At 42.0% G+C, this 72,089-nt stretch overlaps 2 protein-coding genes across 2 annotated transcripts in view; both read right to left on the bottom strand.

The window, feature by feature from the left end:
* Window positions 1-1,969, bottom strand: part of FCRL4 (Fc receptor like 4) — a 24,060-nt gene extending 22,091 nt beyond the window's left edge. The window contains exons 1-2 of the mRNA XM_041749195.1: window positions 1,899-1,969; window positions 68-88 (exon numbers count right to left, since the gene is read on the bottom strand). Coding sequence (XP_041605129.1) covers window positions 68-88; window positions 1,899-1,929 — 52 coding nt within the window. The 5' untranslated portion in view covers window positions 1,930-1,969. The remainder of the gene's footprint in view (window positions 1-67; window positions 89-1,898) is intronic.
* Window positions 1,970-30,428: 28,459 nt separating this feature from the next.
* Window positions 30,429-47,824, bottom strand: FCRL3 (Fc receptor like 3). The gene is given in 15 exon segments (XM_041749465.1): window positions 30,429-30,530; window positions 30,615-30,646; window positions 31,994-32,062; window positions 32,273-32,391; window positions 33,505-33,532; window positions 41,346-41,465; window positions 41,834-42,112; window positions 42,838-43,116; window positions 43,427-43,714; window positions 44,532-44,816; window positions 45,060-45,317; window positions 45,785-45,940; window positions 45,943-46,014; window positions 47,054-47,074; window positions 47,794-47,824. Coding segments are annotated over 15 exon segments (2,139 nt in total).
* Window positions 47,825-72,089: the final 24,265 nt, after the last annotated feature.

Genomic DNA, 72,089 nt, shown 5'->3' on the forward strand with positions numbered 1-72,089 from the left:
CACACAGAAGATGGTCACTAGAATATCTAGAAACATTAAAGAGAAAAGAAAGAGGGGACCTACTTACCAAGTTGTCCACTGACTGGAGCTGTAAGAGAGGTGAGGGCCAAGGTCAGCATGAGGCATGGGGCCGAGCCCTCCCACCCAGAGAGCCCACCGCCCTCCTCACTGCATCTGAGGGCAGGAGAGGAGAGCCCAGCTCCACCACCCAGAGAAACCAGGAGCCACAGAGGTCTGAAGCTGAGCAGGGCAACACTGTCTACCTGTGGAAAGCTCTCAAGCTCCCCTTTTCTCATCTGTCACACGGGGACCTTAAAGGTGAGCTCATAGTTCTATTTCAATGAGTTAAATTAGTAAGTCTTCCATCAATGGTCACTGTCACTATTTGTTAGACATGTCCATGCTGTGGCTGCTGCTCAGACTTGGCTTTACTGTCTCTTTGGCTAGAACATTAGTCTCCTTCAGTACCAAGAACAGTTAAATCACACCCAAGCCCTGACACCCAGATGAAAGCTACCTTCTCCATGAAGCCCTCATGGATGCCTCTGGGCTGCAGTGCCCTGACTCTACTCTAGGCTCAGAACATAGCAATCACAGCTCACTGGGACTGGAAATCAGACATGCAGTATGGGGCAGTGGCTAATAGCACAGTTCCAAAGTCAGGGGATAGCCTTGTACACTGACTCTGCCATTGCACAGAGCTAAAGGCAAGAGACTGTCTCTTGTGCCTTGGCTCCCTTGCCTGGAAAGTGAGACTTATAGCAGTTCCAGCTCACTGATTGTTAGAAGATTGGATAGATGAATACATGGAGTATTCTTAGAAGTGTCTGGCATAGTCAGGGCTCAGCAATTAATTATAATTCCTATTAACAAGAATTAATAGTAATCACACATTATCTTATGACTCACTGTATAATATTTTTGTGTGTTTTCAAGTCAAATGGTCTTGCATTTGTATCTTGATTTCCTCATCAGATGGTCAGCTCTTGGGGGCAGAGACTGTGTCCTCCATGACCCTGTGCTCTCCTGCTGCCCAACACTGTGCTGTGCCCAGTGTCCCCTTTCATTCACTATTACCAAGTTCTCACGATATGCCAGCCACACTAATAACTCTTCTTTTAGTTAGGGTCTGGACATGTAGCTGGGAATAACACAAACATGCTTAATAAAAATTTAATGTGCAAACGACTGACTACAAGTGACTGGTCTTTATTTCCCTAGCTTGTGCTACTAGGAAATCAGTGCCTCACTTGAACAAATATTGAAAACTAGGACAGAAGCAGGGGGAAATAATCCAAGGGAAATCATCTTATTTCTTCCCTCATGCTTTTTGCAATTATCAGAACAAGCATGATCGTAGGGTACAGAAAAGGAAATAAACATTCTCAGCAGAAGCTTATTTCTACATCAGTTCACAATTAGGACATGTTCCCTTCCCACAGACTCAGTTCATCTTTCACCCTGGGTCTTGATGATCTGTGATTAGGGAGGTAACTGAATCGAATTATAGATTTTTTTTTAAGATTTTATTTTTAAGTAATCTCTACAGCCAACGTGCAGCTCAAACTCACAGCCCTGAGGCGAAGAGTCAAGTGCTCTACCGACTGAGCCAGCCCAGCGGCCCCTAACTGTAGATTTTTTTTTTAACATGGAAAATTAAGCCCATTTCTAGAAGAGGAGGAATCTTTTGTAGGCAATTAAAAGCAAGTGATGAATGCACTTTTGGAAATCAACCCCCTCCCCATACCATTCATTCAATCAATATCTTCCCCTTTGTTCATTCTCTGTGGCTCTGAAATAAGAACATAATCCATTTGTTCCACAGCCCAGAGGGGAAGCTTTGCTCATGGGGAGACTCTGGCTCCTTCTTGAGCAGAGACTTCCCGTCCACCACTTACCAAGGACCAGCAAGGATGCCCACAGGAGCATGGGAGCGTGCTCCAGGATCCTGACGAGCAGCAGCTCCCACACGGCCAGTCCCAGCGTGAGTGCAGCAAGGTGCTTCTGAGAACAGCTGGCTGCAGTAATGAAGTGAAAGGGGGAAGTAGAGGAATCTTTCTTAAAATACCAGCATGTTACCCAGTATGAGAGACTCCTAATGACAAAGTCACTCTTTAACAGAATGCCTTAGGTACTGCTCTAACTTCTTGATATGAAAGGCTCCCCAAAGCTTTAGTTGTCATATTTTCAGAAACTTCCAGCCACTGTCTTCCAAGGAAAATACAACACATTCTCTCTGCTACCAGACACCAGGCAAGTGGTATAGTCTGTAGTCTACACCTGTAGATTCATGTAATCCGAGGATGTACCTGAATCACTCCAGAGCTGGACAAGTTCTCCTTGAATGCAGAGATGCCCTCCTCTGATATCTGAGGCTTCTGCTGGGCCACTTCCAGCTGACCATCCACATATGATGGAGTATCTGAATCATAAGACAACTCATAGACTATGTAGCACATATGAAAGTATCTTGACTCATTTGTCTTAGAGGAACCTATACACTTTGACTTGATTAGGAGGTAGACTGAAAAATAAAGTATAGCTCCATCTCACTCTTCCTGGAGAATGGACTATAAAATTTTTAACTTAGAGTTCTAGAATTTAAAATTTGTTACAGGAATGTCTTGACAAACACATATGGATTCTATAATCGTATGTTATGCAGGGGATGAGGTGCTAGGAGAACAGTGGTAAGCAAGACTCAGTAAGCTTTCATTCTAGTGGGGCAGGCAGAAGGACCAACGGGGAGTTGAGGAAAGTGCTTTGATAGTCCAACAGGAGGGAAATCTAACCCAGTTCTGGAGAAGTAGGAGAGGTTTTTCAGTGGAAGTGACACCCAAGTTGAGAAGGCATCATTCTGGGCCTGAGTGATGAGCATGGACAAGGGTGGAAGGCGATCACGATCACCATCATTCTCACCCTCAAGATATCCATGAGTGAAAGACCCTTGATTCTTCCATGAATGGAAGACATCAGACAGAGGATGAATTATTAGTGGTCTGTATTGCTCTACTATAATGATATGTTTCTATGCACCTAAATAAAACTGCTTCTTTCTCTAATGAGGGCTTGTTTTTTTTTTTTTTTTATTTATTTATTTATTTATTTATTTATTTATTTATTTATTGGTGAATATATATATTTTTTTAATTAATTTTTATTGGTGTTCAATTTACCAACATACAGAAAAACACCCAGTGCTCATCCCGTCAAGTGTCCACCTCAGTGCCCGTCACCCATTCCCTTCCAACACCCGCCCTCCTCCCCTTCCACCACCCCTAGTTCGTTTCCCCGAGTTAGGAGTCTATGTTCTGTTTCTAATGAGGGCTTGTATTTGAACATTAATTATATTCCAAACAACGTCCAGGACCTTAGAAGCATAAGAAGATGAAAAAATATACATATATATTTCTTTCAAAGACTTATAAAATGTGGTTAGAGCCACATAGACACACAGCACTGTGGGGATGTAAAGGATGTCAAAGTGGTGTTCAGTCCTTCGTCACCTAGACCTCTGACCTCTGTGCCCTGTCTCAGCTGCCTTCATTTGTCTCAGGAGGGCTGAGACAAGATGAACCTGGATTCAAATCCTGGCTCTCCCTCTTACCAGTCATGTGACCTTGGTCAAGTACTTAGCCTCCTCGAGCTTCAGTGTCAGTACTGATACAAAGGAAGTCAAAAATAATATCCACTTATAGGGGGGGTATTGATAGCAACATGTGTATGAATGCAATGATGTGGAAGCTCGTGGCCCAGTCCCCAGAACAATGTAAATATTCAATATCACTACTGCTATTCTAGGTCCATGAACTGGAAAACACTTTATGATTGATAGTTTTCACCGACGAGAGTAGTTTACATAAGTGGAGAAGTCGAATATTACTGAGTGACTAGGGCTTGAGGGGAATTTGAAGTCCTATTTTCTGTTCTCCTGCTTCTGCCATCAATTTTGTTGAATGAGTGAACTTCTATAAATAGCAAATAAAATTTTACATTTTTTAAAATAAATTAATTTTGTATTGGTGTTCAATTTACCAACATACAGAATAACACCCAGTGCTCATCCCGTCAAGTGTCCCCCTCAGTGCCTGTCACCCATTCACCCCCACCCCCTGCCCTCCTCCCCCTCCACCACCCCTAGTTCATTTCCCAGAGTTAGGAGTCTTTATGTTCCGTCTCCCTTTCTGATTAAAATTTTACATTTATGACATAAGATGTCCAAACACACAAGCTATGTTTGCAACCACTGTCTAAAAGCTTAAATATTTTAAACAAATCAGGTGCTATTTTTAATTGCTGTGTTTGAGTCACTGAGATGAATGCCTCAGTTATGAGTACCAAAACTGAGGTTTCATTTCGAAACATCAGCCATGGATTGCATATACCACAATTTACTAGGCAATGACTTGATTCATCGGGGACGACATTTAGATTTTATATTAATGGAGGATAGTAAAAGTTGTATTCAGTGACTGTGAGGAACTGTGAAAATCCTGATCTTTTTCATATGGTAGAAAAAGCATCTAAAGCTCTACATTTTAAGAATAAACTTTAAATTTTGGAATAAGTTTAGACTCACAGAAGAGTTGCAAAAACAGTAGAGAAAGTGCCCACATATCCCTCAGTCTGTTTGAGTTTCCCTGAACATTGTCATCTCAGACTATCGTGGTGCATTTGTCAATACTAAGAAACCAGGATTGGTACATTAGTATTAGCTCTACTCTTTATTCAGATTTCACCAATTTCTCCAGTAATATCCCTTTCCTCTTTCAATATCCAATCCAAAATATCACATTACCTTTGTTTACATCTCCTTAAGCTCCTCTGGTCTGTGACAGTTTCTCAGTCTTTCTGAGTTTTTTGTGACCGTGATGATATTGAGGAATATTGGTCAAATATCTGGTAATGTCTTCTATCTGGATTTGTCTGGTGTTTTTCTCATGAAAACATGAGGCTAGGATTATGGGCTTTCAGAAAGAATGCCATAGAAGGTGAGTGTACTCCTTGTCACATCCCATCAGGGAATACATGATGGCAACATGAGTATTACAGATGGTGTTCATCTTGGTCACTTGGTTTTGATGGTGTTCACAAGGTTTTCAACATGAAGATACTGTCCATCTGCACTGTTGGTTGTTTGGAGATAAGCCAGTAGGTCCAGTCCCTCTGGCAGGTGGGACGAGGAAGCCATTAAGTTCCAGCTCTGTAAAGAAGACTTGTCTCTTCTCCTTCATTTATTTATTTGCTTGTGTGTGTGTTCATTCATTCATTCATTCATTCATTCATTCAATAAATCAATCATTTCTTTATACCACCACAGATTCATGTATATTTATTTTGTACTTTGGGTGATAATCCAATGCTACCTTATTTACTTCATTGCTCAAAATGTTCCAGTTTTGGCATTGGAGGATCTTTCAGATTAGCTCCTGTGTCCCTTTGAATTGCCCTCATCCTTTTGCTTTTTCTGAGCACTTCTGGACTTTCTGGCACTACAAGATACTCTAGGTTGTCTTGTCATCTCCTGCCCCAGCTCTAGAATCAGCCACTCCTCCAAGGATCCCTGGTCTTTTTCTGAGGAAAATGGCATTTAGAAACTGAGATCTGGGTGCTGGGTATGTTCCTCATTACTGGGGGAAAATTAGGCATTTTTAAGTACAGAATAGGGAATCTGTCATCTTGAGTGTCCTTTATGAGTAGAAAATTACTGAAAAGATAAATTTGTTATAACTCTTGTTATTGATAGCCTCTCCTCCCAAACCAGCAGGTATGGTTTCTGTAACCATTGTCCCGAGGCTGACTTGCTAGTGATGGAGGAGTAAATCCTTAGAATCATCAACTTTGACCCTCAGAGGAAAGGTAGCAAGTCCACTCAGTTACACTTTTGTGGAGGCTAGTGTTATCTGGAAGACTTCTTTCACTTTCCCTACACACAGATAGGGATAGTTCTAATCTCCAATGGCAAAAGATGATCCTCTGGTATTAGAAAATTTTCCAAGATGGTTGCTGGTTCTAAGTGTAGACTCCTCCATATTCATGAACATACAGATCTTTTTGTTCAAAAACTGAGCCAAATGAGGGACATCTGGGTGGCTCAGTCAGTTAAGTGTCCAACTCTTGGTTTTGGTTCAGGTCGTGATCTCAGGGTTGTGAGATCAAGCCCCATATCAGGATCCATGCTCACCTTAGAGTCTGCTTAAGACTCTCCTTCTCCCTCTGCCCCTCCCCCCCCACATGCACATGCATGCACATGCTCTTTCTCTCTCTCAAATAAATAAATAAATCTTAAAAATAATAAACAAACCAAAAACTAGGCCAAGTGAGAACTGAATCATAGCTCTTTAGTGCCCTGCATTCCAGACTCACGACAACCCACATATATGTGTTGGAAAATGTGGAACAAACACTGGATTTGCAGCCTAAGGCCTGGCTGTGGGTTTGCTCTGCCACTTGCAAGTCATACAGGTTAAAGTAAATCCCCTTTGCTACTTTGATATTTATTTATTTTTTAATTAACAAAACAATAATTTTTTTCCTACATTAAACATTTTTTTAACTTTTAGAAAAATTGCAAGAATAATACAACAAATACCAGTGTGTTCTTTACCTAGATTCATCAATTGTCAATATTTTGATTTGCTTATTTTTTTTCTGAGGGATGGCCAAGACAACACTGTTTTCAGGATATGTAAGAAGCTTGTGTCTGCAGGTGGGCTTGTCCACATGTACTATGTTGTGGGATGGAGCCGGCCGTGAGGAGAGGAGGACCCTGCAGGCTTGGGGCCAGTGACCAGAAGCTTACCTTCCTTACACTGCTATGTTCTGTAGGGAATCCTAAGGATCCAAGAATTTTCCATTTGAACCTAGACTACCAGGTCAAAATAAAGCTTTATTTGTCAAGGCAGGAGGATAAAGTTTATTTTATTAGTTTACTAGATTGAGCTGTAACTTTTAAACCTCCCGAAGTATTCTGTGAAGGGCTCCATTTGTACCATAGTCCTGGGCCAGATGTGGGCAGGGGGTGGTGAGGCGACACTTAACACTTATTAGAAGGGGAAGAGGCATAATGCTTTCCACTGATTTCACTTATATGTAGTGTGAGGATTAGAATGAGTCATCCCAAGATGTGCCAATTTGATGTGCAGATTATTTCGAACTGAAAACAGTTAAGGCCCAACAGACTCAGAAATTTTGACCTCCCACCTTTTACTGCCTAAAAGAATTTGGACAGAGGATCTGCTCCAGGAAGGGAGCTCTCACCATAGATAACTACAGTATAATATGAACTAGGGGTGGCCAACAGAAAGAACTTATCAATGTCTGTTGTGAGAATTCCTCACTGTGTTCCATTGTTGCTGTATGGCCCAGCAGACATTTGTTTACTGAACATTTACTTTTTTCCATCTTCCTATGCATTGCTTTCCTTCCCTCTGGTCCCAGACTCTTAGTTCTTAGTTCAGAGTGACATAAATACCTCATTTCCCCCAACATCTTTGGAGTCTCATGTTTATGTGGATTCCCGAATACAGATGTAATTAAATTTTAAATTTTATTTTCTCCTGTTAATCTGTATCATGTCATTTAATTCTTAGACCAGTCAGAAGAGTTTTGAACGGTAGGTAAGAATTTTCCTCTCCAACAGTAGAAAAAAAGTCTTTTTTCTTTTTAAATTACTACTTCACCTCCATTGGCTAAAACATTTTGAAAAAATATCAGCAAAATAAAAATTGTTTTAAACTAATTTTTAGTTCAGTTTTTTTTCAAACCTGGCAATTCATTGGAAGTCTGTATATTAAAAAAATTTAAATGTAGATACCTATGTTGTACACCTAAAACTAGTATAACATTATGTATCAACTATACTCAAATTAAATGAATGAATAAATAAACAAATAAAATAAAAAATAAAATATCAGATACTTGTAGGGGCTGAAGACAGGCTACCCCAAAGTGAGCAACTCTAGTATGAAAGCAATTGAGGCCCTGTGGGCTCAAGATAAACTTTTGCCCCTCCCTTAACCACACAGAAGAATCTAATTTGGGGATCTTTCCCAGAATAAAGGTTATTAGCGGAGATGAATTTTATCTGAGTGGCCCATCTGTATGGCAGGGCAAACATCTAATTACCAAACACCTGCTCTTCTCTGCCCTGTGAACTACATTCCTTCCCTCTGAAGTCCCAGGCCCCTGCCCCCTTCTCCTTAGTTTTTGATGACATATAGACCTCATTTTGCCCAACAGCCTTGGAATTTCCAGGTCTCTGTGGGTTCCCGTACATACAAACTTAAATTTGATCTCCTCCTGTTAATCTGTCTCATGTCAACTGGACTTTTGGTCCAGCAAGAAGGACCGTGAAGGGGAGAGGAATTATTGCTCTCTCACAGTACCAAAATAAGATCACCCATCCACTGGTAAACAACATTAAACTATGCCTTTGGCTTCCAAATTTCATCTGTGACTGCCCATTTTTAGCTGGAACTGCACATCATAGAAATCTCAACAGAGAGAAAGCTTTAGAGAAGTGTAAATTTAAACTCTGGCTTAATTGCTTTTCATCAATTGGCACCCCAGGCATCTGTTTTAATCTGACTCAGCTTATTTTAAGGGATGTGAATTCAAAGCCTTGGGATGCTGCCAGGCAGTGTGGAGTAAAGAAAGTGAGCTGTGAGAAAAATCAACTGCCAGAATGCAACAAAAGTTTAATTATTTTTACTGAACTATTGGATATGTGTGCCACATAATATAAATGTGGGAAGTTGGAGATTATATTTTAAATTCAAATTTGCAAAAAACAAGTTGGAATGTAGATGTAATTAAACTATTAATTTTTCTTTCATTGTTCATTATGTTTAAATTGGAAACTGGAAACCTGACGTCTTCTCTTCTGCATCAAGAAATCTGTACCAGAATTGACATTTCATAGTGTATATGCAATGTGGAATTCAATTTTATCACAATCTTTAGTGTTATTATTTTATTGCTTTATGAGTTTACAAGCACTCCTGATCAGAGGTAGAAAGTTTGCACAGGGGTTCTTTAATTTAGGAGAGCTGCTGCTGGGGTACATACAGTTCTGGCATTCCCCCCCCTGCCATATTTGTTGTTTGGTGTGATATCGACAATGATTATAGACACTGAGAAAGGCCAACTTAACCATGCTGGTTTATTTTCAGATATTCATTTTCCACGTTCACTTTTCGGTTCCATGACTCGGGATTATGCAGTGCAATCCACACTTTTATTTCTTGAAACTGATTTCAACGACTAGAATCCCTAATTTGGGCCAATTCCTAATGAGCACTTCTCAGAGAAATGGTTAGTGCTTCAATGGATTGTATCATCCAGTGAAAGGGCCATGTATTCAATCTAATCTCTGGTTGGGAGCCGAGGCCAGACTGCTCCTCAGATGACTGGAGCAAGTTATTTTCTTTCTATTCCCTTTGATGCCATGTGACAAGCAAGACTCTTAAGCTTCATGACTCTTATCACTTCATGGTGCTCAGGGCATGAGCACCATGCTCTGCCTCTTACTCTCCGGTAATGAGCTGATCTCTTTGATCAGTACATGTGTAGTTCATGGTTTTAATTACTGAGTTTAAGATGTGTTCTATAACTTTTTAGTGCAGACTGATTTCTAGTAAATGATGTAATGAGGGATTTAAGTTCCCTATTATTGCAAAACATTGCCAACTTGAGCTTAAATTTCTCTTCTTCTTTCTTCTTTCTTTCTTTCTTTCTTTCTTTCTTTCTTTCTTTCTTCTTTCTTCTTTCCTTCTTTTTGAGGGAGAGACAGACAGAGAGAGTAAGCATGAGGGGTAGGGGGCAGAGGGAGATGAGAATCCTAAGCAGGGTCCACATCCAGTGGGAACATGAAATGAGGCTCAATCTCATGATCCTGAGATCATGATCTGAGCTGAAATCAAGACTGAGCCACCCAGGTTCTCCTGAGCTTAAATTTCTAGTGAGTCAGTGTTAGTGGTGAACACTACAGGGACATATCTACATTCTGTTTACTAAATTTGTCTAGACTATATTCAACTTTTCATGACTTAGAGAAGACCACAAATTCTTCCCTTCTCTGCATGAATGACTTTATAATGTGACTTTGTAGCTCTTCTCATAAAGAGGAAATCTCTTTCTGTATGTCATGAATATGGTCTGGCCTTGTGACTTGTTTTGGCCAATAGAAGGGGCAGGAGCACTGCTGTGCAAGTTCTGGGTGTTTTTCTCAAGAGGCTTTGCATGCATCTGCCTTCAATGTTTGGCAGACAATAACTGCCATGTGACCAAGCCTGGACTAGCTTGCAGAGGATAAAAGACCATGGGAGAGGACTCCATTATCCCAGCCATGCAAGTGAGGCCATCACAAAGCAGGCAGCCCAAAGCCATTCTTCTGCTAACAACAGAAACACATAAAAGAGTCCTGACAAATCAGGCCAGCACTGCCTAGGTGGTAAGAACCGTGTAGCTGAATCCAACTCATGCTGCCAAACTGCAGAACAGTGAGATAAATGACTGGCTGTACACTTAAGCCATTAAGTTTTAGGGTGGTTTGTTACATAGAATTAGTACCTGATATGATTTATCTCAGTACACTGTTGACACCATGACCAAAGTCTCATCTTAATTCTTAATGATACTGAAATGAATATAGTTACTCCAAGTGGTATTGTTTATACTTATAATCTTATAAGTTGCCATAGAAAAATGTCATGGATTAATTAAAATTTTCATAGACTTAGCCTTTCAGTTCTAAGCAATATTTTCTACTTCCTGAAGATCAGCCAATGCTTGATTCTCTTCAGGAGACAATATATTTTTTGCCCTTAATAAGACATTCTTTTATAGATTTGCCTTCTATGAAAGTGTTTGTGCTTGGAAAACCTTCTATTAAACACATAGCTGAATTTTCTAGTGGTAACATTTAATTTAGGAACATGAAAAAGAAACTCCATTTAAAGTTCAGTTCTGGGGATCCCTGAGTGGCTCAGGAGTTTAACGCCCACCTTCGGTGCAGGGTGTGATCCTGGAGTCCCAGGATTGAGTCCTGCATTGGGCTCCCTGCAGGGAGCCTCCTTCTCCTTCTGCCTGTGTCTCTGCCTCTCTCTCTCTCTCTCTCTGTGTGTCTCTGTCTCTCATGAATAAATAAATAAAATCTTTTAAAAAGTTCTGTTCTGTTTTTTAGTTCATTAAGTTCTTTAGCATGCATCTTTCTTGAGCCTGGTATAATTCTTACTATAATTAATTTCATAATAGTATCTTTATTTGTATTTAATTGACAAAGGCACACCTTATTTGCATACTTATTTAGAACTATTTTTTACTTTTCACAAAGAAAGTATCTCTTTTTTCTTGAAACTACAAGTTTTCATTCTATCTTGTTTTCCCACTTTTGGTAGAGATGTGGGTAAAAGTCACTCTTTTCGTAAATCTACTATAAATAAAATAATTGGGTATTTGAGAGAACACATGGCAGCTTGTCATCTGGCTTCAGATTCAAGGAGATGACAGGGGGGCAGCCCCAGTGGCGCAGCGGTTTAGCGCTGCCTGCAGCCCGGGCCGTGATCCTGGGGACCCGAGATCAAGTCCCATGTTGGGTTCTCTGTGTGCAGCCTGCTTTTCCCTCTGCCTGTGTCTCTGCTTCTCTCTGTATACGTCTCTCATGCATAAATAAATAAAATCTTAAAAAAAAAAGGAGACGACAGGGGCTGGTGGAGACTATAGTTAGTTGGAGAATATACACATTGCATTTGAAAGCAGCCAGATATTCAACCACAGTATCATTACCAAGTCTGAAGATCTGACATAATCTGATTTTCTAAATTTTTAAGAGAAGCTCCAAATACAGATTTCTATGTGAAATATCCTGATTTCCTAACTTCAACTAATTTAAGCTATCCTTTAAACACCATGTGAGTCAACAATGTGTACCAAATGAACATTTGTGCAGCAGGCTTTTTATACTTCCCCTAGGGTCAACACATAGTACTGAGCAAAGTGCTCTAAACTCAGACGAGATAACTGAATGCATGAGTAGATGACGGAAGAGTATTCTTCAAAGGGGCACAAAATAGAGAAGGACAATGCTTTCACTACCCTGCCCTTGCTTCTGCTTCAGGATGTGGTGGAGCAAGTTGGGGAAGAAAAGGGGAGACAGGAGTGGCAGGAGGCCAATGATGGAGGCTTTCTGAAGGAGACTTGGTCTCAAGAAGAAAGAAAAGAAGCTCCTTGTCCTGTAGCTCCTTGTGCTAAATATGGTAAGCCACTCTTCTCTTTCACAGAGAAGCTCTTTCTTATGGAGCTTGATAGTTATGAACTCCTTCCGTAGTAAGCCCTCTTGCGTCCTCTTTTGGTTATGGAACAGCTTATGGTTGGGAAAAAAAGTCAGTTACACCAAAGAGATGAAGAATAATAAACTATTTTTCAAAGCAGATCTCTGCTTAGTGGTCCAAGGGCTCTTCTCCCTTTCCATCCATCCAGTGACTTCTGAATACAAGGCTCTTGTGAGCCCATGAAGATACTTCTTAGGTTCAGGGAGTTGGGGGATTTCTTAAACTGTTCTCCTCATCTAATTCTTGGCAATCAGATGGAGTTCCCACCTTGAAGAACTCCAGAATTTAAAAAGAAGGGGGGGAATATCACCATATGTGTTGAGCAAGAGCTATAATGGGGTCATTGTTGGCTTGTAGAAGTTAATGATTTCTTAAGAAGAAATAAGAGGAAATTGATTCTCCTGTATTGGGGTGAGTCATACCACCAAGTATATTGATTTTATAAAGATCACAAAACATATCTAGTCAAAAAATCTCCCATTTCAGAGTAGAAAGTAGAGTCAAGAAAATATTTGAACTGGTTAATGAGATAAATCTGTAATTGGAACATACAGAATCTAGAACTTCTCAGACTCAAGTTCTTTAATTTCCAAGTTTTCCTGGAAGGAAAAGGACTGAGTGTGTGGAGGCTGTGTGCTTGTCGAGGCTTAGGGGTAGCGTGCTAGGGCAGGCAGGCTGTGACAGATCATCACAGTCACCTGTAGGGCTGGGACTAACTCGACCTTGGTGCTTTCATGCAGATGTCCAGGGATAGAGATGGGAATACACATGGTACCATTGACTTGGAAAATCTTGATGCTCTGAAACTGGTGTCAGAGTTGTGGTAATGGAGAGTCCCATGAGGTCAGGATGAAGAAATTTTAAAAGTGGAAGTTCAAAGAATCTTATCCCCAAGAGCATTCTCTGAAATTTAAGAAGGGAAGTAAGGTTGTATGAGTCAGTCAGATCCTCAGATGATCAAGCTACTGTCTTCAGCAGATTCTTGTTATTTATTTATCTGATGTCTTGAGTACCACACACACTTTCCATTAGTTCTTTGATTTCCCTTTAGATGAACTCACCTGAAGCACGAGCTCAGTGGGGAGAGGGTAGCCTCTCATTTTAAAAGCCCAGGGAAGAAGACTCTTCACCCCCCATTGTCTGAGCTACCTTCGGGTGGGCTTGCAACCTGGGTTCAGCCAGTCAGACATCTTCCTTGAAACTTTGCTGGTGGCATGGGGCTGTGGAGCCAAGACCATGGATGGGGCAGTGTGTGGGTCATGTTTCTATAGCAGGACACTTGCTGTGGCTCCTAACACTTGGGCTTCCAGCTCCCATTTGTTCCCACTCATTTCTAAGTCTTGTTTTCCCATTTTCTGAGTCCTTGGTATACTTTCAGTAAAGCATCCCCCTTTTGAAAAGAGAGCCAGAGTTGTTCTGTTGCTAAACCAAGAGTCCTGACTGAAATACTGTCTGAAAAAAAAATGAAATACTGTCTGAAGACTGGATGAGCATAGATGAATGCACCCAGGATCCTATGTATGTGCCTGGATTTGGACACCCAGGTTGGAGAATATAGTGGTAGCAACACAAATAAGATTCACTGGAGACCTCCTGTGAGTTGGTTATAAAATGTCTAAAAGAGACATTACTTCCCATCATAAAAATGGTAGCAATGATCCAACATTAAATCTGCCATTGATGGTATGCCTTCTTTGCAACAGGCATTTCTTAGAAGATCTTGTTCAGGCTTCCAATAACCCTACTAGACAGGGTGTTTGCTCCCACTTGCAGGTAAGATGCCGAAGCCTAGGAGAGGATGACAAGTTCCCAAGGTCAGACAACATGCATGATGATCAACACTCCTGCCCAGCCCAAATCTTGGTTTTTTGTTCTGTTGTGTCACCTGTCTTCCAAAAAACAGAATGGGGTAAAGACTATTCCTAAATATGCCCTGAGAACCAATGTTGTTATTCTGGAGTCTGCACTGATCTTTCCTATCCATGTATCAAGCAGATATTCTCACACCTTCATCTCATTTTTAGATCTTACAGGTTTGTAACTTACTCGTGGGTGCCAAACAGGATCACCAGCTCCGAAGCACAGAGGACATGCTGCTCTTGTTCCAAACATATTCTCTTTTTTTTTTTGTTTTACTAGATAGTTCTTTGTGCTTTGGATCAGTCAGGGTTCTCCAGAGTAAAGAGGTTTATTATGAGGGATATTTTCATTCAAATATGGGAGCATAACCCATACTGCATACTTCTTTGTATGGAGAAGTGCCACAGTCTACCATCTGCAAGCTGGGGACCCAGGGAAGCCCCTGGTGGAGTACTAGTCCAAATTCACAGGTCTGAGAACCACAGGAGCCAATGGTGTGAGTCCAGGTCCAAGTCCGAGGCCCAGGAACCCAGAGTGAGGGTGTGCCTCCTCAAGCCCTTTCCTCACGCTCTTGTTTTGTTCTGTCCTCAGCAAAGTGGACGGTGCCTGCCCACATTGGCGAGGGCTACCTTCTCTACCCAGCCTACAGGTTCCAATGCTGATGTCTTCAGAGATACCATCTAAACACGCTTGGAGTTAATGTTGTCCCAGCTATCTGAGCACCCCTGAGCCCAGTCATGTTGACATGTAAAATTCACCATCACATGTCTCGATTTCACCCCAGGTACTTTCATCAGATTTTCCTTCCTTCAATTTTTTTTTTCCATCTTGCCTGCCAATGATATGGGTCACATTGTTCCTCTTTTTTAGGATTTATTTTCCCCTGCTTTTAATTCAGAATTGCATGTCTTGTCTCTTTGCCTAAACATGTTTCTGAAAACATGTCAAGGATTTTAATTTTTCCTGCAATCCAGGAAGCTAATGATGGTATATGGTGGGAAGTGGGCTGAAGGGGAGGGAAGGAGAGAGTCTGTGCTGTTTGGGGAAAAAAGGACTCTGAGAAATCTGGCATAAAAGAAAAAAAGAGGCAAGTCTGCTTTAGGAATAGTTGCGGTGAACTATCCTGTAAAGACAGGTTCATATTTGACTCAATTATTGGTATTTCTTGATATGAAAGCCTTATTTCATACCTATTTGAAATTTCTAGGACTGAGGATTGAATTGATATGATTTTAAGGCTGATTGAGTATAAAAAAATTCACTTTTGGGGGGAGAATATTCACATTCGAATTGCCTAGGAAAGTCAAGTTGTTGGGTTTTTTTTTTTCCTTTTAAATTGATGTGAAGTTAATTTAAAAACTGTATTGGGATGCCTGAGTGGCTCAGTGGATGAGCATCTGCCTTTGGCCCAGGTTGTGATCCTGGGGTCCCAGGATCAAGTCTCACATTGGGCTCCCTGCATGGAGCCTGCTTTTCCCTCTGCCTGTGTCTCTGCCTCTCTCTCTCTCTCTCTCTCTCTCTCTCTCTCTGTCTCTCATGAATAAATAAGTAAAATCTTTAAGAAAAAACTGTATTAAGAATTATTATTTTTTTTAGGAGTGGGAAGTAAAGGGTGCAGAGTGAGGAAGGGAATCCATTAGCCAAGAACTCACTGGCTTGAGGGTGGTTTTCCACATAATTAAATTAATGTGGTATGATGTAGTCTGCATGCCCCACTGTCACGATAGGAACAGAAGTCTGCCATGGGTGCAGGGGGTGGTTGTAGGAGCTTACTCTCACAGCTGGTTTTCTTACTGCAATCAGAAGTATCTACACTGCATGATTATGTTTAATTTATTCTTTTACACAGGCCTCCTGAGGTGGGTGATAGAAATATGCATGACAGTCAAGATTCAAATATCAAGATTTAAATCATACTGGAAGGTCCTGCCCACCGTGTGTTCAAGTGGCTGAAAGCTCAGTTTTTGGTCTTCCTGTGACCAAAGCAAAGAGCTGTTGCTGAGTCTTGTTTTGGCATGGTGACTCATAATTACTGACAGGGACATTGGGTTTGCCCTTAGTGGCAGCATCCACGGCTCCTCCCACGTTGAGGTCCTCTGTTACCACCAAACCCAAGGACCGTGGCAACATGTCCCCCAGGGGCTCTGCTCCGCTAATTGTGTCCTGGCCTGGGCTCCTGCTCACTGTGTGCAGCAGCTGACTTGGCACTACTGGCCCTTGGGGACTCGTGGGCAGCTCCTACTCACCAAGGTTCCCATAGCCTGTGTCCCCTCAGTGGCCTGGCTGTCCTAGCTGATGACCCCTGGGGCTGTGCTGGTTTCACCTCAGGCTGCAAGAAGCATAGTCGTGGGTGAGGGGACGGAGAGAACTGGAAGGGTAGCTCAGCCAGGCCAGCCCTGCTCCCTGACGGTCTGGATCTGGGTCATGAGCAGATCATGGACGGGATAGCCTCAGAACCTAGCTAGCATCCTCATGGGGCACTTTTGAGTCACTGGTCACCTCGCTGACTCCCTGGTAAATATTTCTCCTTTTTCTTGCAGCAGTGGCTGAGGACTCCAGGGAGGAGATACACAGGTGTCCTGATTGGCACCTGGAGACCCAGACAACTGAGTCAAGATCAAGACACAAGTGCAGGACATTGCCCATTTACTGTAGCTCCCTCTGGGGTTCTCTCCATGCTTGGGCTGCTCAGCTGAGGCTACTCTTTCTTCACTGTGAAGCAGACAATGGAGGGATCCTGAGGAGGAAAATGTTCTCAAAGGCGAAGGAAGATAAGGTATGTTAAGGGCCCACCATGCTTAAGGCACTGAACTACATTACTCTTTGGAGAGGAAGTCCCTAGAAGAGAAGATCCGGGAACTTGGACCCTCCTTGCCTTCCTAGGTCTTCCTAGAGGCTCTGCCGGAGGAAATGAGAGAATCAGGAGTAATAGGAAACAATGAGGCTCCTACAGCCCAGTTCTGAAACTTCAATTCCCAGGGCTTCAGCCTCTCGGCCCAGACAGAGAAGAGGCACAGTAGCAGCAGGCTCTGAAAGAAACCAGCACCCTTCCCGCATGCCGAGGCGTGGTTGCTGTCTGTGCCACTGCTGGGCAGGGCTCTGCTAGGCCCTGAACCCCCACCTCGCTCAGCTCCAGCAAAGACAGATGCACTACCCCCAAAGTCACCTGCTACTTCCTGTCCCTGATAGCCACTACAGACCTGAGCATAAGCCACATCCAGAAACACTGGATCCTCTGGAAGAAGGACAAGGTTAGACAGAAGGCTGCAACCAACAGCACTTTCCCCAGCCACTTGCTGCGTGCCTCCCTTGATGGCCCAAGAGAGTCTCAGCAGGACCTGGGCTGTAAAGGACATCCCTACAAGCCTCACCTCACAGGTGAGCCCCTCCCTTGAAGCCTCTACCTGACAGCAGTACTTACCCTAGCTCTCTATGGGCTCCTGGTGCATAGGAAGAGTGAGTTAGATACCTGGGCTGCAGAGGTTCCTGAAAGTACAGAGACATGGGTCAGTCCCTGAGATAGTGAACTGGGGAGAAATGCTGGCCAGGTGGCTAAAAGGTAGACAGTGTCAGGGGATCCAGCACTGGGAGAGGCACAGGGCCTGGCAAGGTTGGTTCGCTTGGTGCTTGATACACCTGGAAATGGGCAGTGCAGGTGAGGTCAGCCAGGAGCAATACTTGTGGTCTGGCATGACCAAGATGGATCTAAGCTGGGAAACTTTCTCTCTCTCAAGTTCAAAGAAAACTAATCACATGATTGGAAATTTTCACCAACAGCATTGCTCATTATCATTTCCTTCAAAGATCTAGACCATGCACGTATCTTTCTATCATATTGGGCTCATGTCCCAGAAAAGATACTTCACTCCCAGTAACTCACGATGCAACCCAGATAAGAAATGAAACTTTGACTTCAAACAAAGCTTTGTGTTCTCTGATATGCCTTGAAACTATATCATTACATCTAAGGGCAGCAATGCATCCTGCTGGCCAAAGTGGTTTAGACGAAGATTCACAGTCTGAACAAGAAGGAGTCTTGGACACAAGAGTCAAATGCAACATCAAGGAAGAAAACGGGATAAAATTATGTGAATATATATCAATTGTCATCAAGGCAGGGCTTTAGTGTACATTTAATGCAGTGTTTCTTTTTTGTGTTCTGAAATGTGTCATAAAACATTGTCTTAAATCTATGGCATGTGTATCGATTCTGGAGCCAGACTTCTGGGCTCAAAATTAGACTTCATCACTCGCTAGCTGTGTGACCTTGACTAGTTTGCTTATCCTCTCTGTGTCTAATTCCCTCGTATGCAAACAATACTGCATACAGTCAATCAACATACATCCAGCTCTTAGAACAGTACAGGGCACAAGGTAAGAGCTATGTTAAGGATTAGCTATTATTATCATTAGGAATGACAATTTTTCATCATTGTTTCCAAAGGTAGTGTTGGGGGAACAATGAGACTTCCCTGAGACAGTAGCACTCAACTGGAATATGAAGTAGGTGTTAGCCAGGGACGGGGACGGAGGGGCAGGGTGGTCGGTGGCAGAAGCTATTATCTCAGGAAGTACAGCGTGGGCTCAGGGCCAGAGAAGGCAAGAAATGTAGAACGCAGCACATTCAAATTCCTATTTTGAGATATTTCTTGAGTTCTGTGTTTTGAATGTTAAGCCAGGAGAATTCCAGTATCTTTAGCATATGGTACATGCACAATAATCTTTGACTAAATGAACCAGCCCGTAAGTGGGGACTCAACACAGCAGCCTTGGTTATGGTTGGCACCGATGCCCTTCCTACACAGCAGAGCACTGGTGACAGCCAAGGGCCAGCTCTGTGGGGCACACAAGGGGTCTCCTCATCCTAGCACCACGGAAGTGGGTCTAGCCGGCTCCTTGCCCAGAAATGTGCAGTCAGGACCAGCACCCCATGCGTCATGAGACCGCTGTCCTCTACTCCTTGGCTGTCGGTGCTCCAGACTATCCTGCTCTCTCCCTCCTGGCACGGTGCCTGGCAGGGAGCTCAGGCTGCATACATGTTAGCGGAATGAATGACAAATGTGAAATTCCCGTCTTCCCAAGGGTAGCCAGAAGGTGCTTTATACCTGGAAAATTTAGTGATTTGGCTACTGGCTGGCTAGCCTGAGTGAATGACTAAGCTTCTGTGGGCCTTGGTGTACTTTTTAAGAGTAATGTGTGTGCAACAGAGCATGGCTCTGGGGCCATGCCTCCTCCGCCTGCTACTGGCTAGGTCACTTCAGGTAAGTTGTTCAACCTCCTTGTGCCTTGGTTTCTGTATCTGTGAAATGGGAAAAATAGTAATAATACCTCTCAAGTGGAGATTAAATTCATCAATGCGTGCAAAGTGTTGGAAACAGTAGCTGGCACATGGTCGGTGCTCAATATTACCTATGTTGTTAGTTTTGCTAATTAGTCCAAACTAGCCCAAACCTGGCTGTGCATCTGAGTTACTCAGGGGACTTAACTGTACATAAAGGAACTGAGTGGCCAGGAAACTAAGCAGCGTCCCCATCACTACAGCAAGACCCGGACCCAGAGGTATTTGCAGAGGGGCTCGAGGAGGGTGAGTATCAGCTATGAATGTGCTTCTGTGTGAGGCAGGACCCTGTCCTCCTCACTTGGGCTGTGTGCTCACCTCAGGAGCCTGATCCCCCTGCAGCTGGGACAGCTCCAGGGAAGAATGTGCTGGGCTGGGAAGGGTGATGGGAGCACCAGCCGTCCTCTGCAGAGACATCACAGGAGGGACACACTACCGTCTGTGCTATGTGCTCAGATCTCTTCATGCCCCACTGCTTCACTATTGTCTTCTCTGATCCACATGTGCCTTCCTGCCAGCTCAGTCCTGGCACCAGGCTGCTCTCTAGCTTTAGCTCTCTGTCCATGGTGATTGCACCTCCCAGGAAACTGGTATCCTACTCAGCCTCTGGAGCATCATCATGAGCACCCAGTATAGAAAAAGTAAAAGGAAGAGGAAAGTGGTGGCCATTCTGAAGTTTTGTGATGCTTGGTCTCTGGTCCTGATGCACCAGCAGACAGGAGAGAGGTTCAGGATGGCATCAGGACCTCTCTGGAATAAACCCTTGTTCCCACCTGTCCTGCTCTGTCCTCCTCTTTCCAGCCCCATTGTCCCTTTTCAGCAAACACTCCACACATGAATTTGGGATTCCTGGCGCTGTTTCCAGATCCAAAAACCCACAGCTTCTCTTGCTATTGCTTCCCCATCTTTCCCCACAGCCCTGCCTCGCATATACAACTCATATGAACATACACAGGAGGTAAGGACAGAGGACATTTCCTATCATATTCTTGCTGAAAACCATAAAACCGTCCGGGGCTTCCATGGAACATATTGCTAAATGTAAAATGATTCAGATGCCCAAGAGCTGTTTGAGCAGATATAAACTGGCTTCTTGAACTTGATAGCAGCTTTTTAGGAAGAGATGTGTCTCCATTTCTATGTCAGACATTACCTCTGTTCCTTCTGAGCTGGCTGACTGTGGCATGCCATGACCAGGAAGGGGACAAGGGAGGCTGTTAGAGAACTAAAGAGGCCTTGTCTGTGCAATCTTGCTTAAATTTCAAATATGGCAACAACAGTAAACATAACTAGCATGGCCATCATCGTCAGAGTTAACACTTAGGAGCACTTGCTCAATGCCATGTGTTGGTTCAGAATTTTCTTCCCACAGAATTCCTCTAAGTTAGATGACATTATCAACCCCATTTCAGGACATCTTCAAAGTCAAAGCAAATTACTGCCACTTGCATCCCTTTGTCAGTAAAGAAGAGACAATATTTGGCAGGTTTCTTTGAATTTTGGAAGCAACATATTCCACATTTAAGTGTATCATTCTTACCCAATTGCCAAGTAGCCCACAAGGTAGTCAGTTTTGAGCCAGGCCCAGGGCAAGAGAAGGATCTGCAAGCTTCTATTGCCACAGAAACTGCTCGGCCATTTGAAAAATGGGATACAGCAGGTCTTGTGTCTCCCTAAGTGACTATAGCCAATATCGGTGGGGTCTCTGAGGAGCCAGGACAAGAGAATAAGGGGATGGGCTCCTAGGATTTTAGAGAAAAAGCATCCAGTTTACCACTGGATCTTACTGGAAATTGAATGCTCAATCATGGCACATCCAGGGACGAAGCAATCTTAAGTGCTCATCGTGAGCAAGTCTCCTGTGACCACAAGGCTATTCATGCACAGCAGTGTCCCTCCTCGGGGATTGTGCTGGCAGATAGGAGTTGTATGAGCGGGTAGCTTGACTTTTGCTGCCTGTCCTCTTCTCCTGTAGTCCACACCTATGGCCTCATGTAGAAGTCCGTTCAACCATTTACCTGAAGAAGAGGAACCAGGAGAAGAGGATCCACGGCATGTTTCACAGGTGTTTTTGTACAGTGTGCTGGAATTAATGGGAGTGGGTCTGCTGCAGCAAGGCAGCCCCAACCAGGATCATTCCTCAAAGCAGGTGATGAAGGAAACCCTCCAGGGACAGGACTTCGAGTGTTGCATGTGGTCATCTCCTCCATCAATCTGACTTGAACCAATTAATTCTGATTAATCCATGCATTCTGTGGAGGCTCACAGTGCATGCCTCCCCAAGCCCGGAAGTCAAGCCTTCCCCAGGGAGACGGAAACAGCCCTGGTGCCACAGACTGCAACAGTTTCCAGAGCAGAAGCATTCAGAGCATCGGTGAGAGGCAGCCTGAGTTCTCGGCACCAGCATGCAGCACGCAGCGAAGCAGCCCAACCCACTCCATGAAGGTGAAGGAAGGCCAATGTCATACAAGTGAACAGTTAGGAAAACAAGATGACTTCAGATGATGGGACGTTCTGTGAGAGAAGCTCATGTGTCAGCAGGTAAAATGAGTCAGCCAGCAAAAGCAATCACTGATTTGAGTATTTGGTACATTCCAGATGTAGTTCTAAGCCCCTCACATGCATTGACTCATTTAATCCTCACAAGATCTTGAGGTGCACATTTATGCTCAGCTTACAATAAGGAGATGGAGGCATAGAGAGGTTGAGTAGGCCACCGATGACAGGTAGAGGGGCAGGTTCCCACCAGCTTCCCCCTGCAAGCTGCCTTCTGATCCCAGGTTGTTCTTGACCTTCCTGATCAGTATTCTAAAAGCCATTCCCTATGGGAATAAATTCCTATTTCTATTTAAGGCCATATAACTTGGTCCATGTTCCTGATTCCAAAAGAAGCTTGTTGATACTTTATGAATAAAAGAGCAAGTCCCACTTTCGGTATATTTAATTAAGCCTTTTGGAGAGCAAGTGTCTTCTCTTTTCCAAATTGGTGTGGGGACCTTTCTTTCCATCCAGGTACAGAGGAGCAAAAGGAATTTGTGCCAAGAAATATTCCAGGTGCCTTGTTAACCTGATGCTGAAGCGAAGTGGCAGGGCTGGGTATTGAAAATAGATGCTGATCCCAGCAAGACCACTTGATTCTGGCAGGAAGCAGGGACTTTTCAGTAAGACTCCCTTGGTGCATGCTTGCTTTCAGATTCATCTCATTGGAGTCTGTCAGCTGCTGAACTGTGAGCAGATTTATAGCTCAGACATTGTTCCATCAATAGGCACCTGTAAAACCTGCCCTTCCCTTTGGAGATCTTATTTGTCCCATTGTTGCCATTCCTCAGAAGACAGGCTTACCTGTAAGGCAGGCCGTGCTCATATAGATTGGCAGGCAGGCAGGGGTGACAACAGAGCTCCCCGTGGCCTCAAGTAATAGAGGATCACACTCTTGTCACTGTTAAAAGGGGCTTAGGTAGATACTAAGGAGCCTCTGGGCACTGACCAGGGAGCTAGCCTTGCTTGGAAATCTTAAAAGAATATACCAAGGCACAGATTTTTTTTTTCTTCTTCTGCCTGGAACTGCCAAAGAGAAGAAACCAGAGACTTGCACAGAATTGTTCATTTTCTAATATTTTTTATTTGCTGTCATCTGAGAACTTTCTCAGCAGACCGCTAACCACTACTTCTTCCTTTTGTGTGTACTTCCCTTGTTCCATTTTTACCCCTCCCACCACATGTAAAGCAGCTCTGGCCTTGCTCGGGGGCAGAAGAAATGCCGGTTGTGGAAGCAGATCACATTAATTATTCACTGATAAGGAAGAGAGGAGAGATTGATTTCAGAGTGGCATGTGTAGATAAATCCATTCAATTTCCTCCAATCCAAGGAAGGGAGAGATTTACAGCTACGAGGAGGAGACAGTTTGTGAATAAGATTTCACGTATGGAAAGGTCAGTCTCAGGAGGAAACAAAGGTGAAAGGGGTCTTTGAGAGGCCACTGTGATATCAGTTATAATTCTTGACATACATGTCTCTTTTCTTTTATCAGTGAGGCACTGCTTTTGTTTGCATGTTAACAGTAAGACCATTCAAGACATCCTGCTTTGGGGCAGCCCGGTGGCTCAGCAGTTTAGCGCTGCCTTCAGTCCAGGGCGTGATCCTGGAGACCCGGGATCGAGTCCCCACATCAGGCTCCCTGCATGGAGCCTGCTTCTCCCTCTGCCTGTGTCTCTGTCTCTGTCTCTGTCTCTCATGAATAAATAAATAAAATCTTTTTTTAAAAAAAAAGACATTATGCTTTGGAGAACACAATTGGAGAAGTGGCTTGTCTCCCACATTCACACAAATATTTCCTCTCTTGAGATGAAGTCTGGATTTCATGTTTAAAGAAATTTAGAGAAGTCTCAGGAGATGTCCTATGACACACAACCCGCAACCAGAAGACAGCATCTTAGTAAAGAATATATCTTCATAATCTATGAGAAGACTTTGGCAAATTAAAATACCACAAACAGAAGTATAAGACACATCATGAATAACTATATCACAAATAACATATTAAGAATTAGTATCCCTAGTTCATAAAATACTCATATAACTCACTAAAAAAAGACTATTCCATGTCTTCTGTCCATTTCTTGACTAGATTTTTTTGGTTTTCTGGGTGTTGAGTTTGATAAGTCCTTTTTTTAAATATATTTTTTAATTGGAGTTCAATTTGCCAACATATAGTATAACACCCAGTGCTCATCCCGTCAAGTGCCCCCCTCAGTGCCTGACACCCAGTCACCCCATCCCCCCACCCATCTCCCCTTACACTACCCCTTGTTCGTTTCCCAGAGTTAGGTTTGATAAGTTCTTTAGAGATTTTTGGATACCAGTCTTTTATCTGATAAGTCATTTGCAAATATTTTATCTCATTCCATAGGTCACCTTTAGTTTGGCCGACTGTTTCCTTTGCTGTGCAAAAGCTTTTTATCCTGATGACATCCTAATAGTTAATTTTTGCTTTTGTTACCCTTGCCTTTGGAGATGTTTCTAGAAGAAGTTGCTGTGGCCAAGGCAAAGAAGATGCTATCTGTGTTCTCCTTTAGGATTTTGATGGATTCCTGTCTCATATTTAGGTCTTTCACCCACTGAGTTTATTTTTTGTGTATGGTGTGAGAAAATGGTCCAGTTTCATTCTCCAGACATTACTCTAAAGAAGACATACAAATGTTTGACAGACACATGAAAAAAGCTAACATCATTTGATATTAGGGAAATACAAATCAAAACCACAATGAGATCCCACCTCATATCCGTCAGAATGGCTAAAATTAACAACTCAGGAAACAACAGATGCTGGTGAGGATGCAGAGAAAGGGGGAACCCTCCTACACTGTTGATGGGAAGGCAAACTGGCACAGCCACTGTGGAAAGCAGAATAGAGGTTCCTCAAAAAGTTAAAAATAGAGCTACCCTACAATAACTACTAGGTAGTTATTATCTAAAGGATACAAACACAGTGATTCGAAAGGGCACATACACCCCAATGTTTATAGCAGCAATGTCCACAATACCAAAATAGTTCTGCCTATCACCCATAAAGTAAGTCAGAGGAATAAAACCATAAAGATAACAGCGTAAGTCAATAACATAAAAAAAGGAGAGAAAAAATTAGAATCAAGTAACAAAGACCAAAGTCAATTCTTTGACAAAACTGAGAAATTTAGCTAAACAGATCAAAAAGAAAAAGAGCAAACACATTAGCAAAACCAGGAATGAAAGACAGTTATCACTATATCAGAAAATATTGTGTAAATTTTTATGCTAATAAAATTGATAACTAAGTGAAGTGAACAAATTCCTTGAAAAACATAACCTGCCAAATTGACACAAAAAGAGAAAAAAGTGTGAATAGTCCTCTATCAATTAAGAGCTTAAATTTATCAAAAAACTTTCCTGTGAAGAAAAATCCAGGTCCAAACAGCCTTGCTGGTATATTCTATCAAATGTCCAGAGGGAAAAATTTCAATTATACACAAAATCTTTCAGAAAATTGAGGACTGTTACCAAAGAGGACTCATAATAATTTAAAAATGAAATAAAACTCCATTTATATTGGTATACAGTATAAAGCAATTAGGAATAAATTTAATATAAAATGTACAAAATAGAACTACAGAAATGGGAAGTTGTATGAAGTTCATGGATTAGAAGACAGTGTTGTTAAGATGGTGGTTCTCTTCAGATTCATCCACAGATTCAATGCAATCCCAATTGAAATTCTAATAGACTTTTAAAAATAAATTTTAAAAATCAACGTAAAGGGTGCATGGGTGGCTCAGTTGGTTAAGTGTCTGCCTTTTGCTCAGGTCATGATCTCCAGGTCCTGGAATCGAGCCCCGCATTGGGCTCCCTGCTCAGCAAGAAGTCTGCATCTCCCTCTCCCTCTGTCCCTCCCTTCTACCTGTGGTCCCTCTCTCAAATAAATAAATAAAAACTTTTAAAAAATCAATGTAAAAGATCATATGGAAAGGCAAAAACCCTAGATTAGTTAAAACAATTTTGGAAAAAGAAACCAACAAAGTTGATGAACTTATACTAATTGATCTCAAGATGCAACACAAACCAACAGTAAACAGGAAAGTGTGATTTGGAGCATAAAGATTGATGTGTAAGATCATCTACTGATAACCCAGAAGTAGATGTACATTGATAATGGCTAATTGATTGTTGACAAAGGTTACAAAGTAATTCTATGAGGAAAAGGTAGTGTTTTGTTTTATTTTGTTTTTGTTTTTGTTTTTTAAGAAAATGGTGGTAAAACATCTGGGTGTCTATATGGGAAAAAATTAACATCAACTCTCACCTCATGCCATATGCAAAAATTAACTTTATATGTACCACATATCTAAATATAAGAGCTAAAAACTTACATTTCTTTTTTTTTTAATTTTTATTTATGATAGTCACACAGAGAGAGAGAGAGAGAGAGAGAGAGGCAGAGGGAGAAGCAGGCTCCATGCACCGGGAGCCCGACGTGGGATTCGATCCCAGGTCTCCAGGATCGTGCCCTGGGCCAAAGGCAGGCGCTAAACTGCTGCACCACCCAGGGATCCCAAAACTTACATTTCTAAAAGAGAATGTAGACAAAGGACTTTATAATATTCAGTTAGGCAAATAGTTTTTTAAAAGGCTATAAAAACCTGAACTGTAAGAGAAAAAGATGATAAATAATTTCCATGAAATTATAAGTTTTTGATCTTTGAAAGACAATTAATAGAATATAAAGGTAGGCCACAAATTAGAAGGAAATATTTGCTAAACATGTATCTGACACAGGGATACATATCCCAAATATGTAAATAACTCCAGTAATTGGATAAGAGATGAACAACTCAGATTAAAAAGAGGCAAAAGAATGCTTACTCAGCAAATGGTGCTGGAGTAAGTGGATACTCTCAGGGAAAAAAAGAGAACATTTTCCCCATATTACACACACACACACACCAAAAAATTCACTTTGAATGGTGCATAGACCCGAATGTACATGTGAAAATGATAAAACTTCTAGGGAAAAACAGAACATAATCTTTTGACCTTGGGTATACTTTCCTAAATAGGAAACAAAACTGACTCATAAAATTAAGAAGTTGATAAACTGTACTTTATCAAAACTAAAAACTTGTGCTCTTCAAAAAATATCATTAAGAAAATGAATGGCAGGCTACAGACATAGAGAAGATATTTGCAACATGTAAATCAGACTAGAATAAAAAACTAAAGACTAAACTCTTGCAATTCAATAATAAAAAGACAAATAACCCAATAAAGAAGTGAGAGTGTGGGCAGACCCTTCACAAAAGAAGATCTGCAGAGAGCCAGTAAGGATTTGAGAAGAGAATAAACATCTTGGATTACCAGAGAAATTAAAACCACAGTGAGATCACCCTACACTACAGCACACACTCTTTGCAATGGCTAAAATTAAAGTCTGCAAATGCCAAGTGTTGACAATGGTGTGGAAATACTATAGCTATTAGTCAGTGTTCACGGGGACATGAAATAGTGCAGATATTTTAAAAAAGAATATCAAACCTCTTAAAATGTTAGGTATAAATCTACTGTGTGATTCATCAATTATACTCCCAAGTATTTACAAAGGAGAAGTGGAGACACAAACATCTGTATGTGAATCTTCATGGTAGTTTTATTTATTTTTTAAGATTTTATTTATTTATTAGAGAGAAAGAGAGAGAGAAAGCTTTAGTTGGGGGAGGGGCAGTAGGAGAGGGAGAAGCAGGCTCCCCACTGAGCAGGGAGCCCAACATGGGACTTCGTCCGGGAACTCTGGGATCATGACCTGAGGGGAAGGCAGATGCTTTACTGATTGAGCCACTCAGGTGCTCCAGTAGTTTTATTTTTAATAATGACAAATGAAATGATCCAAATGTCCATTTACAGATAAATGGATAATGTGGTATATCCATACAATGGAATATTATTTAGTAATAAAAAGGAATGTTTTGTGGTATTTGAAACAGTGTGAATGAATCTCTCAAAATTCTTCTGCTTAGGGAGTGAAGCTAGGCACAAAAGAGGATATACTGTATGGTCCTATTTATATAAAAATTTAGAAAATACACTCTAATCTATAGTGACAGAAAGCATCCTGTGATGGCATGAGATGGTGTGGAGAGAAAGAGGTGTTCTTTAGGGTAGGAGAACAATGGAGTGTGATGGAGATGTTTGGGATCTTGATTGTGATGGTGGTTTTGTGGATGTATACATCTGTCAAAACATCAAATTGTATACTTTAGATATATGTGATTTATTGTGTATAAATTATTCTTCAAGATATTTGTAAATAAATAAATATAATGTAAATAAAAGAAATTATAGTCATGTCTTAAATCTCGATGCCTCAAATGTTACCTTCTTGACCAACTGGAAGCATGACTTCCGCTTAGATATTCTCCCAATTGTTCCTTAGACTCTCCATGACTGTTCACAGATACTGTTTGTCCTCAGCTTGAGGACCTGGATAAGGAGTTCTGGAAGGGGGATCTATACCCCCTCTCTGGTTCTGTGTACCAGAGAACCCCATGCTGTCCCCATCTCTTGCTGGCATCACAGCTCCACAGCTGACATGCCCTCCTGCAGAGTGACTCTTACTAGTCCCGGGATACTGCGTTAGCCTTTTGTCACCACTCTTTCGGGAGGGCTTCCCATAGCTGGTACCTCGTGGCATCCTCCTCTCCCCCTATATGGCTCTATTCTTCCTGGAGCCCAAAGTTGGGAGGCATTCAGAGCCAAATTTAAGCATAGACATCTGGACAGCACGGGTGGCTCAGTGGTTTAGTGCCGCCTTCAGCCCAGGGTGTGATCCTGGAGACCCAGGATGGAGTCCCGCATCAGGCTCCCTGCAGGGAACTTGCTTCTCCTTCTACCTGTGTCTCTGCCCCTCTCTCTCTCTCTCTCATGAATAAATAAATAAAAATCTATTTAAAAAAATAAGCATAGACATCTGGATTTCTCACTCTCTCTAAAGGTCAAGCATGCATTCTGGGTAGCATTTTGTACTTGCTAATACAGAAACAAGACATATAAGTCCCCCTTTCATAACAAAAATTTGTATTTACTCTTTATGAACGACATCACTTTTTTCCCTCAGCAAATTAGCTTGTCAGTCAAATTCATAAGGCTAAGATTACAACCTCAAATTGGATTGTATTTTGCTGTATGTTACACTTCTCATTTCCTAAGCTCCTGACACCCACAGGGAAAGGAATAACACTTGAAATACATTTAGTACTTCTTATTATTGTTATTTCAAAGGTTGCCATCACTGCATTATTTACTTAAAGACATAAACAAGGCAAGTGTAAAGTCAATGCTGTCTGTAACTTGTGTCAGTTGATGTATACCAGTTATCAGTGAACCTACTAGCTTGCTAAGGCCTATCTTTTTCACAGCTATAAAAAGTTCAGTGTCATCCCAGGTGACACAGGCTAACAATGTCAGATATTCCTTATGAATAAAAGACACTCAAAGCAACTCTGCTACCTTTCCAGAGACTTAAACACAGATGGCATGTTCTTTAAATATTTTCTCCCATCATGGACACTTAGTGCTTTTCAGGCCATTGAAGAATTGACTGGGAGTTGGTGGGCAGTGTGAGGGTTGTCTCCCATGGGCTTACTGGCTGACTGCATCCCTACCTCCTCTGCCAACTCAGGCCATGCAAGCTCCTGAACAACACCAGGCTTTGCCCTGAGTCCTGAGAGTCACTGGCTCCACTGAGCTTCCAGGATTGCTGCTGATGCTTCTGGACCCTCCAAATGGTGGTTGTTGAACAATTAAACAGTGTGACTCAGCTGCTACAGGTAGGGGGTAGGTTTGATCTTGTAAGACAGGAAGACTCATGAAGCTTACAAATTCTGAGTGGATTAGGGTGTGTCTCTCTTATATCTGCATTTATCTTATTCATTAATATTATCATCAGTCATTTATCACCCATCTATCTAAAAAAAGAAACAAAAGTGTTTAGAACAAACTGTTTATGCAGAAACCACATATCCAAAGCTTTCAATCACACTTGGAGCACATGGTCATGATTGCACCCCTGTGATCGTGGCAGGACCATTCGCCCTCCCTCCTCTGTTCTATGAGCTCAGGAGGTGAAGATCCACCTGCCCTGCTTTCACATGTGTCTCTACTGTGAAGAAATGCATTTTTACTGAAATGTCGCCCCTTCTGTTCCCAGGGAACACAGACTCAGGCATGGAGGGGTAGAGCAGACCTTCCACCCAGCCTCCTGGACAGAAGCAGGGTATGTGGTTGTGGAGAACAGGGAGAAGGCAAAGACTATTCCCAGGGTCTGTGTGAGCTGTTCTGGGTAAGGGACTAGCAGTCCCAGGGCCAGTGATGTTCATGGAAGATTCTCATAGTTTTCTGTAGCATCTTCATGGGCCTGCCCTGCAGGGTCATCTGGATATGCCTTCTTCACCTCTGAATAGATGATCCCAGGTTCCTGGTGGAAAGCCCACAAACAGTAAGTACCCAAGTACAGGTGAGGAGGAGCAGAGGGGAGAGGGAGCCAGAAAGGGTGACTCACCTCATCCTTCTGCTGTGTCCTTGTTGAATGCGCTGTTGGACGGGAGGAGGGGAGAAAAGTATTAGACTGTGGGCAACATATTCCAACTTACAACCCACTCACAACGCATTTCAAAAAATCTTTGAGAGAGAGGAGGAGGAAGCTGGGGAGGATGATGGCATTCTAAGGCCACACAGCAAATTCCTGATGAAGATTTGTAATGAAGCATTAAGAAAACTCAGTGTGGGGGATCCGTGGGTGACTCAGCGGTTTAGCACCTGCCTTCAGCCCAGGGCGTGATCCTGGAGTCCTGGGATCGAGTCCCACGTCGGGCTCCCTGCATGGAGCCTGCTTCTCCCTCTGCCTGTGTCTCTGCGTCTCTCTCTCTCTCTCTCTCTCTCTCTCTGTGCCTCTCATGAATAAATAAAAAATAAAATCTTTTTAAAAAAAAGAAAAGAAAACTCAGTATGTGTGTTTCTATCCTTCCAAGGGGTCCTCTGGATCTCTTTCATGTATTTATTCAACCAGTAAGTGCTCAGTGAAGCACTGGTAAACTGCAAGGACAGAGAACAATGCAAACTCGGTCCATATACACAAGGAGCCTACAACTTTTAAGGCGAACAAAGGACATGTCAATGTATGCAACAAGTATTATGGGGACCAAGATCAAAATATCTATTGAACTCTGCTATTGCCACAAAGGGTAACCCATCCTCCCATGCTGAGTGGGAGCCATCTCATGTTACACAGAGTACCTGAGCTACGTCTTGACAGGTGAACAGGGGTCGCAGGGTAAACTAGTGGGAGTAAGGATGTCTCTGGACAAATAAGACGCAAGAGCACCAAAGCATGGAACAGCCCAATAGGACCAGGAAAATGGGAAGAGTCAGAAGGACAGAGCTTTGAGGAGGAGCCAAGATTCAGGAGGAGGCTTTGGACTGAAGAGTCACCGAGGCAGTTAATCCAGGTGACGGTGTGATGAGCCTCTCAGAGGGATCTTGTTGGGGGGCCAGAGGAAGACAAGATTAGAAATAAACAGACTAGTTAGGTGAATTATGATTGTCTACATCTTAGGTTATGAGAGGCTGAAACTAGAAATAACTGGTCATGCATTCTTTAAAAAATAAATTGAAGAGGCCTATAGTTTTGTAAGCACTGCAGTAGATGCTACTAGTACGTTAGTGAAAAACAATAGCATCTGCCCACAGAGAGTGTATGGAGTTCTGGTGGCAGTGCACATGGGTCAGTGGGAAGGGACACAGGCATATGATAACAGTGCAGGAGGTGCAGATGCTGCCTTCTGTCCATGTCCCACTCCTATATGAGAGGCCTGATCAGAGGCCCCTAGGATCTGCTCACACACTGATGCCCCACCTCCACTTGCCTGGAAGGTGTCTCACCTGGATTTTCTTTTGTATGCTGGCTGCTCCAGATCTGGGAATAAATCAATTTGTCATCTTCAGAAATTGCTGTGAGGAAATAGATTATAGCTAGCTATAGTCAAGAGCCCACATTCTAGACTCGTCTCAGCCACTAAGTTCATAACTACCTTCTGCCTCAGACACAGGGTCAGGAATGTCATTTTAAAATTGAAAGTGACTGAGTCATGAGCAGTTGCTCAATCTCTCCTCCCACCCTGGCTCATCCCTGGAGCCCTGGGCTACTTAGGAAATCCTGACCATTCCTGTACAATGGCTGCAGCTCCATCAGGGTTGGCGACTCAGAGTGGGGGAGACTTTGGGGGCCTATGATGCACGGTCCAGACCAGGAAGCCCCGCGATGCTCCTCAGGACTGCAACTGTGAGACAGGGAGAGACACAAGGGAGAGAAGCATTTGTGGATCATACCAAGTCTCAGGAAAACCACTGTCCAGGGGGAGCCCAGTGAGGTCCATGTAAAAATATCATGGCTGCTGGGATGCCTGGGTGGCTCAGTTGGTTAAGCGTCCAACTCTTGATTTTGACTCAGGTCATAATCTCAGGGTTGTGAGATTGAGCACCGCGTCAGGCTCCAGACTCAGTGTAGAGTCTGCTTGGGATACTTTGTCAGCGAATTCCCACCTTCTCCTTCGGCCCTCTCCTTGCTTGCGCTCACTCACATGCACTCTCTCTCTCAAATAATAAAGAAAGAAAATAGTTTTAAAATATCATGGCTGGCTACCCTGAGTCTGCATGGCTCTCTCAAGAAAACTCAGAACGCATTATTGATGCAACTTGCAGCTTACGGCAACATTAACAGAGAGGGCAACTGAGGCCAGGTCAGTGGGTAAAAGCACACAGTCTCAAGGTCTTTTTGGTAAGCACTTATATTTGCCTAATTTTTTATTGCTTTCAGAAATTTAAACACTGATACACAGACTTTTACTTTTCCACAGAACTTGACCTTTGTCTTTTTTAAAAGGTCCCTTTCAGTTGTTTCAACTCATATTACAATATCTACCTTTCCTGTAAAATACTGTGAAGGCTCTCCGGGAAAAGGGTGATTTCCCCCCCAATTCTATTTCCTTCTGCAGTTAATCTTGTGAATTAAACACTGCCAGCATTTAATAAGTATGTCCTGAAAGAGTGTGTAGTGGAAGAATGAGCCAAGGAAGAGTGAGGTGCAGCCCTGTGAAGATGATGCCACTAAGGTGTGAGTGGTCAGCTCTCCACCAGGGCCCATTTAAGGAAGGAGATAGATTAACATGAGTGCAAATGACATGAGTTCTGTGTATGCGTAGGTCAAAGTGAGTATTATTCATAAATATCACTGAAGTAGTTTTCTGAATCACATTTTTGGATTTCATAAGAATTTGAAAATGTTGATAGGAAGTCCAGTCAAATATTTTTTAATGTATACAATTCTGTGCCCCTGTCTTGTGGGTATGAATAAATCATGACAATGTTGTCAGCACAAGAAGCAGAGATCTCACCTGGGTGTTCCAGTGGCAGAGAGTCCTCCTGAAAAACAAACAGAGGATCACAGACGGTAAGTGACCTGTGTAGGTAGTTTGCCCTACATTAGAATGTCCTTTCCTGGAAATCAGATTCATTCTAGATCTTGGCTATGGCAAATCTTAGAGAATATCCAGCTCTACTCCCCATGGCATATTATAGATGAGGAAGATGGAGTCTTGAAAGAGAGTTGTCCAGAATCATACTCCTTTAGTCAGTAAAAAAAAGCAGCATGCCCCCTAAGGAGGTGTGGCCGAGTAGCACAAGAGTATTGACTTAGTATTTAACTCTGGGCCCAGTGCTCCCAGTGCTTCTTCTCTATCCTGACCATGGCCCTAGGAGGAGGTGAGAGACAGAGTGCCTACACAGTATGGATCAACAAGGCTCCCATGACAAGCTCAGCCTTCTCTGTACCTGTGGCCCTTGCAAACCCAACCTCCATGGATATGTCCTGTTTTCTCCATACCCCTTCTTTCCTTCTCTTTCACCTGGCCAATTCCCACTGAGCTTTCCTCCTCCAGGGCTTTCTCTGGGGCCAGAGAGCTGTATGAAGTGACCTATTTCCATGCATAGACTCTGCAATATTAAAGTCACCATATTGGATGGTAATTACCTATTTGTATGTTTCCCTCTAACTCTCACCACCATGAAAGAGTGTTACTTGAGGCTGGAAACTTGTCTTAATCTTTTATATATTCCCAGTGGCTAGAATATTGACAATATTCAATAAAGGTTTATTCAGCAACTGAACAGATTAAAGTATGTACTTTGAGGACTAAAAAAAATGTCCAGTTGATAATTTTATAATAGATGATTACATGTAAACCTAATCTGGGAGCCTACTCCATCAGGCTTGAAAATATGGCAGTTTTTTCCATCATCAATGAAACACTGAAATCTTTTTGACCTGCCCCAATGCAGGACTCCTCCTTATTTCCCATTCCTGACTTTTGCCTGTTTATCTGTGGCACTGGTCTTAGAGACTACAAGTTATTGCCCCAAGTAGACATCCTCATGAAAAATGACTGATTGAAGCCTGCAAACCCTGAGTTAAGCTGGAGATGCATGATCCTGGCCCAAATCTCCCTCCTTAGAGCAACTTCAACTCACATCTGTCAGCAGCCCATGTTCTCTCTTGTGGATGGGTTAGGTATGTCCCAGGGTGCAAGTCAGTTTATCTCTTTATTTGTAAAAGAGAGAATAGACCCGGAAGGTGGCTATTTACATAACACAAGCTAATAACACTGAGGACAAGTGGGCCAGGCACAGTGCTAAGCAGTTCAGTTAGATAGCACCAAAATGGCAGATACTGTTATTAAGCCCATAAAGAAACTGGTGAGTTTAATTTACCAGCCAAATATCAAGTGTTTGGCAAGTTACATTACTGGAATTTTCATCCATGCAACTCAGTCACAGAGTCAATACGTTATCACTCCCTTTGATAACTGGATGGATACATGCAGGCTTAAGGAGCAGAGCAATTTTAGAAAAATTGGAAAGAGCTGAGTTCCTCCCTGAGAAAGCTAATGGATAATGAGAAGGAAGACTTTGTTATGAGGGAAGTAGAGTCAGCAAGATTTCGGGATGAGAAAGGCAGATACCCTCTGACTGGTGGACTGTCAGAATTTCTTACTGAGTTTGCTATTTAAAAGACTCCCTCTAGATCTGGAGGTCAGAACCTCCTGGGCTCTTGTTCTCATGGGTCACAGAAAATAAGTTGCTAATCTCAATTTTCCTGTTTGCTGTTGTATTGACTGAGCAATCTGTTTTTTGAACGTTATTAACTGCAACAGTAAGGCTTTAATGACTGCACTTCTAGTATGTTTCTAATTAATAAATGACACCCACATAGGTGTTAAAAAAGAGTTTTGAAAGTAGGAGGTGTGACCAGCCTTCCATAAGTCACCAAGATGCAGTGAAAAGAAGGGCTAGGAAGACTCTGGGGTAAGCCCTAACTCTGACTCTTAAAAGATATATGAATTTGGAAAGATGATTTAACTTATGAAATATCTCCAATTTTTTCATCTCTAATATGGTGATAATAATATTGAATTGAACTGAAATGTAGTTACTGAATAATTGGGAGTAGACAAACTACAAAATTGCATATAATGGGCTCTAAATGAATGATACATTTTATGATGAGTACCATTGGGGATTGTGCTTTTATTCTGTTTATATATTTTTAAGTGATATATACACTTAATTTTATAATGTAATGTTATTTAAGAAAATACTGAGTACCCTTAAAATATCAATCATAAAATGTTGGTGCCATTTTTCATGCAAATAAATAGGACAGAGTCTCATTGATCAACCTGAAAAGGGTAAGAAGACGATGCTAGACCAGAATCATTAAGAAAAATATGTAAGTTTTTTCATTAAACTGAGATCCAAATGTTTTATTTATCTGTTATTTTACTTGCTTGATTTTCAATATGAGTCCTAAGAAAGGCAGAACAGAAGCATTTGGCCTGACAGAAAAGGAAATGCCATGTTATGCCAAGGGAGAGGCAGACTGCAAGTAAAGTTTTAATAATTCCAAAATGTAAAGTATTGAAACTTTACAGATACCCAAGACACTGAATTTAAAAATCCATTAATTCAAAAATCCCTCATCTATGACAAAACATTTAGAGAGAAAAAAAAACAGTCACAGAGGAACAAAGAATGATAGTGGATTTCTTGTCAGAAACAATGCACACAAGAATACAGTAAAGCAACATCTTTAAAATACTAAAAGAAATAAATCTCAACCTATAATTCAACAACAGCAAAAACATCTTTCACAATGAATGCAAAATAAAGACTTTTACAGACATAGAAAAACTGAAATAATTCATCACCAGCAGATCCATGCTATTAGAAATGTTAAAAGAAATGTTTTTTAAAAAGATTTTGTCCCCAGCAGGGAGCCCCACCTGGGACTCAATCCCAGGAACCCAGGATCAGGACCAGAGCCGAAGGCAGATGCTTGATTTTGGGAGGGGTTCTCTCTATCTCTTGGATGTGAATGCCTGTTTCCTTCCCCAGATTAGGGAAGTTCACAGCTATGATTTGTTCAAACATACCTTCTGGTCCTTTCTCTCCACGCCCTCTGGAATATAAATAATATGAACATTATTCTTTTTTCAAACTATCACTTAATTCTCAGAGTCTCTCCTCATGGGCTCTTAGTTGTTTTTGTCTCTTTTTGTCACCTTCCTTTCTTTCCATCATCTTGTCTTCTATGTCACTTACTCTCTCTCCCGCCTCATTTACCCTAGCTATTAGAACACCCAGTTTAGACTGCATCTCAGAGTATTTTCAATTTCAGCCTGATAAGATATCAATTCTGCAGTAAGAGATTCTCTAGAGTCTTTTATGCGTTTTTTCAAGTCCTACTAGTAATTTTATAAGTGTAATCCTAAATTCTATTTCTAACATCATACTTAAATCCATATCTATTAGATCTGTGGCAGAGTGTTACCTCTGGTTCTTTTGTGGTGAATTCTCCCTTCTAATCATTTTGTCCATGCAGAATGGCTGTATGAGTGAGTAGTCAAAATAGTAGTCAAAAAATAGTAGTCAAAAATATCAACCATGACCCAAGCAAAAACACAGTAGCCAATTCCGAAGAGGTCAGGGACCAGAAAATAAAATAAAAAAGACAATGGAAAACAAAAGCCAACTTTTAAAAATGGGAGAGGGAAATGGGGGGAAAAAGAATACAATCTTACAGAATGGACCAAGATGGTGATCCACTTGGTTCTGAGTGTATTTTGGTCTGTATGTTAGAAGGTACTAAATCCCAAAATTATAAAACAAATAAACAAACAAAATAAACTAACAAAACTTCTATATATACAAAAATAAAATTGAATATAGTGAAAGGAAGTAAAAAATGAAGAATATATCTATAACATGATTATAAAATATGAAAGTCAAAAAAGAAAAAACTTAAAAATGAGGAGTTGATAAAATATAGTTAAGACAGGAAAAAAGAAAGAATATTGGAAAATTTTAAACTGAAAGATAAATGAATCATAAGGAAAAAACCTCAAGTTCTATATACTATTTTCCTTCAGTCCTGATGCTTTCCAGTGCTTCTTGGTCAGTAAACTTGCTCTTCCACTGTTCTTCCAGCTGGTCTTCTAGGGGAGGGGTCAGCCCTACAGATTCTCAGGTGTTTGTGCCTGGGCAGAGATGCCCCGCCCTTTGCCAGGTGGCCTAGATCAGTGTAAGCTATTTGTCCTGTAAGGTCTTTGTTCCCTGGAGGCTGAGCCTCTCTTGAAGGTGAAAGAAAAACAAAACAAAACCAAAAGAAATGGTCACAGCCAGATCTCCAGCCCTGGAGCCAAGAGGTGTGCTAAACTGAAGACTCCTATAGAGCCCACTCAATTCAGATCCTCCTCGGGGGCAGGCAGGGTGACACTGGTTTGCAGAATTTGAAGGGCACCTAGTGGTGAGAGAGGTTTTGCCTGCTTGTGCACACACCCATTCCACCCCTCCTGGAGGAAGCAGAGGGTTACCCTGCTTCTGTGCCTTGCAGGGCCCTGGGACGGAGAGCATTCACCCCATAGAATGCGCACCTGCTCAGCATCTCCCAGATGCAAGTGGAGGGTTGCTGTGTTCCAGTCCTTTGCAGGGACCCAACACGGACAGCAGTCCCCTAATCCATCTGTGGTTTGCCACAGTTTATGTCATAAGTTGAGCCTTCTTCTGGGGTCACTGACCTAAATCCATTTCACAGCTCCAATGCTTGGAAACTCTGCTGGCTTAGGGACCCCTGGTCTTTTAGTACCTCCAGGAGTATTGAGACCTCACTGTCTGTCCTGTGACTCTGCCCTGTTTCACCACTGAGCACTTTTCAGGCAGGGAAGACTTTCTCAGGAGCAGATTTCTGAAGTTCCTGATTTTGAGTCCTAGGGCTGTATCACTTTCCTGCAGCCAGCTGACAAAGATTCCCCCCCACCCCCCACTATTATCTTCTGATCTATCTCCTCTGTTTCTCTTCCCCGCACTCCTACCTTTAGAAAAGTGGTCCCTTTTCTATTTTAGAGTTCTAGCTGTTCTTTCTTTACATCTCAGGTTGAATTCATAGGTGTCTAGGATGGTTTGGAAGTTATCTAGCTAAATTTGGGGGACCAGATGAAATCAGGATCCCTAATCTTCTGCCATCTTGCCTCCTCTCTCAAAAGTAGATGCTTAACTGACTGAGCCACACAGGCACCCAAAAGAAATGTTCTGGGCAGAAGGAAAATAATACCAGATGGAAATGTGGAGATACAAAAAAGAATGAAGGACATCAGAAGTGGTAACTACCTAAGTAAATATGTAAGATTCTTAAATTATACTTGTCTCTTTAGCAGGTAAGTGTTTGTTTACAAAAATAATAGCACTGTAGCTACGAGGGAAGAAATGGAGTACACGATGATAATATTATTTTTTAAGATTTATTTATTTATTTATTTAGAATGTGGCTGTTGAAGGGGCAAAGGGTGAGGGAGAAAGAATCTCAAGCAGACTCTGTGGTTGAGCAAGGAGCCCGACATGGGGCTCAATTCTACAACCCTGAGATCACCACCTGGGCCAAAATCAAGAGTCAGATACTTAACCCACTGAGCCATCCAGACACCTCACAATGGCAATATTCTTATATTATATGTGAAGTTCTCTAATGTCACTTGAAAAAAGACTGTGGTAAGCTAGATATCCATACTATAAATGCTAAAACAACCAGCAAAATAAACAGAATAAAGAATTATATACCGAATAAGCCAACAAAGGGGAAAAATGGAATCATAAAAAGTACTCAGTTGTTCTAAAGGAAGGTAGAAAGAAAGGAAAAGGAAAACAAAGAACAGATGGGACAAATGGAAAACAAAGAGCAAAATAATAGACTTAAATCTAACCTTATTATGACATTAATGTAAATGGCCTGAACACTTTAGTTAAAAGGTAGAGACTGTCATATTGGTTTAAAAAGCAAGAGTTAATTGTATACTATCTATTTATAAAAAATGCTTCAAATATAAAGACCCAGGGATCCCTGGGTGGCGCAGCGGTTTAGCGCCTGCCTTTGGCCCAGGGCGCGATCCTGGAGACCCAGGATCGAATCCCACGTCGGGCTCCCGGTGCATGGAGCCTGCTTCTCCCTCTGCCTGTGTCTCTGCCTCTCTCTCTCTCTCTCTGTGACTATCATAAATAAATAAATTAAAAAAAAAAATATATAAAGACCCAAATAGGTTGCAAGTAAAAAGATGGATAAAGAAATACCATGTTAATACTACTTACATTAACAGTACTCTGAAAGACTATTTCAAAGTAGATGACACTATCATGGATAAAAATACCATGTTACAAGGATAAGGTGGTCATTTTATCAAAAACACAAACAATTATAAACATTTATGCACCTAATAAAAGACTTTCAAAATATCTAAAGCAAAACTTGATAGAATTCTAAGAAGAAATGGATACCACAATTATAGTTGGCAATTTCAATAACCCTCTTTTAATAATTGATAGATCAAGTAGAAAATCAGTAAGGATATACTAGACTTTAGCAACACTATCAGTCAAGTTTACCAGCAGACCCACACTGTAAGAAATGTAAAAAGAAGTACCTTAGGCAGGAGGAAAATTATACCATATGGAAATATGGAGACACAAAAAGGAATGACAAATACTACAAGTGGTAACTTAGTAGGTGTTACCTGGACATCAAGTCAGACAAAGGCATGATAAGAAAATAAAGCTGCCAAGCAATATCCCTCATGAACATAGATGTAAACATTCTTAACAAAATTTTACCAAATCAAATTCAACAATCGTGACCAAGTGAAGCTGACCTCACAAATGCAAGGCTGGTTTAAGATTCAAAATTCAAAATCTATATCAATAGACTAGAAAAGAAAACCATATGATCATCTCAATTGATGTAGAAAAAGCATTTGATAAACATTTTTCCTATAAAAACTCTCAGTAAATTACAAATAATAGGGACTTCCTTAGGCTAATAAGGAGCATCTATAAATATTCCACAGCTAACATTATCATAGTTAATGACCAAACACTTTCCCCTAAGATCAGGAACAAGACAAGCATGTTTGCTCTCATCACCACTTCTACTCAATATGGCACAGGAGGAGCCAGTGCATTAAGACAAGAAAAAAAAAAAAACTAAGAAAACTAACCCAGATTGGAAAGAGCAGAGTAGAACTATCTTTATTTGCAAGTGACAGGATCACTATGTAAACAACCTGATAGAATCTACAAAACAAAGACTGGAACTAATAAGTATGTATATAACAAGGTTGTAGGGTATAAGATCAATATAAAAAATCAGGTGTATTTCTCTATATATTAGCAAAGATAAAAGACTGAAATGTTGATTTCATCCTCAGGATCTCTATTAATTTTCCAAATTTCACAATATTTGACTGGCACTCAAATATATCTCAGAGTTTATAGTTTGCACCATGGCTATTGCCTACTTTTTGTTGTTACAGATGGAAGACTTTTTATTATTATTCTTTTTGTTCTCAGTAAGCTTTGAATCAGGGGTGAAATGGTAAATACTTATCTTTCTAATTTTTATTGGAAGTGAAACTTCACTACCTGATTTAAATTGCAAATTAAACACATGGAGTAACAACTTCATTGAGAAATGCATTCTACCTTTTTGTCACTGTTGCCTACAGAGTGCCAGTGAGTAGAACTGAAGGTCTAGTATTTGGAAGAGAATAATGACCTTAAAAGGATGCACCACACAAGTCCAAATTATTTTAACAATGCCAAAAGTCACAACATCAAAGGGTAAGACATAGACACCCACCTGATTTCCTTTGGGTCCTGTAGTGACTCACCAGAGCAAAAGTAGCAGCAAGGCCAAGCATACTTAGCAGCCCCCCGAGGACTCCCACAGTGATATGGATTACTTTGTTCATGGAAAACCCTAAATTGGGAAGACCTATATTTGAGTTCCAGTGGCAAATGTTTCTGATCTAGATAACACGTAGGTGGGGGCTAGAGATCTATGGGGGCTGTTTTCTTCCAGATTCTGATTCCTCCATTTGAATGATCTCCAGTATAATTTGTAATTTTCAAAATAAATTTTGAATTTTGATTCACATGATTGTCAGCATCTAAGACTGAAAGCTATTCCCTTTCCTTCCCCCATGAAATCAGCACAATCCCTGGAAGCCCCAAGCCTTGGTGTGTATGTTGAAAAACTCTTTGATGCGGGTAGAATTTGTACAGCCTGTAGGAAAAATATTTTATCGACCGTAACTACAACCCATAGCTCAGGTGCCCCCAACCCACCTGTGAAGTTGAGTGTCACCATGTAACTTCTCTGGACCCCCAGACCATTGTCAGCCCCACAGGAGTAGTTTCCAGAATGCTCTGTGGTCAGAAGGAGGTTAAAAGATGCTCCTCCTCCAAAAGGGGCCGAGGTGTTCCCCAGGATGACATCTTCATGATAAAACCAGTATAAGATCGGAGGAGAGCCTCTTTGGGCCTCACAGTGAAGTTCTAACAAATCTCCCACCATAGCCTGGGTCCCAGCAGGGTTGAGGGTGAGGACAGGGCGAGACACTGGAACTGAAGGAGGAAAAATAGTTCATAGGCAATTTTAATTGAGTACGTGTACAAGATAATAAAGGAAAATATCCATCATAATTTAGTAGTAGGAATATGCACCTGCGATCAGGAGAACCTGGGTTTGAGACTCTCCTGTCTCTGCCATTTATCAGCTCTATGACCTTGATGTTTTGAAATGTTCAATCTCTCTGAGATTAAACGGAGAACATCAGATTAACTGATACCCTAAAATTCAAGGAGAAAGCATTTGGGGAAGATGAGAAGGCCAGCAGGTGATTAGGGTCTGAAGGCCATGAGAAAGCTCCGCTGCTCTGGGACTGTGTGCATCCATAAGAGGAGACGCTGTCTCATAACCCAGATAGTAATCTAGACTGGATGGGAGTCAAGGCAGAGTATGTTGGTCATTTGTTCTTGGACAAAGGAATTTAGAAATAAAGCTTTCTATCTGCTGAGCCATCATCAGCTCTGGTGTTTTGGAAAGTCTTTGAGCCTCTAGTAGAAAGGCTGAATGGAATACAGGGCTGTTAATGACAATGACAGAAGAAATAAAGGAGTGGTCTTAGTTTCTGAATGTGTAGTCACAGGAAGAGTCCCAGAAGTCCCAGGTGGAAGCAGAAGTGGAAGTATGTTGGGATGTCACACTAGCTAAAAGAGCAGAGGGGCTCTGTTTGTGAGAAGACATAATCTGTTATTAGCTGTGACTGCTCTGAGTATATCCTGCTTACCTGTGATGCTAAGTGACACTCTGTCACTGCACTGGGCCCCCAGGCCATTGTCAGCTTCACAGGAGTAATTTCCAGAATGTTCTGCAGTCAGAAAGAGGTTGAAGGGTGCTCCTCCTCCAGAGGGGGCTGAGCTGCTCCCCAGGATGACATCGTCTTGATAAACCTGGTACAGGATGGGGAGAGAGCCCCTCTGGGCCTCACAGTGAAGCTCCGCCATGTCCCCTACCACGGCCTGGGCCCTGGGTGCCCTGAGGGTGAGGATGGGGCGGGATGCTGGAACTGAGGAAGACAGGGGCCATCAGAAAGGGTCCCTGACACTGTGACAGATTAATGGCTCCACTTAAGGAGCCTAGATGTACATGTATTCCTTGAACCATGAGGAGGGATCCTGGATAATTTTGTTTTCATTACTACTTAGTTTTCTCAAGAAGTAAATTGTCTCAGCTTACTTTCCATCCTTTCCATTCCTAGGTTGGCATTAAAATTTTCACACCTCTGTTCCTGTCTCCTTCAGAAGATCCTCATGGCTGACAGAGAACCTAGACACTGGCTTGGGAACAAGGCTGAGTGAAAGGAATGAGGGACTTACTTCTCAGTGTGACTCTGATTCATTTACTGAGGATGGGGCCATGCATGTTGTCCGCTGAGCAGTAGTACCTCCCAGCATCCTGCTCCCTCACCGCGGCTATCTGAAGCTTTGCTGACAGGGCACGCTGCATCTTCCTGCCCAGACTCTTCTCTAAGCCCTCCCGGTGCCAGGAGAATGTAACAGTCCCAGTACCATTGGCTACTGAGCAGATAAAGAAGAGATCTTCTCCTTCAATCAGCTGGATCCCAGGGAGCTGGATCTCTAGATTCACATCAGACCCAGGGATCCCTAGGAGGACAGAGAAGGACTTGAGAGAGTCTCAAAGGCAGACGCTGGAGGGTGAAAGAGAAGGCTGGTGTTGTCAGGAATAAGCTAATAGCAACAGTGCAATAGGCAAGAGTCTAAAGTGGGAAATAAGGAAGTGGTTGTGTACATTACTACGAAGGGAGCAGTACCTGCCCCTACACACAAGATTTCCCATGCTCAGATAATGTGAGCACCAGGCCTATGATCTTCTTTTAAACCTAATGTTGACCACAGTCAGATTTTATAGACTTTTATCTCTAAGGCATATCTGATGCATCAATGGACCACATAAAAAGAGAGAACATGGAAGGTTCTTCGTACCCTGAAGTGACTTGATTCAGAACCTAAACCCCTCTCCATCCTCCAAGGCTCTTCCAGTCTCAGCACTGCTCCTCACATTCTTCTCTGACTATTCCATTTTGTGTTTATCTTCCTCTTTTCTAATTATTTTTGAATAATTTTCAGCTAACACATGGACACCCCATAGGGGCCTCTACAGACTGCATGTGGTCAACAGTGCTTCTTGTTAACTGTTGACCCACAAGAAAATGTACCCTGTATGTCTTTGTGGCCTCAACAGGTTGGACATCCAGTAAGTGATCAATAACAACTATCACCGAATTTAGATGGAAGAGGATGCTATAGGGAAGTTAGGCCATCATTAAGCCGAAGAGAAAAGAATAGCAGGGTGGCTGGCAGCTCCTCCTGCCACATTGACTATCTCAGGGAGCAGGAGAGGTCATGCTCTGCTCTCTGCTCCCTGCCTTCACTCTGGAAGAGCTGCCCCACAGACACTCACTCTGAACATGTATCCGGGATCTCTGGCTTCTTTTTACGACATTGGGAATCACTGCCTTTGCCTGGCACCAGTAGGACTCTGAGTCTTCACTCCAAATGATGGGGATATGGAGCTCTGAGGAGTTGCTCCAGCCAGACCCCAGGGCCTGATCTTTTCTGAAGAAACAGAACTGAAGCCAAATGTTTGACTTTGGTGGAGGGAGCCAGGTCTCACATTTCAGGGTCACTGGGCTCCCTTCGATGGGCTGGGAGGGGCTGGCTCTCAGCACAGCATGTGGAAACAGCTCTAGAAAGAAGAACAAACATAGTTTCCAGGGCAGTGAGGCTCTGAGCTCCTAGAAACATGCACCTGAGTTCTCAGCACAGCGTCAGGAAGTAGGTACCCATGCACATGGAGCCACCTCCCATCTCCTTCCCATGGCTTCTCAGAAGAGGCCTCTCATGAAGTCCCCACTGATGAGTACCCCTCTTTGATTCCACACATGGTTTCGCTGCCAAGCCCTATTACCCACAGGAGTGTAGCCATTACCTTGAACTTGGATCTTTAAAAGATTTGAAGTTGTTTCCCATGATCCCCAAATAGATTTCCCAGAAGCAGTACAATGATATTGGTTATTGTTCTTGAAGACTGAACGTAGCATGATGCTTCCTTTAAGATGATTACTAATTTCTTTTTCATTTCTGTAGTAAGTCTTTTCATTAATATTTTCTTCTTTCCTCCCCTGGCATCTCAGAACTACATCATCTCCTTCCAAGATAGGATATGAGGCCTGCAGGATCAGCCATTCTGCAAAGAGTGAACCAGCATACTCCGTTTCTTTCTTCAGACTCCCATTTCTGCTCATGAGGGAAGAGCTATAGCCCTGCACATACCAGTAAATGTCCTACACCAATGTTTCCATGTGGCCCCAATACCCAGTACTCCCTTGTCCTGGATAGTGAACTAATTTTCAGAAAACGTACTTAAAAGATCCTCATACATATCATTAAAAGAGGAATTTTATACAATATCTTTCTTCATAACTGAGTCCCTTTTTGCCTGGTGGTTTCCGGGTTACTCATGTGTCTCTGGATGGAGGAGATAGACAGTGTTTTATTTTCCATAGCCCTATCTCCTTATTCTCCCTACTAGGATCAGCTCATCAAATATCCTCATGCCTGTTTACAACCTTCTCTGGGTTCCCTCATTCACCCAACCTTCAGACATGGTGCCCAGCAACTTGATTTCAGAGACTCACCCTTTTCGTTCCTCACCAGAAAAAAATTCCACACGCACAGGATCACTGAGGGTAGATCTTTGGATCTTGCATGTGTAATATCCAGACTCATCTATTTGGATTGTTTCAGATCCGCGTGACCAGAAAATGTCATTGTAATACCAAGTTATATATCCCTTGGCCAGAGAATGGTGAGAGTCACTTTCTCTCCTTCGAAGGCTGTGGACCATGGAGGTGTGAGGAGAAGGAAAGCTTTTGGAAGTGTTCCTGAATAGGTAAGAGAAAGGTGCAGGCAGGTGAATGCAAGTGGGAGGTGGGTCAAACCCAGAGGAGGGGCCAGCCAGTAGCTGGACTGATTCCTATTGGGAAGGGAGCAGATACAACCCAGGGACATGCCTTGGGTAGAACCTACTCTTCTTCACTCTTTTCCTAGCCCAGAGGTGGGCAAGTGGGTGTCATAGGGAGAGGTCTCAAGTCCCTGGTATGGGCTCAGAAAAGCTTGAGAGATGGGATACATAGCAAGGCAAACATTATGAGGGTCTCTGAAGGTGGCTGATTCTGAAATGTTCTTGCCCTGTACATTCCTGTCAAGATACAGGTGGGCCTGAAATGTAGTTTCTAGACTCTGAAAAACCACTTCCTACTTGGTTGCTCATATATAATGAACAACATTTTTTTCTCCTTTCGTTACTTTTAAATTTTGTTTAACTTGAGATTCTATGGTGAAGGCAACTTGGTCTGCACTCCATCTAAGTCAGACACAATAAAAGATTAAGGGACATAAAGAATTTGAATAGAGAGGCATGAGCTACTTGAGAAACCACCTTTGTATATAAAATTGCAACTGACCAATGGGACCAGAAATCAAAGCGTGATAGCAACATGAGCTCCCTTGGAGGTGTATAAAGATGTGGTTGTAGCACTTCCCCTGTGAATGCGAGCTATTTCTCTGTCTTTTAATGGTGGCTCTACCTTGAACATATTGAGGAGGGAGTTCCTTAGGGAAGAAAGGAGATAGTTGGAAGGTCTTAGATCTTTTAAAGATCCAACCTTCCAGTTGGAAGGTTCTGGGCATTAGCCTACTGTCTCTGCAAATACTCCCTTCCCCTGCACCGATGGGGAAAGAACTGAAGGCTGCAGAGTTCACAGGAGGCTCTGCTAATCTTCCATGGTGACAGCTGTGATTCCAGAGTGGCAGCACCATTCATGTTGGCGTATCCCCCTAGTCCCCATTTACAAGGACAGGCATGCTGGCTGGGAGGACAAATGCCCAGATAGCAGGAAGGAGAGAGAATGGAAGACTGACCTGACTGCTCTCGTCCGGGAGCTGTGAGAGAGAGACAAGGTTAAAGGTTAGCACGGGGTGATGGTGTTCCAAAGCTTTGTTAAATTCTGAGAAACTCCCCAGCAACCAAGCTACAGCCCCTTCTTGGGCTCTTCCTCCTATTTCTTTGCCCACATTCCATACCTCCAAACAAAAACACAACCTATGATTCGTGTGATGAACGTGAATGGCTGTACCCACACCACTGGCCTCCTTGCTATGCATGTAGCAGCTTATACGCCCATCTCCCTCTCTTCTCTGGCCTGAACTAGGCAGTGCAGAGGCAGGGAACAGCTTGGAGAAATGGTTTATCTCCCCTACCTTACTTCTTGGGCACTGTATTCCATACCTTTTCAATCTCTGGTTAAATATTGGCTTAAAATCTCAGGAAGGGAGTTGTGTTGCTCTGCAGAAGACCTGCCCTCCCTTGCCTGTGTTGGCAGTAATTGTTTCTCTGAGGGTCTAGGCATGTGATTTGGCAGAGAGAAAATCCAAGCTTCCTATGAGGTGAGAAAGGAAGCAGGTGGGAAGCCAAGGTGCCACACATGGCTTTCTCTGGTGGATCTGGAGCCTTCTGGTTTTCCTGGAAACCTGGCTCTGCTCATCTTCTTCCTCTTGCTATGTCTCTGAAGCCCAGATAGAAGTGGAGACAGAAGCCCCCTGGGCTTCCTCCAGCTGACATTAGTAACTTAGGCTCCTATCCCAGTCGGGCCCCTACTCACCCAAGATCAGCAGCAGCAGCCATACAAGCATGAGGACCTGGCCTGGCTGACTGCAGGGAAAGGCCATCTCACTGAAAGTCAGGCTTATCTCTCATCTGCAAAGGAGGACTGGAGAGTGGTATTCAGATAAGGCCTGCAAGAATTAGAAAAGGGAAGTAAAATAATAATATCCTGCCTGTGTTCTCAAAATGTGAATGTATCTACCTTCCTAAATGCTGCTTGTCTTTCAGGGCTCATGGCTGCGCAGTTTCAGTGTTGCTGGCCACCTTCCAGTGATTCACATCTGTCAGGAAAAATGTCTCCAAGGCTGTGCCTGGGTCCTCAGAAAATACCAAGCTGTAGATTTACTAGTATTCAAATAACTTTTATTTCATTTTTCAAATGGAAATGCCCTTTATGGGATCCCTGGGTGGCACAGCGGTTTGGCGCCTGCCTTTGGCCCAGGGCACGATCCTGGAGACCCGGGATCGAATCCCACGTCGGGCTCCCAGTGCATGGAGCCTGTTTCTCCCTCTGCCTATGTCTCTGCCTCTCTCTCTCTCTCTCTCTCTCTCTCTATGTGACTATCATTAAAAAAAAAGGAAATGCCTTTTATCACCTTAAAGTCATACAAACTTTAGTGTCACATGAGGTCCTAATATAGACACACTTGGTAAGTGTGGTTTCAGGATGTTTTATTATGTGAGCCCCACAAAGCCAAAAGGTTAAAGCAGTTGTAAAAGTCTTTTTTACCTTTACATAGATTGTCCTGAAGTTGCTGAAGAGGAAAATAATAGAGATTTGCAGATTGGCTCAATAGAGCATGCAACTCTTGATCTCAAGGTCACGAGTTCCAGCCCCATGTTTGGTGTAGAGCCTACTTAAAAAACAAAAACACCCCTTTGCAGATTAGCAAAACAGGCTTCTCTAAATGCCACCTGGACCTATGCAGATTAGGGGATGAATGGACAAGCACACACACAGGAACCTGTGTTGTGTGGGTCTCAGCCTGTCAACAACCAGCACTGTGGCTGGACCAGCCCTGTGGTGCTCATTGTTGTCCCCAGCAATAACCATTAGGAAACATGGGCAGGGAGTGGAGAAGGTTTATTACTCACATGTCCTGGAAAGTACATGACACACCTGGGACCACAGTGTGAGGCCACAAGCCTGAGGTTCTTCTGCTTTTATTGGGATCAAGATGGGGGGCACTTCAAGTTTCATGGGCTTACTCTTCATCAATGAATTTAAAATAACAGCAGAAATTTAAATGCATGAAGAAAAACAAGTGGTCCAAATGGTTGGTTAGCTAAATCAACCAAGATCTCTGAAACAAAGGAGCCTGGGGTGGAGGGCACTGGCTGGGTCTCAGAGGCTAGGGGCCACCATCATGCAATAGGTGCTCTGGGAACCACAGGCTTCAGGCAGGCACATCCCTACAAAATGGAAACCTCCCATCCACTTACACAGAAGCCCAGTGTCTAACATGGATCGTCCCCAGAAGGACCCTATGCAGTCTTGTGGTCTAAGGGTCTCTTATCATTACTTCCTATTTACACTCCAGGAACATTTCTCAAAGTTTGTCAATTTCCCTCCCCAGATCTGGAGAGTTTTTAGCCATTATTTCCTTATTTTTCTGATTCTTTCTCTCTTCTGAAACTCTCACAATGTGAGTATTGTTCTGTCTCAGGGACTTTTTTTCCTTTTTTGCTCCCCTAACTGAAGTATTTCTGGTGACCTGTCTTCAGTTCTCTGGTCCTTTCTTCTGTTGGGTCTCTAATGAGGAAAACAAAGGCTAGAGAAATATAGCTTAAATTTAATATCCTTACAGCTTGCATCCCACTGAAAGATCCCTGAAACATGCAGACCGTGGCTTTCCTCAAGGAATTCATGCCTGTCTTGATGTTTTGCTAGAGACTAAAAGTAACCTTATCTTAACATCAGCAAGCCCCTCAATATCTGAAAGGCTTGCTTCAAAATTCCTATGAAACTTACTTTATTTCTATCCCATCTTCCTCCACAAACTTAAAAATACATAATGTCACCCATCACAACCTCAGAGCAGCTCTTTTTGCCCACAGGTCCTGTCCCCATGCTATAATAAAACCATCTTTTCATACCAAAAATGTTTTGAGAATTCTTTCTCAGCCATTTACTCACAAACTCAAAACTTCAAATCACATCATTTACATAATTTAGTGCCCAATATGGGGTTTTGAGTCTGCTCATCTATACTCGAACCTTGGCACAAACTTGGTGAGTACTTCCACTCCTCTCCCTTTACTTTCATTCCAGGGACTTTTCAAGGAGTATGGTCTTATTGGAACACTTTCATATCCATTGCTCAGGCTACAATCTTCTAGTCCATGGCTACTAGGTGGTGAGGATAAAGCTTGCCTTTTGGCTGGCATCCCTCCTGTGGGGCCTTTATAACAGAATGATGATCAATACCAATTTCCTTCCTCTAGTTGCTTTTGAGACCTGGGACCTCTAACATATCCTGTGTGGGACACCATCCAGGAGTCAGAAGGATTTTTGATAATGGACTTTCTCCACTTTTCCAGGAACATGGATCTTCTTCAGTCCCCAAGGACTCTCTCTTGGGATGCTTTTTCACCCACTGGGATCAATTCAGATTGCAAGATCTAAGAAAGAAAAAACTGAAGAGTTAAGATGGCAAAGGAGTAGTGGGACCCTAAGCTTATCTCTTCCTTCCAACACAACTAGATAGTTACCATATCATTCTGAATACCTGAGAAGTCGATCAGAGTTCTAATAAAACAAAAACTACAAGTCTACAAGTAGAAAAGTGACCACATTTTGGAAGGTAGGAGGTGCAGAAACTTGACTTGGGGGAGATATAGCTGTGGGTACAGCAGCAGGGAGGGAGCCTGCTTATGGAGACTACTGCAAAGTATTATAAGCAGCAGAATGCAAAATCAGAACAAGGAAGTCCACTATCATGAGGGACATGCCAGGCTTAAAGGTGTTCTGGTGGTGAAGCAGGGCAGAGTGCCAGGAGTGACAGCATGGCCTAAGGATTCCCCGGGTCACAAAAAGAACAGTGGTGCCAATGTGTGCACTATTGCCAGGCATAGGCGTGGGGAAGCTGGCTGAGAGCAGCACGTCTCTGTGCCAAATTTCTTCTCTGCCTTGCCATAACTACAAACTCCTGTGTGGTTGTGTGGTTGATTTCCTGGAAGCGGCCAGCAAACAGCAAAAGCAGGGTGAGACCTTCAGAAAGCAGTGTAGGTCTGCACCTTGGGAGTCCCTAAAATTTGGAGTTTTGAAACTCAATTGTGTGCCTGAGATAAAACAGCTCGGACACAGGCAGGGTGAATGCAAGGTTCAGGCGGAAAACATGGACACAGGAGAGATGATTCATTGCATTCCTGCGAGGGCTTATGGAAGAGTGGGTGGGTCATACTTTCTACACTGGGGCTACAGAGCTGAGCCTGTCATGTTCATCCCACTCACCAGCAGTAGAAGGCTTCAGGGAGCAGAACAGCACCACCTAGTGGAGTCCAGAGCCACTTACACCGAGCCCTGCCCACCTGTGCCCTGGAGGTGCTTTTCCCAATGAAACAAGTCAGCCGGAGAATCAGCATAAGAAACCCCTCCCCAAAAAGACAGCACAAACAACTCACTTGCATCAAGTCTACTGATCATAGAGTAAGGAGATCACAGAGTGCTTTAAGCTTCAGCTCTAGGGGAATAGGATCCTTCCTTTTTAACTTTATTTTTTATTTTTTTATTATTTTTTTCATTTATTTTCTTATATTTTCAATTCCCTTTTAAATTTCATATTTTTTTTAATTTATACATAATATATTTTCTTATGTTTTATTTTCATTCTATTTTATTTCATTTTATTATTTATTTATTTGTTATTTTTATTTTGGGACCTAGATTCTTCTAACAAACCGACCAGAGTACACCCAGAATCTAGTTTTTTGGGGTGGTTTTTTTGTTTGTTTTTTCATTGTTTTTGTTTGTTTTGTTTTGTTTCTTCTTTTCTTTTCTGAACAAAATGATGAGATAGAGAAATTCTCCCAAAAGAAAGAACAGAAAGTAGAACTCATGGCCAGGGATTTAATCAATGCAGATATAAGTAAGAAGTCTGAATTAGAACTTAAAACAGCAATTATAAGGATACTAGCTGGGCTTGAAAAAAGCATAGAAGACGCTAGAGAATCCTTCACTGCAGAGATAAAAGAGCTAAAATCCAGTCAAACCAAAATTAAAAATGCTATAACTGAGATGCAAACCCAAATGTATGCCATAAAAAATGAGGGTGGATAAAGCAGAAGAGTGAATCAGTGATATAGAAGATAAAAATGGAAAATAATGAAGCTGAAAAGAAGAGGGAAAGAAAGGTAAAGGACCATGAAGGTAGACTTGGGGAACTCAGCAACTTCTTAAAGTATAATAACATTCATATCAAAGAAGTCCCAGAAGATGAAGAGAGACAAAAGAGGGAAGGAAGTTTATTTGAGCAAATTATAATTGAATACTTCCCTAATATGAGGAAGAACACAGATATCAAAATCCAAGAAGCACAGAGAACTCTCATTGAATTCAACAAAAGCCAAGGCATATCATAGGCAAATTTACAACATACACTGATAAGGAAAAAGTCCTACAAGCAACAAGAGAAACATAGTCCTTAAGCTACAAAGGAAGACCAATCAGGTTCACATCAGATTTATCCACAGAAACTTGACAGGCCAGAATAGAGGGGCAGGATATATTCAACATACTGAACGGGAAAAATATTCAGCCAAGAATATTTTATCCATTGAGGCTGTCATTCAGAATAGAAAGAAAGATAAAGAATTTCTCAGGAAAAACAAAAACTAAAAGAGATTGTGACCACTAAGCCAGCCTTGAAAGAAATACGGAGGAGTACTCTTTGAGTGGGGGAAAAATTTTAAATTAAAGGAGAAGAAAAGAAAGGAAGGAAGAAATAAAATGAATGAACTGACCTTTTTATGTAATACTACCTGGCCTCAGGACTCCTTAGGAGATGAGGGAAAATGGCTCATTAATGAGATATTATACCTTAATATGATCCATCAGATCACTTCTGTAAGAAACAGAGAAAATGGAGTGAGGTACCCTATGTCTAGGCCTTTATGGCCCTAAATCAGCGTCTGGACCTAAGGGCTTCTTGCAGAATGTGTCTAACCACCAGCCAGGTTAATAAACATCCTCTTTGGACATATTGAACATATTGTGTAAATACACCCCTTCCTGGGCCACAAGAGGAATCACTCGCCAGTCCAGACAAAGAGGACACTGACTCTGTTTCTATCCCTCCTCTTTATAACCCCCATGATTCATCTGGTCTCAGACCAGAGAGACATACCAAGAGTGGAACTCCAGTGGGCTCCTTGACAGCAGGAGGCCCATCTAAATTGGAATGCATCCTTTTAGGGAAGTCACTAACGGAGAAATGGGTGCAATTATAGTCTATGTCCCATTGTCCATGGCAGACCTGGCTCAGATAAAATAACAATTAGGATGATAGTCTGAAAACCCCTCTCAATTTATTGGGGGCTTTTGTTATCTATTATGTTTGATTTGACCTGGCAAGATATATCCATCATATCAACTCATTGCTGCACCCCTGAGGAAAAGAACCATTTCTGGGCAGGGGCTCAAGAGTTCACTGATGAGCTAGCAAGGATAGATAGGGAACATCATCTGGTAGGGGGACCCTGCTGTCCCAAATGCTGAGGCACACTGGAGTTACGAAGAGGATAAAACAGGAAGGGAAAGGCAAGACCATGTGATCACCTGTTTAATAGAAGAAAGAAAAAGAAGGATTCTCTAAAACTGTAAATTTTGACAAAATTCAGGAAGTTACTCAAGGAGCTGATGAGAATCCAGCCGTATTTCGGAGTCGTTTAATAGAAGCCATTCTTAAATATACAAATCTAGACCCAACCTCATCTGGGGGAACAACTATACTAAACGTGCATTTTATAAGTCAGTTGGCATTTGACATCAGCCAAAAACTGACTAAAATGGTTTGAGTCCTCAAATCTCCACCTAACACCTACTAGAGGTAGCTACTGGAGACTTTAATAATAGAGATGTGGCCTTAGAGTCAAAAAAAAAAAAAAAAAAAAAAAGGACCAGATAGCTAAAATTGCTAAATTCAGGCTCAAGTACTGGCTCCCCTACTGTGGACTCCCCACAACACCAGACTAACCAGGGGCCAAAGAAAGAGCAGTATCACACAAAGGATCAGGTAAGACCCAGACCGGACATTGAAGAAAAGAATGTCTGAACAAAGGCTCTCTCCCAGAGCCATGTCCTGTCTGTATGAAAAACAACAACAAAACAAAACAAAAACACCCATGTTTGAAGAGAAACTGTCTTCATCTCCAGAGAGATAGGAAGACAGGAACTCACTTCCCTGCAAGAGCAAGAACTGGAGGATCTGGCATGATGGGGCCCTGAGACTGTTCTGGCTCCCTATGACAGCAAGAAGACTGAACCACCGGTTACCCCAGATGTGGGAGAAATGTTTATCAATTTTCTTGTTGATTCAGGAGTCACTTACTCTGTTCATATTCAGCACTCTGATCCTACTTGTCTTTCTAACCATCAGATTGTTGGCATAGAGGGGGAACCTAAAATGTGTCACCAGACAGTGCCTTTAATCTGTAAATGTAGACAGTGCCTTTAATCAGTGCCGATTGGTTATTCATGTTCTTCAAGTCCTTCTGTCTTATTCTACTTCATTACTTGGATGAGACTTAATGTATAAACTAGGCAGCAGATTTGCTCTTACTAAAGAAGAGGAAGGCTTTTTCTCTTTAACTAGGGAATTAAAACCTTACCCCAGTACCCCTTCTGATATCTGGGAGGAAGTAAATCCACAGGTCTGATATAGTGATGTCCCAGGACAGGCTCTTAAAGCCCAGCCAGTTAAAGTAACCATAAAGGACCCAGCCATTATACCTCATGAAAGACAATACCCCTTAAAAACTTGAGGCAAAAGCTGGGTTACAACCATTTTTTTATAAGTTTCTCAAACATGGTATGTTATTTTATTTTATTTTATTTTATTTTATTTTATTTTATTTTGAGAGAGAGAGAGAGAGCTAGAAAGAGCATGAATCATGGGGAGGGGCAGAGGGAGAGGGAGAAGCAGATTCCCTGAAGGGAGCCCAAAGTAGAGCTAGATTCCAGGACCCTAAGATCACGACCTGAGCCCAAGGCAGACACTTAACTGACTGAGCCACCCAGACACCCCTCAAACATGGCATTTTAAGGCCTTTTCAATCTCCTTATAATACTCCAGTTTTACCAGTAAAGTAGCCAAATGGGAATATCGGATGGTACAAGATTTAAGAGCACTTATGAGGCAATGGTGCCTATATGTCCCGTAATGACAAATCCACGTACTATTCTCACTCATGTCCCTATGGATGCCAACTGGTTTACAGTACTTGATTTAAAGTATGCCTTCTTTTGTATCCCTCTAAGTGAGGAAACTCAGCTACTATTTGCTTTTGAATGAGCCTCATCTTCAAGCCCACAGGCTACTGAATGAACTTGGACAGTCTTTTTTTTTTTTTTAATTGAACTTGGGCAGTCTTGCCCCAGGGAGTTAGAGACAGTCTTCACTCACTGGGGCTACACTTAGGAAAGATCTCTATAATATCTCCTCGCCTCAAGGGACTATTACTCAAAATGTCAGTGGATGACATTTTAATCTGTAGTCCCACAAAAGAATGGTCTGATAGTAATTCTATAACTCTAATTTCTTGGCAGACAGAGGATATACTATCTCCCCTAAAAAGGCACAAATATCTAGACAAAAAGGACAATATTTGGGATATGAACTGACACCAGGACACTGTGCCCTATCTGCTAACAAAAAAAAAGTTATATAAGATCTTGGACCCCAAAATACAAAGAAGTAATTCCATACTTTCCTAGGCATGGCCAGCTTTTGCCGCCTATGGATTTCTGGATTTGGCCTCTTAGCCAAACCATTATATGACTCAGTTAAAGGCCCTGATGAAGGAACCTTTACTCTGGACTAAAGCCTAGGAAATGGCCTTTCAAATATTAAAAACTAAACTTTTGTCAGCCCCAGCTTTGGCTTTACCGAATTTAGAAAAACCTTTTACTTTGTATGTAGCAGGAAAACAGGGACAAGCCTTGGTAATTCTTACTTAAAAGTTAGGAAATGAAACAAGCCTGGTGGGCTATTTTTCAAAGTCATTTGATAAGGCAACACAGAGGTGGCTGGCTTGGCTTTGAGCAGGGGCTGCTACAACCCTCCTGGTAGAAGAAGCTTCAAAACTTACTATGGGACAGTCTTTAACAATAATGACTGCACATAGGTTCAAAGTGTCTTAGAGACCAAAGGCCACCAATGGATGATGGGAGGCCTGCTTACTAGATGCTGGGCTCTTCTTTTGGACATACCTGAAATAATACTTAAAACCCATTAATCATTTTTTTTTAATTTTTATTTATTTATGATAGTCACACACACACAGAGAGAGAGTCAGAGACATAGGCAGAGGGAGAAGCAGGCTCCATGCACCGGGAGCCCGATGTGGGATTCGATCCCAGGTCTCCAGGATCGCGCCCTGGGCCAAAGGCAGGCACCAAACCGCTGCGCCACCCAGGGATCCCAAAACCCGTTAATCTTTAAAGCCAGCTTCCCTTATGCCTGGATCTGACTATCATATCTCTATATTAGAACATGACTGTTCAGAAATTATTGACCTTATTTGTTCTAGCACACCAGATTTGAAAGATTCCCCTACTGAAAATGTGGATGACAGTTGGTTTACAGATGTAGCAACTTCCTGGATAAGGGAGAAAGAAAAGCTGGATACATTATAGTTAGTTTAATTTAAGACCATTAAGGCAAAAGCCCTTCCAGAAAATGCTTCTGCTCAAAGGCTGAATTAATAAGACTTACCCATGCTCTTCATTGGCAAAAAGCCTAATAATTAATATTTATACTGACTTCAGATATGCTTTCCTGATACTACATGCCCATGGATGTTATTGTCAAGCCATAACTCCCCAGTCAAATATGGGCCTGAAATAATTACTCACCTACCTAAAGAGGTAGCTATCATTCGCCTCAGAGGACATCAAAAGGACATGACGTTAGAGTTTAAAGGAAGTAATTTGGCAGACCATGCAGCCAAACAGGCAGCACTAAATAAACAAATATTAAATTTTATACCAGAATTTATTCTGGTATATTTATTAACCAATAAAGTTAATAACTCTAGTCTATTCAGACCAAGAAGTTCACATAGCCCAGAAATGGAGATATTAAAAAAATGCACAAGACTGGCTTGTTAATGATGAGGGAAAATCTTTATACTCAAAAATAATCAATGATAGGTAATATGAGGTTTACACCAGGCTACTTATTTGGGCAAAAAAATAGATTAGGACATTTAATTCAAAATGTATCTGACAGAGTAAATTTAAACTATAATAAAACAGGTCTGCCAATCTTATATTGTTTGTACACAAGTAAATTGAGAAGGTGCAGTCTGCCTCCACTTTTAAGACCAGTCCAAAGTCATGGAATATATCCAGGAGAGGACTGGCAGCTTGATTTCACACAGATGCCTCCTTGCAAAGGCTAGAAATTCCCACTAATGTTTGTTGGTACTCTCACTGGATGGATAGAAGCCTTTCCTAGTAAAACCAAAAGTGCCATAGAAGTAACCAAAGTGTTGTTGCAAGAAATTATTCCTAGATTTGGCCGACCACAATCCCTTCAAAGTGACAATGGTCTTTCTTTTTCTGCACAAATAACTCAACAAATAACACAGCTTTAAAAATTAAATATTTCCTACATTCAGCCCGACATCCACAATCCTCTGGAAAGGTAGAGAAAGCTAATCATGCTTTAAAACAACACCTTACTAAATGTGGTCCATTGGCCCAGGAAAACTGGGCCACTCTCTTACCAGTAGCACTTCTCAGGGTAAAGATGACTCCCATACAACCTCTAGGCCTCAGGCTTTTTGAGTTATTATATGGAAAGTCATCTCATTCTCTTATTGGAAGAAGATTCTAATACTCTATTAAACTATTCACTCGAGGCTGGTTTAATTTATTGGCCACTTACTGAATATACTGATCACCTGCTCCACAAAATTGGCTCTACTCTAAATGAAAGTCTGCTCCACATAAGCCTGGGAGATGTGGTTAACCTAAAAGACTGGAAATCTAGAATGGCGAGGTACTTAAATCCAAAATGGAAAGGTCCATTTGGGTCATATTATGTACTCCTGCTGCGGTAAAATTAAAGGGACATTCTTCCTGGGCTCATATATCTAGAATAAAATCTGTATCTCCTTCACAGGAAACCCACAAGCAAACCAACGTGTCTTCTTACTCCTGTGAAACTGTAGAAGATCTCAAACTCCTCTTCAGATGACAATGTGTATTTTCTTTTTGCTCTCTGTTCACCTATCTTAAAAGACAGCTCCTTTCTACAATGGGCACATTATGCTGAACTTCAAAATCAGTTTGTTGGCTATGTGGTATTTTGCCCATGTGAAGGACATCTGGGTTACCTTGATGGGTTTCCCTTTTATAAGGTACTGATTGGCACTCTCTATATACTTACATTTCAGAAATAGTATATAATGATATCCTGTTTCATGATAAATCTATCACTAACTGAAATGTTGCTTCTTGGCCCATGATTAATAGGACATGGAATTTACCAGGACATAATCAGACTTTATTATACCCTCAAAAAACTGTCTAAGTTATGAAATACTACTTATCACTCTACTGAGGAGAATATATATCAAATTTGGGATACATATTTATGGCTCACATACAACATTGGACAGCTCAATCAAAAAGGCATTTTTATGTTGGGAAGAAAGGAATCATACATATGATAGCTGGGCAAATAGCACACATCTAGGATGGCTATTATTAGAAACATGTTCCCAAACCATTGTGTTCCAGGCTACTGATTGGTTTGCTACTGATTGGATAAGGTGAACTGGAACCAGATGGCTAGTTCCAAATGGAACGCACTGCTTATATGAAACTAATCTATGGCCCTGGCTTCCTCCAGGTTGGTTAGGTCATTTCACGGTAGGTTTTGCCTGGATTCATGGGTACGTTACTAAATCATCACTATCCTGGCTAATCCTCTCAGTTTAAAACAAAGATGGACGCAATATACCTTTCATTGATATGACCATCTAATGTCCATCTTTGTTCCATCTGTAGGGTTAGAAAGCATTATTTGGCACGTAGAAGTACACGTAAAGGCCCTCAATGATTCACAAACCAGCATCTCCTTACTCAATACTGAACTTGCACAAATGTGCAAAGCTGTTGACAAAATGGGATGGTTTTAGATGTTCTAACAGTACAAGGAAGTCCATGTGCCATTGCTAAAACAGAATACTGTCTATACATCCCAGATTACCATAAAAATATCACGGGACTACTAAAAGCTAGAAATACCCAAATTGGGGTTCTACACGATCCTTCCCTTTCTTTTAATGATTTCTTAGTTTTGGGAGAGAATTATGGTCAATTATTAAAGGTCTCTTTGTTGGATTTCTCATTATTATAGTATACTAATCCTGATATGTTGCTTTTTCCAATATTTCTTTGCTTGATGCCAAGACTCCACCATTACAACAACTTCACATTGACAGATGGTCTTTACCACCCACAGCGATACTTCTTTGCTGTCATGTTGGACTCAGCTGCCTCCACCTTTCCTAGCTCTCCTATATGTTCCCCAACTGCTCAATGTTAACCCATAGGTAGAGACATCTCTATACCTTTATTCAGCAGGAAGAAGCTACAGAAGATGAGACTTTCCATCTTCAGCAATCTTAAAGATTTAAGGGTCAAAATTGTTCCAGAGGGAAAATGATGAGGAAAACAAAGGTGAGAGAAGTATAGCTTAAATTAAATCCCTTACAGCTTTCATTCCACTGATAGATTCCTGAAACATGCAGAGGATGACTTTCCTCAAGGAACTCGTGGCTGTCTTAACGCTGATGTTTTACTAGAGACTAAGAGTAACCTTACTTAACAGCAGATAGTTCCTCAACATCCTGAAAGGCTTGCATCAAAATTTCTTCAAAACTTGCTTTATCTCTACCCACCTCCCTCCTTCCACAAACTTAAAAGTACATAATCAGTCACTCCTCACAATCCCACTGCAGCTTTTTCTGCCCATGGTTCCTGTTCCTGTGCTATAATAAAATCACCTTTTGTACCAAAAATGTCTCAAGCATTCTTTCTTAAACCTTTGCTCATGAACCCAAAACTTCAAATCACATCATTTGCATCAGTCTCATCTGTGGTTGTATTGCTCCTGTGAATGTTTCAGGTCAGTTGTGTTCTTCTGCTCCATGATTTTTGTTTGGTTCTTTTTATGGTTTCTATCCCTTTGTTGTAATTCTTGCTTTGTTCATGTATTATTCTCTAGACTCTAGTGAGCATCTTTATGGGATTGTTTTTAATTTCTGTCAGGGAAATCATTTAATTCTGCTTGATTAGAATTGGTTTCTGGAAATTTTACTTTGTTGGTACGTTTTTGTCTGGCTTTTCAGTTTCCTTGACCCTCTGTGTAAACATTTGTTCATTAGACAAAGCAGACACCTTTCCAGGTCTTCATAGACTGGACCTATACAGGAGAAAACTCCCACCAATCAGCCCATCCAGAGATTCTGGGGGTACTCTACAACTCTTTCCCTCCTCGGGTAGAAACAGGTAGCTGTGATTTTTGCCATTTGCTCTGTGCTGAATGGGGGTGGGGAGTAGCTATGGTATCCATCAGCCCAAGACGCATCTCCATTCTCCCTCTGACAGACTACACAGACTCATCAGAGCTGAGTTTTCACTGCGGGCAGAGGGCACAGGGCTACCCAGCAACAGAGCCTTGGGGCTGCAGGGGTAGCCCCACAAAGTCCCCTGGGAGCCTGAGTAGCTTTCCGGGGCAGTTACAGCTTCAGCGGTGCAGCATACTTTAGTGAAAGTAGAAAACTCTAAAGCTTCTGAAGGCACTGATGACTGGAATAGTTTTTAGCTGTAAGGTTCCTTGTGTGCCACAAAGCACCAGTAACCGTTTTTGCTTCAAATTGCTCGTGTCAGGCCTAGAAAGGCTCCTATATCAGTCACCCCCAATTCCACCCTGCTTTAGGGCCCAAGATGCGGGATCCCTGGGTGGTGCAGCGGTTTGGCGCCTGCCTTTGGCCCAGGGCGCAATCCTGGAGACCCGGATCGAATCCCACATGGGGCTCGTGGTGCATGGAGCCTGCTTCTCCCTCTGCCTGTGTCTCTGCCTCTCTCTCTCTATGTGACTATCATAAATAAATAAAAATTAAAAAACTATATAGACACATTATGTGGACGTAATTTGTCTATATTTAAAAAAAAAAAAAAAAGGCCCAAGATGCAAACTGGAGGATAACTCTTTTGGAGATCTAGTAGGTAAGGGTCAAGATTATGTAGGTCTTATAAGTGGGAATACAAGGCTTGCCTGTGCCCTCTGAGAATGTGACCGACAAATTTATGGAATTAGAAGGAGGAGGAAGGCCATGTTCTTGGTGTGCACAAGTATGAAGGATCCAGTCTCACTGGACTGATTGGTTGAGGCATGAGCTTCAGATACACAGAGCAGTTTCATTCCCAGAATCCACAGAGATACATCTTCCACCTGGAATATGTGTGGGGAGCATATGAACCTGACAGATTTCTCAGGCCAGTGCCATTCTTCCAGAAGCAGCAGGCTGTCTGCTTATAGAGAGTGCAGACGCTGTGTCACTCAGACCCCACTCCGTCCAGAACCACAGTATCACACGTACTGCATTCGGAGGGGAACTGAAAGTTAAGAGAAGGTACAAAATAGGTGATTTCCACCCACTCTCAAGATAGTAGGTGTTTGGTGACAGCATTAACCTTTGGCTGGAAGGTTTCTCACAACTGAGTTTATGTTAATTGGCACCAACTGACTGGCATCCTCCTGAAGCCAAACAGAGAATTTACCTCCCCCTCCCCTTTACTCATATGTGGCTGGGCCTCTCTTAGGGTCTTTGGAGACCTTAAACACAGGTTCTGGGATGTATGTCTGTTCCGTGCAAGTGCTTCAGGGAGCTGGCCTCTTAAAATCCAGGGGGTGTGGGGCAGGAGGCCTTGCTGTTGTCATCTTCTATGTCCCATTAATTCTTTGAAATCATTAAAACCATGCGTGGCTCTTGAGAGTCTTGGTGCTGCATCAATACAACTTCTAAAGTTCTGGACAGAAGTATTAGGTTCTGTGGGAACAGTGCTGCTCCAATGGCCTCAGCTCCACTTAGATGCTGAGAACTGCTTCTTAGCTGAAATTGAGCAGGAAGAGAAATTTGGATAAGCGGTTACTTTCATTTCCTTAGACTTTTGACTCACAAGAGAGAAAATGATGTCAGGGTTTGATTTGTTTTGACTTTAGTGTGTCTGGAATTTTTCTAACAAGGTGATCTAATCTTTGAACCTCACTTTCTTCCTAGGTATATTGACAAGGAAGGAGTTAATGACAAAATTTATGACATCTAGTGGTTGCAGATTTTACTATTAGATGATCTTAGGGTACTGTTAAATCTCATCGTAGAACCTCTACACAGCTCATTGGACTGAATTTGGAATGGAAAATGTAATTAGAAGGGAATTTTCACCCTGGGGTGTCAAATGACATTGGAGTTATTTAATGAACATTTTTCCCCTGTGTCTTTGGGAAAATTGCCCAGCACTGCTCAGCGGTGCTGCCAGGAGGATACCCACAGGAGCAGAACTGGTTCTGGGGAAGCAATCACGAGCCCAGCCACCAACTTTCAGAAACTCCCATAGCTGCTGTCGGTGACACAAAGAGAAATGAGATATGATCCCTAACGACCTGCAAAGAATCATACCAGCTCTTATAGCAAAGGGCAACAAATGTGATAAAAAAAAAAAATTGTGCTTATTTCATAAAATGACTCAAAACATGCATTTAGTATTTTCAAATACTGGCAGGCATTGTGTCAATTGGCATTATTTCTTTCAAAATACTTGGTAGAATTGCCAGCAATGCTCTCTGGGCCTGATATTTTCTTTGTTGATAGGTTTAAACCATTGGTTCAATTTATTTCATAGTTATAACACTGGTTAGGTGTTCTTTCTCTCCTGCTGTTTTTTTTTAGTTTATTTTATAATATTTCTTCCTGGAAAAAAAGTATTAATTTTTCCAGGAACTGTTTCATCTAATTTCACTTTTACTAAAATTATGTATTATCTTCTTGTTTTAATTTTTAATAAGTTCAGAATATATAATCATGGCATGTCCTTCATTCTAGATCTTGGTTATTGGTACCTTCTCTCTTCTTTTGTCCTGATCAGCCAACCACAGGTGTGACCTGTCTCTCATTACTTCTGATTGTGACTCATGGTGTCTTGTTTCCTCATGGGCCTGTGTTTGTGTTCAGATTGCATTTGGAAATTAATTTGTAGAATTAACTTGAAGCCTAGGTTGATTTAATTTTTTCCCAAGTGAGACAGAACATAAAGACTCCTAACTCTGGGAAACGAACTAGGGGTGGTGGAAGGGGAGGAGGGCGGGGGGTGGGGGGGAAGGGAATGAGTGACGGGCACTGAGGCGGACACTTGACGGGATGAGCACTGGGTGTTTTTCTGTATGTTGGTAAATTGAACACCAATAAAAATTAATTTAAAAAATAATAATTTTTTCCCAAGCATATTTAATTGCTTAAATCCATTTTGGAAAAATCAGTGTTTTGGAGGCACTAACAGTACAAGACCATTTTTTAAAAAAGATTTTATGTATTTATTGGAGAGAGAGAACAAGAGAGAAAGCATGAGCAGAAGGGCCGAAGGAGGCAGAGGGAGAGGGAGAAGCAGACTCCCCACTGAGCAGAGAGCCCAACATTGGGTGTAGGGCTCCGTCCTATGGGCCTGGATCATGACCTGAGCCAAACGCAGATGCTTAACCAACTGAGCAGACCAGTGCAAGATCATCTTAAGCATCTGAGCATGGTGGCCTTCTAGAAGGCCACCCATTTGTAGGAAAGCTAGCATATTGGAGCTGGAGCCAGGCACCCGTTTGTAGGGAGGCTAGCATACTTCTAATTCATTCTTATGCTTCTAGTGGGACCCTTTGAGGTCCCAGTGCAATAGGGAGGGTGTTTCCCAGAGCTTCACAGACACTAGACTTTGATTTTTGTTGCTAGCCTTACAAGGCTACTTCAATCTCGCTCAGTCCCTTACCAACATTTTCACAGGGTCTTTCCTCCACCCCCTCCCCATATTGGCACAGGGCTTAAGGGCCTCCAAAGCCCTTTGCATTCTGATCTTTGTCATTCTGATCTTTATCCCAGATCTCCATAGCTAGCCGAAAGGACTTTTTTTTTTAATTGGAATTTTTTAGGATTATACTTCTGAATGGGCAACACCACTGAGATGAAACATCTTTAACCCAGAGATCCAACTTCTTATTCACCTTCTGGTAAGTGGAGCCACCAAACTCTGCCCTACCATTCACTTACGAGTCTTGGAGCCAAGCAAAGTTGCTCTGGATTACTCAGGACTTTGCAGTTTCAAAATTCATTTGTTAGCCAGCCAACCCAGCCTTGCTAACTTAGCTCTAAGCACCCGGAACCCAGTAATGTCAAGATTCTCCTCACAGCCCAGGCGGATGTGCACCTGCTGATATCCTATCTGGGGTTGAGCTATTCCACCACCCCAGTGTGAGCCGAGAAGCACGAATCAGAAGTCACCTTCTGTGTACATGCAAGCTCATCCTCCCCGATGGTCTCCATGCCCAGGGCTGTGGTCTTCCACTTCTCCCCAAATGTCAGGGCACACTTGGTCCACCTGAACTTGCTTCTAAATTTCCCTTCTCTGTGGTGGCCTCATGTTGGTTGAGCTTGGGCTGTTAAGTTTCAGTCCATTCTGAGATTTTGTTTCCAAATCAGATTTTGTGAATAGCCCTTTTACAGGTAGCTCTTGGTGAAGACATCTTGGTAGCTTTGCCCAGGTGAGCACACACGAGGCATGGCCATTTTCTCTGTGGTGGCTGTGGCCTGGGGACAGGCTTCTCTTTAAGTCACATACTTTGTTTCTGTTTTCTGGGACCCATGACTAACTACTAAGATGACTCACAATACTAATGTATATTTTTTGACACGACACTTTCCCACATTACCATTGCGCTATCAGAGTCTAGGGTTGAAGTAATAGAATTTAAAATTTTATTTTATTTCCTCTATTACTTAGAAATTGCTTATTTCAGCAACAAAATTTCAGCCAGAGCTGCCATCTTCTAGTAATTTGCCAAAATGACCAACACAAAGAGAAAGAGGAGAGGCATCTGCTACAGGCTCTCTAAGCTTCTTACAAAATGTGAGCAGCTCCTTTGGCCACATACGTGTAAATCCACAAGAAAGGTGACATTGTGACAAATCTGGAAGGGTCTCTGGTGTCACCCCACATGTATTGTTGTAAAAGTACAAGTTAAGGGCAAGATTCCTACCAAGAGAATTAATGTGAGCAGTGAATGTATTAAGCACTCAAAGAGCCAAGCTAGCTTCCTGGAGTGTGTGAAGGAAAATGATCAGAAAGAGAAGGAAGACAAAGAGAAAGGTACTTGGTCCCATGACAGCACCAGCCTGTCCCACCAGAGACACACCATGAGAACCATGGAAAGGCACATGAGCCACAGGAAACCATTTCCCATGGATACATGGCATGATAAGTGTTAAAAAAAAAAAAAGACCTCAAAATTGTAAAACTCTTTCTCTTATTTGAGTAAAAGTATGGTGTCCCCTTCCCCAAAGAAATATTTAAAGCAAACTTTAATTGTGTCCTAATTCATTGGGTGATGTCTTTATTCAAATTTAGTGTGTGTGGGGGGGGGTTTCTTCCTGAGAAATATGAAGTGGTTTATTGTGCAACAGAATATACTCAATTGGTGAGGAAACTGCCAGATATTACTTATAAAATATTTATAGTAGTTTGAAAGTAGCCCCTCTAAATCACTAAGAAAAAAGAATTTTAAAAATAAATGACAGGTTATCTGCTGTCTTAGAGTCAAGTTCAGAGAAAGTGGAGCCCTCATAATTGTGTCCTGTCTTAAACAGCTGTGTTTAAAGCATAAGTGCCTTGCCTGCTATGTAAAAATAGATCACGTACAGGCCCCTGGTTCCCACTAAACTGTTTTGCCCACCATTACTGTTACTGTTTTCCTACATGGTGCTCTAGTGGCTGGGAAAAAAATGTATTTATTGGAACTGCTCTTTCTGGGCCCAGTTCCTTTGCACTTGCTTTTGCCTAAAATACCTACACTTTCTTTGTTCAGTTGGTGAATCCCTGATTGTCATTTGTCCACCCTCAGTGTTGTAGGTGGACCTTCCCTGACATAAATATTTTTAGGAGCGGAATGAAAGTTCTTGGAATCAAAGGACAGAACTTACTCCTGGTTTGGGATGCAGAATAAAATCCCTTCTATCTGTTCTCATGACAGAAGTGTTTGCTTTTCTTGTGGGTTTTATAATTTTTAAAAATTTCTGTCTTCCCCATTAGACCTAAGGTTAGAGACTATGTCTTAGTAAACTTCACACTCCTAGGGCCTGGCACAATAAGCATTGAATAAATGTACTTTGAATTAATAAAAAATAAATAAACAACAAAATTTTACTGTTTAATTACTCAAAATTACTTTCTATATCTTCTGGCATATCTCTGAATATATTCTTCTGCTCAATAGAGTACTTCTTTTAAGAGTATCTTCAGGTGTGTGTGTGTGTGTGTGTGTGTGCGTGTGTGTGTGTGTGTGTGTGATGTGTATGGTATGTTTGTGTGTGGTGTGTCTGTGTTGTATGTGTATAGTGTGTGGTGTGTGTCCATGTGTGTTTGTGTGTGTGTGATGTGTATGATGTGTGGTGTATGTGTGTTTGTGGTGTATCTGTGTGTGGTATGTGTGTGAATATGGTGTGTATGTGTAGTGCATGGTACATGATGTGTGTTTTGCCAGGGATAATCATATTAATCCTCAGAATTAAAGTAAACGGCAGCTAGATATGAAATGATAAGTTCCACCTTGAAAATACTATTTTCTGGGATCCCTGGGTGGCGCAGCGGTTTAGCACCTGCCTTTGGCCCAGGGCGCGATCCTGGAGACCTGGGATCAAATCCCACATTGGGCTCCCTGCATGGAGCCTGCTTCTCCCTCTGCCTGTGTCTCTGCCTCTCTCTCTCTCTCTCTGTGTGTGACTATCATGAATAAATAAATAAGATCTTAAAAAAAAAGAAAATACTATTTTCCATTGACTTCTCATATTTATTGTTATTGTGAGGAAGTCGAAAGTCAAGCTAACTGACTTACTGATGATGCTTTACCCTCTTGAATATTTTGGAATAGTCCCTTGGTCTCTGACACTCATCAGCTGTACTCTGATGTTTGGTTCTCACTATCTATAGAGCTCAGCAAATTATGACACTTCCTTTTTTTAAGATTGTATGTATTTATTCATGAGAGACACAGAAAGAGAGAGGCAGAGACACAGGCAGAGGGAGAAGGAGACTCCGTGCAGGGAGCCCGATGAGGAACTTGATCCCAGGACCCCAGGATCATGACCTGAGCCAAAGGCAGATGCTCAACCACTGAGTCACCCAGGGTCCCTCAGCAAATTATGATACTTTCAGGGTGAAATCTTTCTTTTCTCTGCTCATGTAAGATCCTTGGTTATCATCCCCAAGATTTTCTTCTCTCTTATCTGTGCCTGTAGTGCAGATGTTACACACAGGGACCCTGGTACAGCCAGCACCCAGATTGTTTTCCTTTGGACTTTCCATTTCTCTACCCCATTATGTATTTTCAGGGGAGTTTTTCTGATATTCCAAGTTACTCTCTTGTTCCTCAATATCATTCTATGTGTGAATTCATCCACCTGCCAGTTATTTATTCTGACTTTTATAATTTACACATCTGTGGTCTTGACTTGGCTATTCTTGAACTAGGCACAGTTTGATGCATCTAAGGGGTGTGGAGGGGAGGCTGCCTGCTGTGTCCTTCCCCACTTGTCCACCCACAGTGCACATCTCTGTGCTTCTGCTCTGGTCACTGTTCTGTCCGAAGGATATCTCTGCCCCATTCAGTGACAGTCACAATCCTGGAGCTGTGGGTGATGGTGGAAGATGGGAGTTCTTGGGAGCCCAGCAGCTCACCTGCACCTGCTATTAAATCTGCGGCCCACAACAGCTGAGCTCCTGTGTGGCCTGGTTCCTGCTGGTGGGACAAAGGTCCCACAGGGTCGGGCAAGGATCCCTTCGGAGCAATGTTGGGGAGCAAAGGTCTCATCCAGAGAACACCACGTCCTCCAGTCTGCCTCTTCTTCTTTGAGCAGCTTCTGTTTCCCTGAATCTCTGTGTCCTGCATTTATAATAGTTCATGTAAAGTTTTGATAGGCACCAACCTTCCTCTTATTTATGTATTTCCAAGATATGGATTAGGAGGAAGAGCTTGAAGCCATCTTGTCCACAAATGGAAAGGCTTTAATGGGAACAAAACCCCCCAAATGCTAGTGAAATAAAGAGGTGTGTGAGCTAAAGTCAGGCCAGGCATCACCAGTGCTGTGCCCCTGATAGAAAGGGTCAAGTATCAGAGAGCTTCAGACAGCCGATCAGCACCTGTCCACTCTGCGGTGGCCATGTGCCAGTAGTGGCCTGGGCCCTGCACAGTGAGCCATCCTCAACCTTGGGAGTCTGGAGCAGAATCCATGTGTCTCCTGAGTTGACCAGGACAGCATTTCTCAGAACCTATGAGATGGAGCAGCAGGGAAACTACCCAAGTCCTTGCTGCCCAGAGCATCAGGTGCAGGGCCAAGGGGCTCAGGGGCCCAGGGTCCTGTGCCTGAGCATAGGTCTGCTGCTCTGTGATGCCCAGGTCTCTGCCCTACTTCACTTTTCCTCTTCTCCCCTTCCTGTCCTCTTTGTCCTCCCACTTTCCACATCTCTCCACAGACTGCATCTCATCCCGCTGCTTAGCATCTCATTTTTCACTTTAAACGCACAAAGGAGGAATGGAGGGTTTAGTATTGAAAAAAGAATGCTAATTACATCATTTACAAAGTTTCCCATGTGATTGGAATAGAAATTTATGCAAAGATGGACTATATTTTTTCCTGATAGGAATTGAGATGTACCACTTTTATACACTCTTGGAAACTGGGATCTTCCCAAAGATCTCTGGAGACTGGACTGGCCATGGGGACCCAGCTTGGCTGCTACACTTTAGCCAGAGGCTTGGACCTCACAAAAGCCCCCGGGATGGCCACACGTTCAGTCTCCATCCTCTTACTTCCCAGTCTCATTCCCGTTGTCCCACTTCTCACATACCTGCAGCACTAAGCACCTAGTGCAGCAGCACAAGTTCCTCCTCACTCAGCTGTTGGAGAGGAGACTCTCAGCAGCTGGCCTGAGGGAGTCTTACAAGAGTCACAGGAGGCAGGAACCAAAAACTGCCCTTCAGGATATATATATATATATATATATATATATATATATATATATACTGGAGTTCGATATATATATACTGGAGTTCGACTTGCCAACATATAGTATAACACCCAGTGCTCATCCCGTCAAGTGCCCCCCTCAGTGCCCATCATCCATTCACCCCATCTCTCCACCCACCTCCCCTTCCACTACCTCTTGTTCGTTTCCCAGAGTTAGGAGTCTCTCATGTTTTGTCACCCTCTCTAATTTTTCCCACTCATTTTCTCTCCTCTCCCCTATAATCCCTTTTCACTATTTTTTATATTCCCCGTATGAGTGAAACCATATAATGTTTGTCCTTCTCCAATTGACTTACTGCACACAGCATAATACCCTCCAGTTCCATTCACGTCTTCAGGATATTTTGAATGAAAAGAAAGTAAGGAAGCAGAAGACTCCTCCAGGGTTTGACCTCTGTTTTCTCACATAGAAGTCAGAGGAATGGACATTACTCTGTTCTCTGAGGTCCCTTCACTTCTGTTCGTGGTATAGCACACAATAAGCTGATGGACCCTTCGCACAACCACTTCAGTCTCTTGGGAGAAATCCTGCTGAGTTTGACTCTAAATAGAGTAATAGGTTATTTCTCTCTAAACTGTAATACTACCCAAACAAAATGTTGACCTAGAAGCAAGGTAATTCATTGCAACACTGTTTATCATAGTGAGTAATTGTCAATATGATAATGGCTCCCAAATAAATAATTTATAAAGCAACTTACTATTTATGCAAAAATACCAAGCAAAGATCCACAAAGATCTTTGAGCATATAACAGCATGAAAACATCACAAATTTTTGAATAAAATAGATTATAGTTATCTTTCCTTTAAAATCACATGTTTTTACGTACATGAGAAGACATCCATAGAAAATACTCTGGCTGATAGATAATTGAAATACTAGCACAATTGTCTGACTGATAGAAGTATGAATGAATCTAATAGTTGTCTGTTTCGTTGCCTTCATTTCTAAATTTTCTACAAAAAAGATACATTATCCTATATTTTTTTATAAATTTATTTTTTATTGGTGTTCAATTTGCCAACATATAGAATAACACCCAGTGCTCATCCCATCAAGTGCCCCCCTCAGTGCCCGTCACCCAGTCACCCCCACTCCCCGCCCGCCTCCCTCTCCACCACCTCTAGTTCATTTCCCAGAGTTAGGAATCTCTCATGTTCTGTCTCCCTTTCTGATATTTCCCACTCATTTTTTCTCCTTTCTCCTTTATTCCCTTTCACTATTTTTTATATTCCCCAAATGAATGAGACCATAAAATGTTTGTCCTTCTCCGATTGACTTACTTCACTCAGCATAATACCCTCCAGTTCCATCCACGTCGAAGTAAATGGTGGGTATTTGTCGTTTCTAATGGCTGAGTAATATTCCATTGTATACATAAACCACATCTCATTATCTTATATATTAAAGTCCATAGGTTTTTGCAGCTTCTTCCAGCTCCAGGTGGTAGCCCTCAGATTACAGAATAGTCAGGTTATATGCATGTCTGCATATAACAGTGTGTGGACAGAGGAGCGTTAAGGGTCAGCTCTGAGTCAGACTGTCCCCATCTATGGATCAGAGTGCCCATTGGTTACCTAGCTATTGGAACAAACCTTGGTAATGTAGAAGGATTCGTGACCACCTATGATTTCCCACCAATTCTGGCAAGCCAGAAATAGGTAGATAAGTAACTTGTAATGGATAAGGGTGATTTGGGGTGGCTTAGTGGGAGGCTGAGCAGAGATGCATCCAGTTATCTATGTCTGGAGACACCTGGGTGGCTCAGCAGTTGAGCGTCTGTCTTCAGCTCAGGGCATGATCCCGGGTCCGGTGATCAAGTCCCACGTCGGGCTCCCTGCATGGAGCCTGCTTCTCCCTCTGTCTATCTCTCTGCCTCTCTCTGTGTGTCTCTCATGAATAAATAAATTCTTTAAAAAAATTTTACCTGTGTCCCTATATACAGTTTTCATATGTTCCCCTAGAAGTTTTTATGCCAGGGTTACTGTTAATAATGACAGTGTGTATATACCTCAGGGATGGTTGGGTGTAAAGAACAGCTATGGGGCATTTGTCACTGCTAAGGTGGTAACAACACTAACTATAGGGCTGGGAGTACCCTCATCCTGTAACAATTAGATTGTTGGGATATATTAACTCTCAGTTCCTAATGCTTGGAGCTCAGAGGTCAGGTGATCTTGCTAAGGGTGTATAATTATTTAAATATAAAACTTTAAATAATAATTGTAAGTATTCCTCATTGTTTTTTCTGGTAAACTTCAAATTTTTTGTGTATAATTTATATAAAATATCCCAAATTACCTCTTTGTAGATGAATGACCAATCCCAAGCCCACAATCACCTGTGTTCTTCCCATTGGTGATCTATCTTTAGCAGAGGAGTAGATTATATAAGATGTTATTCAAAGAGTTACAGTGTTAAAAATTCTGATAGTTGCATTTGATAGTCATTTTGTTAGAAATTCTCATTACTCAACTTTTTGAACTTTTTTTGAACTATGTTTGAGGCTAAGTGATAATTATGCATATTTATTTGTTGAATAATTAATTAGTTCTACTTGTATGCCAGACATTGTTCTATGTGATTTATGAACATTTAACAAATGGTCTTCCCCATTTAAAGATGAAGAAACTGAAGTACACAGAAGTTAAGTAGTTTGTTCAAGACCACACACTCAGTGGGGGATGAGGTTGGGACACCACCCTAGGTAGGGGGTCTC

This window comes from Vulpes lagopus, chromosome 1, assembly GCF_018345385.1.
Source record: "Vulpes lagopus strain Blue_001 chromosome 1, ASM1834538v1, whole genome shotgun sequence".
Classification (NCBI taxonomy): Eukaryota; Metazoa; Chordata; class Mammalia; order Carnivora; family Canidae; genus Vulpes; species Vulpes lagopus.